We start from the raw sequence: 71169 nt of genomic DNA on the forward strand, positions 1-71169 counted from the left end.
AATCACAAGAGACTGTGTTGAAAGCCTTGCTGAAGTCAAGATATGTAATATCTATTGTCCATAAGACCTGCTACTTGTCAGAGAAGGAAATTAGCTTGGTTCGGCATGATTTGTTCCTGGCAAATCTTTCTTGGCCTCTACTTATCAGTTCATTATTTCCCATACACAAAAGAAAACTTTGTTTAATTATTTGTTTCAATGTTTCCAGCAATTCAACTTAGGCTGTTTTCTCCATCTGTATTCCTTGAGCTGCTTTTCTTTTTACAACCAGGCACTGCCATCACCTGTCTCCGGTCTTCCATTCCCCAGGCGCTGTGGGAAAGGATCCCTCATGGCTCTAGGATTGCTTCAGCCAGTTTCCCACGTGCTCTCAATTGGTTTCTGTCAAGTCTGGCTGACTGGAAACTAACTGACTTACTGAAGTAGTCTATTCTGTTCTTTCTGTTATTTAGCCGTAGACATTAATGCTTAGTCAACTGATCATAGTTAATTCTTTTTGCTGAGGAGTGAGGTGAAAAAGACATTAATCACTTTGGCTTTTTCTGTGTCACCTCTTACTAGCTTTCCATCCTTGTCGAAGGGTAGATAATTTTTTTTGCCATTGTATGGCTCTAAGTTCTAATGTATAGAAGTGCTTTCTTGTTACCCTCTCTTTCCTTTGCTAATTATATTGACTTTTTTTTTTTGCCTTGGCCTTTCTCATTTTATTCTCACAGGCTCCTTTTATGCTTTTATTCTCGTCCTTAGTTTGCTGTAGTGTATGGTCACATTGGAGGGCTAATGAGCCACTTACTGAGATTTAAACAAGTTGCTGCCTGTAAGCTGGAGCACAGAAACTGATGGTGTGCCTGCTGCAGCTCTGCAGCTTTCTTTCCAGGGTCACCCTCTACCTGCTCGTGCATTTATAGATGTTTCCTCGTCATCTTGTATTCCCCATAAGCTACCAGTTATTACAATTACCTTTGGACTTCTATCACCAACCTGCCTACCTCCTAGTTTAAAGCCTTCCTTACACAATCGAGCCCTCTCTTCCCACTTTTTTCCTGAGGCCCCACTGGGACTCAGCAGTTCTTGAAAACTCACACGAGCCCTCCTGATGACTTCACTTTCCCAACCCCACATTAATTTCCAGTGTGCCAGAGCCAGTGCCTTTGCCTGGAAAAACTGGACACTGTCATAGCCCCTAGCCCCTCCACTGTCACTCCCACCACTGTGCAGCCATATTTCACTTGCTCATGGTCCTACCTGGCAGAACCATTAACACACATGCATAGGAGCAGTAGAGGGTCTCTGTGAGAGGGCCAGGTGAGTCACAGCAACCTTACCGCACCACTTTGCAATTGGGTTTTTGGTGGGCAGGACACCTTCTGGTGGATCAGGCTGAACCACAAAAGGATGCCTCTTCCTCCCTTTTCCATAGAAAAGAATCACCAGTCATAAATGCATTTGATCACTTCTTGGGTGCAATGGTTTTGGGATGGGCTTGGGTTGGGATTATCTGTAGTTTAAGGTTTTGTAGATTCTGGTTACTTGGTTTGAGACAGTTAATATTTCAAGTGACTATTTCAAGAAGTTGATACGTTCTTCATTCAGAGCACTTTATACGCCTAGCACCAATTGAATTCAGTCTCATCTGGGATCATTCAACACTTCTGCAAATTAAACCACAAAATGTCAATTCAGATACCCAGAAACAAGGAGCACGAAATTCGTGGCCACCTGCAAGAAGTGTGGTTTAACTGACTTATCCAGCATCATATAAGAAGTATGTGGCAAAGGAAGGATTGAATCCATTCCTAAAGCAGAGCTCAGCTTTTTTAACCAAGAGTGCATCCTTTTTCACACGATCTCGTACTGTCGTTTGCTGCACATCTTCCCTTTGCTGAAACAAATGTGGAAAAACCCCCATAGACAGTGGCCTCCTCCACTATGTAGTCCTGACATGGCTCCAGAGCAGCTCCACCCTGAAAAATAAATGTGGCAGAGATCCCATGGAAAAAGTATGCAATTATATACTTTGCATATGCATATACAAAGGAGAGGAGGGAGAAAATAACACTCCTCATTATGTAGTGATTTTGCAACATAGTCTTCATTTAAAGCAGATTTTATCTGTGCAATTATCTAGCTTTTAAAAAAGCAAACAGTAAAAAAAAAATCAAAACCCCTTCCGTCATGCAGCATCACATTGTTGCAAATGTCGTTAGGACTGGAGCCTTTAGCTTTACCGCAGAGCTCCCTGCCACTCTGAGCTAACAGGGAAACTGGTAAGAGCAGTGGGTTGTCATCCATGCATGGACAAGAGGAATATTAGACAAATTTACTTTGCTGGGGGATTCACAGGTATTTGCTGACAGAAGAGGTCTAGTGGTGGGGGTTGAGTGGGGGTGGGGACTCCAGAGATCTGTGGTTTTATTAGAAGCTCTGCAATACACGATTCTTCCTGTTCCCTTCTACAACAGGCCGTTCAGCTTCCTACTACCCCATCTTTTCCTGTCCTAGTCTTCTTCAAGACCGCCCTTTCTCCATCTTAGTCTTTTTCCATCCATTCTTCTCCCTTTCCCCTCACCCTCTCTTTTACATCCTCTCATTAGATTCTAGACCCAGTTTGAGAGGACCACATCACAATCTACTCCACGTTCCTTCCCACTTGTCCCTGCTGTGGTCTCTTTGGCCCACACTTTACCCTGACTGTCCCACTTTTCCTTCATTTCTCAGCTCTGTTTTCTTTCAATCCTTCCTCCCGCAGCAACCCTGCCCATGTATCTAAGAGCCACATTCCCAGCCAGATACTTCAGGACGCCTGATGTACAAGCTTACAACAGCCTCACCTATTAATACTATGATCTTCTTCACTTTAGCTTTGCTCACTTATCTGCTCCTTTGGGACCAGATGACTTCTGATATTTCACTGTTCTGACCCTGCTCCATCCGTCACCTCTTTGGAGTATGTCTGGACCACAGTCACTGCCGCGACTGCAGAGCCATGCAGGTATTCCCACGCAGGCTTTGTACTCCCTAGTTCACCTGCTGTTACCTCAAATGTATAGCGCTCGGCTACAAACCTTACTGAGTGAGTGAAGGTGAGTAAAGACTAGGGAGAACACGCATGCATCTCTATCTGTATCTGTATCCATGTCCATAGTCTATAGAAAAACACCAGTGCAAGCAAACAAAACCACACTTGGCAGTGGAATTACTCTGTCTACAGGTAATTCCCCTTTTCTACTAACACCTTGGAAAATTTGTCCAAATCTGAAGTTCAAGACAGACAACATCCTAGGCCTAAACCTGTGATAAATGTTGATTTTAGTTTGATATGGTGCAACATATCACAGCTAGAAATTAAAGCTTTTATTAGGAGGAGAGAATTGGCTTTTCTGTGGTGTGCAGATCTTGTTTCAAAACTAGGTATATTCCATCACAAGAAAGAGATCACCAAAGTGCAATATAGTTGTGCTTAGAGAGGCTATTAATGGTAATTTTGAGATTTCAAAAGTGCAGTATTTTTTCTTTCATTTTCCGCCTTAATCCTGCCATGCTGGACTTTCTTTGTCAGGAGTCTACGAGACATTGCATGACATTTTTTAATTCCCTAAAACATTTCCAACAGCTTTTTCACAGAACAGGTTCTGTATTTACATATGCATATAGAGTGCACGAGGACGTATTTTTATCTTGTGCTTTATTAGAGAGAGTGATGTTATTCATTAGTGCTTTCTGTGCCGCTCGCTGGCATAGGGATGGATGTGAAAGACACTAAGATGCAGAGAGGACGGTTTGCCTTTGTAGCATGCCCAGCCTCCAGCACGAAAAAGTCATGACTCAAGCCTCTCAAAAGCCAAAAGTTTACACCTGTGACGTTAAAAAAAAATAAAAAATCAATATTGGGTGTGTGTGTGTGTGTTGCATTTCCTTACTGACTACTTAGGGCATGGCCACTTTCTCTATAACTGTGTGCTTTTAAATATTAAATGAAGTTTCCTACAGTCTTCTGATACTTGTGGTTAGCACTTTGAGGAAAAAACAAACGTGAGATTCAAGGTAGCTCATACCTGGTGGACACGCTACATCAGTAATGAGAAAGTCAGAAAGCGCTAGGAACTCCCACAAAGATACGGGATGTTGCAGATGTATGCAGCGGTCAGTCCATGAGTGAGTATGTGTATAGCTATATGCAGGTGTGCTGCGTGAGACTGGGCGCCCATTACACGTGTGGCATTCAGACACAGACAGATATAGCCACTGCATTTGTGTTGTTAATATGCATGAAAGACCCTCAAGCATACGGATCTCATTCAGCAAATACACATATAGGAACGCCTGTCTGGGAGTGGGTTTATTAGATCCCATGCACAAGTGTTTCTGCACATGTGAACAAATCCCAGGCACGGATAAAAGTGGGCTCAGGCTCAGTCTTATGTTTGCAGGTTCTCGAGATGCAGTGTGGAATTACGGGGTGTGGGTGGGATTCACAAAAAAAGGGGGGGAGGGTTTGTTGGCCACATGCAGATGTGTATTTGCAGGGCTTACATGTGGAACGTAGTTAGAAGTGAGTATAAATGGTGAATATAAACATATATCCAACTCAGAATCAAATGTTGGCATTTGAAAGCAGCACTAGATATTTCAGTATATAGACTCGGGGATTTGCATAAAGTTCTGTGTGAGAGAAAGACTTCAGGAACAGGGATTGAACGCAGTTCCTTTTTTCTGGCAGAAGAGTGTTTTAAGCAGGTAGAGCATCAGTAGGGTGGCAGGGCGTGTGTAGGGGTTTCATGTTGTGGGAAGAGAACAGTGTGGCTCATGCGTGACTATGCCACCACTGGCAGGGAGCACTGGGAGGGAGGGAACAGCTGTCCAATCGTGTGTTTACGGCAGGGATAGCTGGGCATTCTCGCCTCCACTGGGAACCATCACTTACCAACTACCTGGATTTCCTCTGGAACTGACCGGGCACCTGTTCAGAACAAGGGAGAACATCAGGCCAGACAACACCGTATTAAAAAAAAACAACAAGCAAAGTAACCCAGGGAGGGCTTGTACGTGGTAAGCTTGAACAGGGCTACAAAGATGATTAGGGGATTGGAGCATCTTTCTTACGCGGAAAGGCTGAGGAACTTGGGTCTTTTTAGTCTAGAGAAAAGAAGACTGAGGGGGGATCTTATCAATACTTATAAACACTTAAAGAGAGGGTGCCAGGGGGATGGGAACAGTCTTTTTTTCAGTGGTGCACAGAGATAGGACAAGAGGTAACAGGCACAAACTTGAACATAGGAAGTTCCATCTAAACATGAGGAGGAACTTCTTTACTTGAGGGTAGCAGAGCACTGGAACGGGCTGCCCAGAGAGGTGGTGGAGTCTCCCACTCTGGAGACATTCAAAACCCACCTGGTGACCCTGCTCTGGCACGGGGGTCGGACTAGATGATCTCCAGAGATCCCTTCCAACCCTGACCATTCTGTGATTCTGTAAATTATACCTGTTCACTGCCTGGTAATTTCTGTCTAATCACTGGGGGGGGAACACGTGAACACTTCTGCATAGGCAATTCATCCTGAGCAGCTGATAATGTGTAGTGGTGCACAAAACAGCTCCCAGCACCCACATGGGCTTTGATGTGTCTGCGAGGAACTACCTAGAACTCACATCTGCTTTAGATGAGGGAGGGCCACAGTGCTACCGGTGCTGGCTGTGCTGCGAGTCACAACAGAAAAGTGCTGGGAAAAGTTTTCAGTCTGCAATACCTGTACCTGGGATGCGTTTCGCCGACTGCGGTATAACCCCTTGCGCAAGCAGAGCAAAAACAAGCGACCCCCGCTTGTTGGTGGGGAAGGGCATGGCTGGGCTTCCTAGGCAAGAGGCTGAGGCCACTCCTGATCGCGTGGGGGGTTGATATTTCTCAGATTAAAGTTTTTTGCTCTCACAATTGGCCTGCCTTCCTACTTCCCCTCAAGCCACAAGCATGGTGGCTCCACTCTCTCCTCCCCTGCCTCCCTTGTTCCTGAGGGTGGACAGGGCCAAGCGATGAGGGCTTCAAAACCTTGGGCAGCAACTCAGCGTGAGCTCGCTCTCTTCAAAGGCAGCCTGTGCGTTGGGGGCTCTGGGGTACGTGTACGAGGGAAGGGGGTACCCCTGGTGGGATGCATCTCTGCTGTGGAGGAAAGAACTACCCTTGAAACAAGCCTGGTGGTACCACCAGGCTCTCCAAACGCCCTCTCTTTGGTGGATGCAGGTGGCTGTAGGTCCCCATCACAGCTCTGGCTGGCCGCTGGTATCGGATGTGCTGCTGACGGAGGGTATCTGTGCCGCTGACCTTGATGGCTGCCCACGCGGACAACGCCAAGGAGTGTGTGCTGAGCACTGCTGGCGGGGCGACATTTGCCCCGCAGCTCTCCCGCTGGCAGCACCCAAGCACCAAGGCCACTCATCTTCCAGCAGCCCAGTTTCACCTCCACCCCGTTGCCCCCCGGGTCCCCACAGCCAGCCCGCTGTGGCTGGGCCCTGCCCACCCACCCTCCTGTCAGCGAGGCCACAGCCGCTGGGGTGCCCCAGATGGTTCCAGAAGGACTGGGGGTGCCCCACACGTGCGGCCTCAACCCTCCGGCACAGGCGGCGCTTCTGCCTCGCACCCCTCTCCCCGTACCGCCGGCTGCCGCCGCCGGCCCACCCAGGTGCGTGGGGGCGATGGCCGCGGCGGTGGGCGCCCGGCGGTCAGGCCCTGGGGCCCCCCGCGCCGCCAGCACTGTCCTTCCCCCCCTCACCACCACCATGTGCGGTCTCGGGTGTGTGTGTGTGTGTGTCTGTGCGCGGAGGGGGGGAGGGGGGAGAGCGAGGGGGCGGACTCAGTGGAAATTTCCACTCCCTGCAGCAGCCACAGCCACCGCCGCCGCGGCGGCGGGAAGGAGGAAGGCGGACGCAGGCCCCGAGCCGCCGCAGGGAGGGGAGGCGGCGCCCGGGCCGCGGCTCAGCCCGCGCGGCCCGCGCCCGCTCCCCGGCGGCGGGTATTCCCCCTTAACCGCCAACTCCTCTTCCCCCCCACCCCCCGCTCCTTCGGGTCGGGGCGGCGGGGCAGCCGGCGGGCGGGCGGGCGGGCGGCGGCAGCCCCCCGGCGGGCAGGCGTGTGCGCGGCGGAGGCGGCGCTTGGCGCGGGCAGGGGGCGGCGCGGCGGAGCCTGCGCAGCTGCCGGCGCCCTTTAAGCCGCGCCGCCCGCCCGCCCGCCCCGGGTTGTCTGTGCAGCCTGGGAGCCGCGCGGGCAGGAGCCGACACCGCCGCCAGCAGCACCGCCTGCCGCCGGGGACGCGCCTGCCTCCTCTTGGTTTTCTCCCCCTCCTCTCCGGCATCGGCGTCCCCTCCTCCCCACCCTCTGCCCCGCCGCATCCCCGCTCCTCCCGCCACAGCCAGCTCTTAAGATGCCCCGCTATGAACTGGCTTTGATCCTGAAAGCCATGCAGAGGGTGAGTGAGGGAGGGGAGACGGGAGGGAGGGAGCCAGGTGGGACCTGACAGACACTCCCCCCTACCCCCCCCCCCAACCCCGGCCGCGAGGAGGGGACCCCCTTCGCCTGCCCTCGCCGCCGCCGTGTGCCGGCCCCGGCAGCCGCACGCCCCGTCCGGCCCCTTCCCCCGGGGGCGAGCCCTGCCCTCCCCGCCGCGCCGGGAAGCGGAGTTGCGCAGCGTGCTTCGGGCTCCCCTCTGTCTTTCCTCTGCCCTCTCCCCCCTTCCTCTTTTTTTTTTTTTTTTTTTTTTTTTCTTTTGCCTTTCCCCCTTTGCTCCCTTGGAGACTTTGCTCGGTTGCTCCTCCGGAGCTGCAGTCCCCTTCTCCCCCCCCCCCCCCCCCCCCCCCCCCTTTGGTCTACAGGTAAGCAGATCCCACACTTAGCGAAGTAGATGCGTTTCTCTCTCTTCTCTCTCCCCTCCCCCATCCCCGCCCCTTGCCCGGTTCAAGTGAACTTGCCCCTTTCCTTGTCCCTTTCGGTGCCAGCACGTCCCCCTCTTCCTCTGCAGCACCAGCGCTTTCCATCGCCGTGTGCTTCACGCCCACCCCCCTCACCCCCCCCAGCACCTGCGGTGGCTTCGCTCGGTCCCTTGCTAGGTCGCAGCGACCCCCGGCTAGGTCCCCTCGCCTCTGGGAGGCCTTTCGGTGAGCCCTGGTGGAGGGGAGCAAGGACCCCTCGTGGGGTGCCAGCTCCCTGCCTGGCCATCCCCCCCTCTCTACCAGGGAAGTCTCAACAATATATATATATATATATATTCCCCCCCCTCGCCGTTGCTAACACCAGTTGAGCTCTGCTGATACGGCTCGCCGTATCGCCCACGGGAAGGGTTGCTTAGCCGTTGCCGCTGTTTTTTTGGCGGTGCGATGATAAGCCGTGGTGTGAGCGAGCGAGGTTACGTGATGCTCTTTCTATTTTACAAGAGCTGAATCAGTGCGGGGGGTGTGTATGCTTGTGCGTAAAAATAATAATAAAATAGAAACATCCCTGTGTAGGTGGGACCCTCTATTTGGAAAATAATAGCTGATACTGGCCCTTCCCTACTACCTTCTATAGCTTTTGTTTATCTGCTACTTTCCAGCTTAATATGCAGTGCTGGTTTTGGAACGTAGCGGCACTTCTAGGCTGTGACCCTTCTGATCTGACCCAGCGTGGACATGCTTGCTCTTGCATTTAACCTTCATTTAAATGAACATGTGTGTTTGTCATAGAATAGCAGGAAGCTAAATAGCATTGCTGTGTTTCTTTTATAGTTACGGGAGCATGTCTTCATATATTACATGTGCCGCATATACTAGTACATTTCCATTCATTTTACATGTACCAGCCACACCAGCCACATGTCAGGGTTGGCTTTTTTTTTTTTTTTTTACTTGGCTTAATGCAGAAGCTGTAGTAGACTTCTCAGGTGAGTCCTCTAGTGGAGAAATACAGCAACAGGGAAAAAAATCTGGTGACATTGCTGCACCACCTCACTGAGCAGCATTCGCTCTGACAAAACGCACTGCTTTTGGATGTGGGTTGTCAACATGTGATTATTTTTTTTTTTTTCTCCACACCCATCCCCATCACTGTATAAGCCATAGGTAAGGTGAAGAGGTGCTTTTTGTATACGTGCTGTTAATGTGGGAAATGCATTATGCTGTGCAGACACTATAAGTGCAGGGCAGAAAGCATAGCAAATCTGACATAATACTGATATTTGAGTAAACTGACTACTCTGAAAGGGTTCCATGGAGTGCTGCCTGGTGGAAAGGATCTTTGGTTCCTAGGATCTGAGCACAGAGATGCAGGGATAAGCTTTTAGCTGTAAGATGCTTCTCATAAGCATCGATGCAGTCAGGATTTAACATCTGCAACCTTTTCCTCTTTGAAGTTTGACTCTTTAGTATATTCTTTCCTGATAGATGTATCTGAAGGTGTTTATTAGCGCTGTGATTATGTTAAAACACTTAAGTTTTGGTTCCGGTGTACTGCTGTTTTTAACCTAGCCTTGTAACTCTGAAATTTAGAGAGTATCTCTAGAGACTGTTTTTTTTTGTTGCTGTTGACAGTACACCAGATTTAGGTGGGTTTTTTTTGTGTTCCAGTATCTTGCTACTGCTGCCTTTCTTCTGTAATGAGAACACTTGGAAAAAATTTCTGTAGTGGTTGTATGCTACATGGTGCTGCTGAATCCTGGCAAAGGGATTGCTCTAATGACCCCCGTAGCGGTGCATAATCTCGACCGTAATGCTCACTTAAATTAGTCAAAATGTGGAGACCTGACTATGGGGCTAATTAAACAGTCTGAAATTACAGAGTTGGAGAGATTCATATGCAGTCCTGAATAAATTACTCTGCTGCTTAACACTAGTGCTTGCTGATGGAGCTACCCTGGGCAGGTGTTCACTGTCCTGCCATGTCAGTCCCTCTCTGCGGTGACTGCATGCTCTGGTGCCTGCTTTAGTCTGAGACCTGAGCAAGTGCTGACTCTTCTCTTGGTGTCTGTGGCATCCTTCCTTATCTCTGACAGCTCCCCTGCCTTGCAAAAAAAAAAACAAACCCAAAAAAAAGGTAAGCCTCTGCCGTTTGGCTTTCTTGTGCTTTAGGGCTGTTGTTAACTCCTGTGAGCTCCCTGGCAGCTTGAGCACAAACCTTCTCAAAGCTACAGCCTGGTAGACTTTCATGGCTCTCTTCAGAGGCAAACTCTGTGATTCTGTGGGTTTCCCCCACCCACAATTATTTTTAATAGTTACCTTGGCATTTTCATAGATCTAACCAGAATATATCCCTCAAATTTATTTTCATTGCTTCAAACTCTGTTACTCCCTGGCACTGCTTCTGTTCAAGTCGGGGATCCCTCCTCATTCTTTTCTTGCATGTGGCTTCTGTCGTGAACCATGCACTCTGTTGTGCAGCTGGTCTCTTCCCTGCCCAGCTAGCCTGGGCATGGTTACAGGGTGAGCAGGACCCCTCAGTCCTGCCTGATGCTCCCATCTCCCCTTGCTTCTTGGCAGACTTCCTCAGAGCTGCTTCAGCTTTCCTTTTGTGTCTTAAAAATGCAACACCCAAGATCTTGGCGGGGAACAGGGAGGATGGGACAGGCAAGGGGAAAAACTTGTGCTTTCAAACTTCATCACCAGTTGTCTGCATGTACTTTTTCACAAAAGTTCCTGACTTGATTCTGAAGTCAAAGCTGAGCAGCCATTCTCTGTCCTGTTTTGTAGGTAGCCTATGATCAGGTAATTGACTTGCACTAGAAATACCATATTTGTAAATTGCCTGTGGACAGAGTCCTTGATCAGCAGAGACTCCAGTCAGTGACTCTTAAGAAAACGATAATAAGAAACCCTAAAAGCACCCTCTAAATAAATAAATAATAAAACCTCTACTTCTCTGTGGCATCACTGTGTTTGAAGAGTAGCTGCAGAGAGGGACTTGGATTGCATTACTCTTGTGTGTGAGTGTATGGAGCAGACGCGAAAAGAAAGGTCTGAGGCCAGTGAGGTGACTGGAACTTAGGGTGGAAATAATGAAGTTTGCCCACGTGTGTGGCTTCCTGCACTCCAACATGCAAATAGTACGGTGAGCTTGGGGGGTTTGATGGCAGACTTGTTATCGGTAGCGTACAGATGTGTGTAAACAACACGTTGTCTACCCTCAAGAGCCCCAGCCAAAGAGTACGCTTGTGGTGAAAGTAGAGGTGCAAAGTGAAGACACAGCTGTTCATGCTCTAAACTTTACTATTCATAGCAAAAGATGAATTTCTAATTATTTCTAACTTTCTCCCAGGAGAGTCATCTTTGGCTTTCAGCAGAGGGATTATGGCAGAGCAGGACCTTCAGCAGGAAAGGGTAGTGACCCGCTGGTGACTTAGCAGGAGATGTCCCTTCCTGGAGAAAGGAGAGCTCTTCAGGGAGGTTTCCTCTTCCTACCCTCCTCATCCTGCCGAAACTCCCTTGAGAGCCCGGGGGAAGGAAGTGGAGGGGAAAGGGAAGGAAGAGCTGGAAATGGCTTCCTATTGCTCTGGTGCTGTTTTGCAGACTGACCGCAGGGCGGCAATGCGAGACACCCTCCAAGGAAACTGGGCAGCCTGGGGAACCTAGGAGAGACAGAGGAGGTGGCGGTATTCCCGTGCTGTTCTTGCTGCTGTTCGACTCTAGCGAGCTGGGACACCTGTCTGCAACAAAAGAACTTTGGAACTGGAACTGAAGTGAATGGACAGTTTGAAAATACGTAGTATTAGGGTATTTGACTCAAAATGAGGAAGCGCGTCAATATATTATTAGCAGCGTGCTCTTCACCACTTCACCTGTTACAAGGGACAAATATATAATACGTGTCATAGTCTGAAATGTAATTACCTTGTTTCAGCAAATATCTGGACTAGGGGACCCACCACCCACCTGTGGAATGCTGGGGTGAATCTGGGCTCTCAGTTCGACTGGCGTGTTCACACAACATAGCTTGTCTTCAGCATGTGTTTGTTGCCTTTGGAGTGGGTTGCCATGTTTCAAAAATTCCCTACCTGCTGTGGAGATCCTTAAGCTATTTTAGGAAAGCCAAAGTAATGGGCAGTAGCGTTGCTTGACACCTTGACTATTACGCTTAATTGCTGTGTAGGCAGCTGCAGCAATTGGGCTTTTGATATCTTAGTTGCTAGGAAGGAGGGGAAAATGAAGAGGGCAGTAAGCAGGCAGATACTGTTTTTTTTTTTTTTTTTTCCTTTCTGGTGAACCCGCCTGTTCTTACAGTTGATTTGTACATCTTCCCTGCCCCTCTCCCCTACTTAGCAGGTTAAGATTACACAAAAGTTTTCCTCTGTTGCCTTTGACTTTTTTAGCAGGCTGAAACAGGCTCTTCTTCACAGTATTATGCCCAGCAGGAAAGGACCCTTGTGTCGGGGGTGGTGCTGGAAAGAAGACCAAAGAGTTGGAACCAAAAGACAAGATTGGAAAACCACAAGGTCTAGCCTTGACTCTCCTATAGGAGTCAGCTTTTTGTTTTCTGCCTTAAGCATTTCTGTAAGAATAACTAGATTTTGAAGTGTGTGATACAGACAGCATTTGAGGATGATACCCTATTGGCTGATGTTTGCCACTTTTCAATCTTAAGGCTTGAGAGAGGTCCTCGTCTAAGTTTCTGCCAAGTGTGGGATATGTGCCTGGCTTGGGGGTGGGGGGAGTTAGAGGATTATTCTCTTCTACAGGATAGTTTAAGCCTTTTTAAGTTGTTAGCTAGGTGAATTTGGCAGAATTGGCCAAAGTGAGTACTAAGTTGATGGCAAGAATAAGGGACTTGAAAGCCTCTTGGTTTATAGAGGCTTCTGAAGCATATGGAGTGCTGTGCTTGAGTGAGTGTATGTAACGGGATGCCCTAGTTAACTCTGGCACTCTTGTTCCCTAAGCTGTAGAGCTGCAAGGCTGAGCCCTGAGGCAGGGCTGTGGGCAGGCCTGTGTGTCCATGCTGGGACTGGCATGAGGGACTTCAGAGGGATTTGGCTAGCCCCTCTTCAGTGGGCAGGAATGGTAGGTTAACCTTTAGGATATGACTTCCCCTCTTTGCCCCTGTTACCTGCTTAGCAATGTGCTCTACTCTCTTGGCTGTGTATCTCTCCTCGTTTGTTCACTGTGTGTACATATACATGTGGATCCATCATGTATATGAACAGAGAGGTGTTTGTAAACTTCAGCATGAAAGCAGGTTGTCTATCCTTTAACTGTTGAAAAAGAAGGAAGGAGAACCTATTGTGATAAAATAGCATTATTGATCTCTATTGTTGCAAAAACCCTCAAAAGTGACTGACTCTTTTCAAGATGTCCATTATATCACTTGGAATGAGCTGTTAAATTAATTCAAGTATGAATGTGTGTCTATGTTTGCTTTCTTCTAATACACCATACATACCATATTTTGTAATGATGGAAGTTCTTGCATTCTTTACGTATTCTTTCAGGAGCTAATTTCTCCACTTCCCTTGTTCCAGAGCCATAACGCTGGCAATTTCCACCCAAAAATTACTTTGTTGGTTGTTGATTATTCATCAAGTAACTTGCCTTGCTTTTTGTCAGACTCCAGCCAGAACAGGCTGCTAATTCTTTGAGCCACAGCTGCCCAGACCTCCTCTGCTACAAGTCTGTGGCAATGTAAGAGTTGCTTATGTGGAGGCAGTTGCCTGATAGAGCTGCATATACCAGCCTCTGTGCTGCTTATCCAAGGGTAGCAGAAACCACTGGGCACCAGGTTGATCGCTTCAAAACCGCCTGCCCAGTGGACCAGCAGGAATACCTCTGGTGTGCATTCTGTAGAAGAGCTGATCAGAAGGTGAAAGGGGGGAAAAATAAAAGCGAGGACAGATGGGCAAAATATAACTATTTATGTAGAGATGGGACAGGAAAGATAGGAAGTAAAAATATGGAAAATAAGGCAATATTTGTGTAAGTGAAGGAGCTGTACTGTGGGAGCACTAGTACAAATACTGGTGCTGGAAATGAGAAATTGCAGAAATGCATCACTCCTGGTGGGATGAGGGGAGGGAAACAAGCAGATGGTGTAAAGGAAGGGTCATGAACCCTAGAAATATGAACGTGAGGAACTACATAGGAACTATTTTTTTCTGCTATTTCTCACATCTTTTTTAACTCTGGTTTGCCCACTTGTGTGCTTCAGTTATGCAAACATCCAAGGAATAATAATTAAAAACAAAGGTACATACAGAGCATGGATACAGGAGGGGAATGGGTTCAGTGGAGTTGATGTGTTTGTGTTTGAGACTATTAAAAAAGAAATCAATGTGTGGCAGCTTTTAATATAGGCAATTACAAAGCTTGATGTAGAATAGCACTAATTGTTTTATAACCAAGATAACTTTATTTAAGCCTTGTTCTGGTGTTTTAAAATCCCCAAGAAGGACCAGAAATCTCTCAAGAACACCCAGCAGACTAGGAAGCTTGGAGAGCCTCAAACTTAAAATTTAGGGTTATGTATGCTCTGGAAACTTCTGTTTCACCTTTAAATAAAACTTATGATGCTTTATGTTCTTGGAAAGATTGTGGGCAGCCATAAATGTGATAGGAGCTTGGGGAAGTCCTAAATAAGCTCAATGAGTCTGGGTTTTGCTTGTTTGTTTTTTTTTTTGTTCCCCTTAGAAATTCTAGGAAGAATTTCTTCCTAGTATTCTGCCTAGTTGCGTGGTCACTGACACACACACTACTCCTTTCTCATTCCCCAAGTAACTTCTGAAGTCTATACTCTCCTTGCCAAGATCCTCTTCAAATGGGGTGAACATTTTTCTAGGATAGGAGTGTGCCAGTTACATCAGTTACTAATGAATGGTGATAACTACCAACCGGATCACATCTTTGTACCTTGCAGCTAAAGAAAAGGGTCGTCTTCAGTAGTGGTGGAGATTTTGCAACAATTTCTGATGGTGCGGTTCTAATAGAGTGATAACATTTGTCTTGTACATCCAGAAAAGTTGATTATGTGGTCCCAAATCCTTTATAGAAATCAAATGCTTGCACATTTATGGTTTTGTTTGGTTTTTTTAACCCATTTTCTTGCTGTTGCTTTTAGTGACTAAGTACTTCATCAAACTAATTTAGGTAAACAATACTTGCCAGTGGCACTGAAAATATTTGTGCTTCTGAACTTTAGGTTGCCACAAGAAGGAATTTGAGTCTTCAGGCTCAGTGTCCCTCTGCAGCTTCCAACTTAGTATGTCAGCTGACATCTTGACACACTTACCTGGCAGGGAAAATTCTGCCTCGTGTTGCATGATGCCAGCCAGAATATTCTATTTTTTGCCGTCTCCTGGAGGAGACACCCTGTCCCACCTTCGTTCAAATGGCTTGCTTTCTCTCTTTGCCCTGTTGTGCTCTTCACTTATTTACTGTTGACCATGTGCCTTCTCAGTACCCTCCTTCCTCTTCTGCTTCCGATTCCTGTGTAGATGGAAGAATGTGCTCTCTCTGCAGTTGCAAAGAAAAGCATCGGTTTCCTTGCTGAGGGATGGAGCTGCTTATTGTGACAACCTGCATTTGGGCGTCTGGTAGTCATCTGCTTGAGTTATGGCAGAGGCATGGATGACTCAGTTCATTTGCCAGGGAAGAGCGGTCCAGTTCCTCAGTGGTGCTGAGCAGCAACTAAACTTTTTGCTCTTGTCAGAGAAACCAGATAACACCTGTTGCCTGCATAAACATCAGCCAATTCTTTGAGTTGACAAGGGAAAAAGGAGGTACTTACCTATGTATTTTCTTTAAACTAATAGTTATTTTAACTTCAACTGATGAACTTGTCTTTTGTAAGACCTGAGAAAGATGAACTACAGTATGCCTAGGTAGGCGCAGAGTAGGCGGTCCTTCTTTCTGGTATCTATTTTAACAAATAAAAAGGAACTTTTTACCTCTTCCATTCTGTTGTTGGCCACTCTCCCCTCCCCAAGCAGTTAGCAGTTTTCAGAAGAACAGTGGAAGCAAATAATCCACTATTCCTGACAGAGTGCTGGGGACTGACTCATGGGGGAAAGAAACCATCCAAACGCGAGTGCCACAGGCAGTGGCATGAAGTGGCTTGCCGAGGCACTGCTAGTGGTGCAGGTTTCACAAAATAAGCCACCTTCCTCTTGCTTTGCAATTCAGCAGTACTGTAGCTTCTGTTGTGTTTACAGAGTGCTGAATGAGCACTGCAATAAAGCTGCATCCTCTTTCTTCTGCTCTTCCCCCTGCCCCCCGTCGCTCCCCCCTCCCCCCAGTCTGTGACTTGATAGCTCATATAGGGATATACACTTGGGTTGGGGGGGAAGAATGGTTAAAAACAAAACAACGAAATTGGTCTGCCGCTCTAACACTGTCAATCACAGCACCCTTCAGCTTCAGTTAGCCTTCAGTACTCCAGTTACTGTAATAGTGCACAGTAGCATTACGTTTCTGACTGGCAAATGCAGTGTAGTTCTGTTTCTTCTGCTGAACTACATGCTGTGAGGTTACTTACTTCTCTCGTGTCTCCTTCAACAGTCCTTTAGAAAAGGATCGAGAAGAACGTATTACGGAGCAAGCTTCTTTTTCTGATGCTGCAGTAAAATGAAGACCAGAACTGGAACGATTCCTGAAACCTCAGACCAAAAAAAAAGGGCATTATGTGTTCATAACAACTTATTTGAGTGACTGACTTGAACCTTGCACCTCAAATTGGACTTTCAAGGTAGTGATGATTTATAGAGTTGCCTCTGCAGCACCTGTGTTCTCCGAGGCCGGCAGAAGTGTTGATGCAGTGCCACTTTGGGGCAGCAGAGCACGTGTGGCAAACAGGTTAGTCAGGTCGCTGCTGGTTCAGGTAACTTGTACATGTGGTACTCTCTCTTGCTCCAGCCTGTTTAGCTGCTGGGAATGCCAGTCCAGACCTTAACTGAAATTATTTATTAGATGCTACAGGTCAACTTCTGCCTCCGAGCTTTCCGAGCTTTCCTGCTTCCTACAACGTACCCTGTTTTGTCTCAGGTGGGATTACTGCCTGGCTCCTCTGCCCCATCTCCTGGTTTACGAGGGAAAGTCCTGAAACTGCCGTCCTGGATGTGTAGGGCTGTGTTGAGCAGCTGGCAAAAGATAGTCCCTGCTGTCTCAAGAGCATGTAATACATAACTGATAAATGTCAACTTATCTTTATTCCATGAAGAACACTTGTGCTCCTTTTTTTTGTGTTCTAGAGTGCTGCAATAAATGGAATGAAGCTTTTTCCTCTCTTTTTTTTTTTTTTTACCTGAGATAGGCAACCTCAGCCAACCTTGTGTTTACTGTGGAGCAGTGGACAGGTAGGAAATCACTTGCATGTCCGTAGCAGGTAGGCTGCAGTGTGAGCAGGCCAGGCAACACACTCAGGGGGTTGAATGTTGTACAGCCCTGCTCAAGGCATGAGACTTATTCCTTTTTTTTTCTGAGGGAGAGATTGTTAGTATTTTCTGTGTAGGTGTTATGCCTGGCAATCTGGGTACGTCTCTTCCATGCAAGTGAGTTGTTCAGTAGGTAAAAGGCTAGGGGTATGAGTTAACATACCCCTGATTGAAGAAGGTGGGAGCGAAGAAGAAAAACGCTGTTTCTAAGAAAGAACCTCAAAACTACTTTCAAGTCTTTGAACAAAGTTAAGTAGGTACTTAATTTGCTAACAAATGATAACAGTGGATACTCCTCTGTGACATTGGGCATCTGCATCCTCAAATTAACCCTTGAAGCATTGGTCATTGGGACTGACTCTTGAACTGCAAGAGAAAAGGGAAGTCAACTGGGAAACTTCCCATCTGTGGAGAAGAGAAATAGACTGAGCAGAAAACAAATAGTTGCTTTAGGGCTGGAGTGGTTTGATTCTGGCATATTTAAAGACCCGACTTATTAGAAAAGCACTGTGGAGAAAGTTTTCCTTTTAAACAATCACACAAATTTCTCCTTAAAAATCCCACCCTAAATCTGCTTCATATTATCTAATATCTCTTCAGGGAATTGCTTAAGACTTTTTTTTTTTTTTTCTGAAAGGACAGTCTGCCTGTTGGAGAGACACATGCATTGTTTCACCAGAGCTGTGGCCCTCTATCTTCAGACAAGAGGCAAGCACATTGTTTTGTGTCTTTGATATGATCCAGCCAGAAAACAGCCTTGGGGGGGAAAAAAATCACAGTGCCTTGGCAGCAGTGCTGTCTTTCTGGGTTTGGTTTTTTTTTTGGGTGTTTTTTTGTTTTTTTGGTCAGCGCCACAATGTATGCTATTCTAATAACTTGAGATTAAACTTGCATGGGGTGTCTCAAAAGTCCTTCTTAAGACTTGAGGTCATAACTTCCTGAAAGTTCAGAGCAACGAGTTTCATTTTTGTAATGAAAAAAGTTCCAGGGCTATTTTAGAATTAGGTCTAATAAGAAACTGGTACAAGAAGCTACTTTAGTGCAGTAATTTAATAACAGTGCAGCAAATTTGTAGCAGCTACTGAAAACTTTCCACCTTCCTGCTCAAGCAAGATGAACCCTGCAAAATTCAGATGTTAGTTACAAAGGTGATGGCTCAGGTCTGTTTAGACTGATTATTTCAAATGCATGGTCTGGCTGTACCTTCCAGTGGAAGATGCTCAAGAAACTTCACGTGTTGTTTATTTTTGTTAGAATGAGCCCATAGTAGTTTGGCAAGTATCCTAATTGAGAAATGTCACAATTTATTCAAGGGCAGCTGCATCTTCTGCTTACACACTTTTTGGAAGGATTTAATGTGCTTGTAATAGTCATACTATGAACTGGGTACCTCTTGTATCAAATAGACCTAGTTTGAACAAATATTTTTGTCATTTATGCATATTACTGTACAGTATAGTTTTGCAAGGTCACTGATTAACCTACAGAGAAGATGTTGGGAAGTGAACTAAAGTTGAAGTCTAACATTTTCCAATAACAGAGCGGGACAATAGAGGAGGGAAAACATTGTTTATTACTATTTCTTTAGCTTGCCTCTTATTCTAATTTTCTGTATAGTAGGGTTTTTTTTCACTGTGTCTCAGTAAAAACTCTTCTGCTTTCCTTAAAATATTTATAGCTTTGGTATAAACACTATAATGTAGTTGCATTTGAAAATTTAGCTGAACATAGTAAAAGACACAGCGCTATTAAAGTGTTACTGAAAAGTGCTTAAAACTAAGAATAGTACATTATACTTGTATCTGATGGCGTCATATGATCTGAAATATTTATAATTTTGTGTTGGATTAAACTAATAGACTATTTAACTTCTGCATTTGCGGGTGGGGATAAATGTGAATTCTTCTGTGGAAGAATTTCAAATATATCTGTGGTTTGAGGCTTATGAGCATGATAAATTTAGCACACTACTGTAATCAGTCCATTTTGTGCCATGTCTCTGTAGTCTCTCATCATTGGCTATAACTCCCGCAGAATGAATATCTGTATTCTCATGTGGGTTTGTGGTGGTGGTGGGGAACCCTTATTATCTTTTTTTGATTCTGAAGTACTCTTGAAAAACAGCCAGCTTGTACGAATAACTTGATTGTGAATTTCTCCTTAAGGCTGAAGTTGTGGTTTGCTGTAAGCTTTTTTTTAAAATACATCTGCCTGAATGAGAAGTGCAGGTTCTTACATCAGCACCATTGCTGCCCTCAGTAATGCACAAAGTAAGGCAGAGGGGGGAGTGTGTGCGTTTTCAGCCTTAACAAAATTTTTTGTTATGGTCTAGCTGAGAATTTGCGATGTTTTTATTTACTTTTTTTTTTTTATAAACAAAATGAACATGCTACAGCGATGGTAAACAGGAAACCACCCAAATACTAGAATGTTATCTGGGTGTTTGTATTAATCGTAGATGAATTAGTAGCGAAATGTGAGCTTCAGCATAGTGCCAAAACACTTCTGCAGATGAAGTGGAACGGGGAATGCCTGAAACTGATGCTTGTAAGACTTCTAAGGCTGGTAAACTTTATGGTCAGGACAAAGATCCAGTGATTTTTTGTGCTTGTTACCTTTTCTAGTGGGTGGGAAAGAGGAATAGAGTCAGACCCTGTTCCTTACTCTTCTGTAATAATCTTGAATACTGAAAACTTGTGTTGTGATCTTTAGCCTAAATTGGTTCTTTGCTTTGATCTTCTGTTCCCTTGCTGTGCCCATTCAGTGTAGGAAACAGAATCTTACATCCAGCACTCTCTAAACCCATTAAATGGTTTTGGATGGGTACAGGTAAATGATACCTCCCAAGGCATAAATAGGAAATAGGAGCATCCTACCTCCATGGCAGAGGTAGGAGCCAGTGTGTGGCTCTTCAGTGCCCCTTCCTTTCCCATCTGTCCAGTTGTCTGCCAGCAAGTCTTTTTATTATCCCCTTCCCTCCACTTTGAGCGCTTCAATCCTGCTTGCCTAAATGAGTGCCTGTTTCTTGACATGCTTTGGTAGAATTGAGTGTGATTGGGGGTTTAGGAGTAGAGCGGCAGGGTATGCTTTGCCTCAAAACCTTCTGCCTCTGACGTTAATGTGATCCTCTTCATGCTTGGATGTAAATGGACAGTGCAGGGAACAGCGCTTCCTGGCATCCTAGTAACTGACTGCTACCAAAATCCATTCGGTTCTCCTTCCTGTGCCTAGAGTGATCCCCAAAAATCCTGAAACCACGTGGGTGTGGGTATCAAAAGGCACATGGCAGACAGAAATACCCTAGAGCTGGATGTCGGGTGTAGTTTTGCTTTTGTTGCTTAGTTGAGTGGGATTTTTTTCTTGGCTTAGATAGATTACATGGGATATGTATGAAGAGCTTTCAGAGTAAAATGTAACCCTGTGATCATCTGTACCCCAGATAAGTGCGAACTTGTCTAAAACCTGCAGAATAACATGATTCTCCAGCTGATCTTTAAATTTATGTTGTTTCTCAGCAGCATCGTGACTTCACTTTGATTTTTAGCTCTAGCAGCCAGCTGGTGTCTCAAGTGCCTGCATGTGATGTCAGGATCTATCAAGATTTGTGGGGTGCCGTGCTAGAGTAATATGAGAAAAGACCAGCCAGGTTAACACTCCGTAGCGGTTTCACTCCCCTTCCCACCCCTGCCCCAAGACTCTTCGAAAAAAGAAGGCCTGGTTAGTGGCTTGAGAAGTAGACTTGTGAGACTTGAAAGAAAAATAAAATGTATTTCTGTTCCTTGCCTTCTTTTGGGGAATTTGGGTCATTTAATACTCTAGAGTTGCTGCGTCCCTTAAGGTACTTGTAAACATTAAAGCTGACTTATAAAAGGCATTACTACTTAGTTGTACAAATACTTAATTATGTGTGTTATGGATTGCATAAATACAGCAGGAAATATAAGGGGGAAAAAATCTGTGGTGTTCAGTCATTGTTTTACTAGACTTCAAATTTTTTCTCATTACTTCATGAAATTCCTCTCTAATTCAATCTTTGTCTTTTGTCTTTGCTGCCTTGCAGGGTTGGTACAGTAGGCCTCACTAAACTTAGCTGCAACTAAGAATTTCTCCTACATCAACTGAGTTAAGGCTGATGCTCTTGTGGAATGTGGATTAAAAGTGCGTGCTAAGTTCCAAATTTCCATTTGAGAAGCGGAGAAAATAAATGTACCACAACCACCAGCATCAGGACAGCAAACCAAGGGACAAAGAATTTGATCCGCAGTGTTGATATATGTTAACTGGTTCACGTGTTGCTTAAAAGACGTTTGCTGGGGGGCGAGAAGTGGACGTCAGCTGTGCGAAGTCATTTTGTTTACAAAAATGAGGGCTTCTTTGGAAACAGCAGACATTGCCATTGTGGCACTGTACTTCGTGCTTGTAATGTGCATAGGTTTTTTTGCCATGTGGAAATACAATCGGAGCACCGTAAGTGGCTACTTTTTGGCAGGGCGTTCTATGACCTGGGTAGCTATTGGTGCATCTTTATTTGTGAGCAATATTGGAAGTGAACATTTCATTGGGCTCGCAGGATCTGGAGCGGCGAGTGGATTTGCAGTAGGTGCATGGGAATTCAACGCCTTAATGCTTTTGCAGCTTTTAGGATGGGTCTTCGTCCCAGTCTACATCCGGTCGGGAGTATACACCATGCCTGAATACTTGTCCAAGCGTTTTGGAGGGCATAGAATTCAAATATATTTTGCAGCATTGTCTCTAATTCTTTATATCTTCACCAAACTCTCAGTTGACTTGTATTCAGGGGCACTTTTTATTCAAGAATCGCTAGGTTGGAACCTCTATTTGTCAGTTATCCTCCTTATTGGAATGACTGCACTGTTGACTGTGACTGGAGGTCTTGTGGCTGTCATCTACACAGACACCCTTCAAGCTCTGCTTATGATTATTGGTGCCCTCACACTTATGATCATAAGTATTACGGAGGTTGGTGGGTTTGAAGAAGTTAAAAGAAGGTACATGTTAGCGTCACCAAATATTACGTCTATCTTGTTAACCTACAACATTTCCAATACCAATTCCTGCAATGTCGACCCAAAGCCTGATGCTCTTAAAATGTTGCGTGAGCCAACAGATGAAGATATTCCCTGGCCTGGATTTCTGTTGGGACAGACCCCAGCTTCTGTCTGGTACTGGTGTGCCGATCAAGTCATAGTTCAGAGAGTTTTAGCTGCAAAAAACATTGCTCATGCCAAAGGATCCACTCTGATGGCGGGCTTCTTAAAGCTGCTGCCGATGTTTATTATAGTTGTCCCAGGGATGATTTCACGAATACTGTTTGCAGATGATATCGCCTGCATTAATCCAGAACACTGTTTTCAAGTCTGCGGGAGCAGAGCCGGATGCTCTAACATCGCCTACCCACGTTTGGTGATGAAACTTGTGCCGGTTGGTCTGCGGGGACTGATGATGGCCGTGATGATCGCTGCACTGATGAGTGACTTGGACTCGATATTCAACAGTGCCAGCACCATATTCACACTTGATGTCTACAAACTCATTCGGAAGAGCGCGACGTCTAGAGAACTGATGATTGTAGGAAGAGTCTTTGTTGCGTTCATGGTAGTTATAAGCATTGCCTGGGTCCCGATAATTGTAGAAATGCAAGGTGGTCAGATGTACCTTTATATTCAAGAGGTAGCGGACTATTTGACCCCACCGGTGGCTGCTCTCTTTCTTATGGGGATCTTTTGGAAGCGTTGCAATGAGCAGGGGGCTTTCTATGGCGGAATGGCCGGGTTTGTTCTTGGAGCGATACGGTTGATACTGGCGTTTATCTATCGTGCTCCGGAGTGTAACCAGCCGGACACTAGGCCGAGCTTTATCAAAAACATCCATTACATGTATGTTGCGACAGCTCTGTTCTGGATCACTGGGATTGTGACCTTCGTAGTAAGCCTCCTCACGCCTCCACCGACGAAGGAGCAGGTTCGGACGACCACTTTCTGGGCCGTGAAGAACAGGAACATAAAAGAGAGTGCCGCAAAGGGGGAGCTGTACAAAGTGCAGGAAAAGAGCATCCTCAAGTGCAATGAAAACGCTAACCATATCATTCCAAATGGCAAATCCGAAGAAAATATGAAAAATATTAAGCCGGAGGATATCAATCTTCTGGTTACTTGCAGAGATGACAGCAACCCGGTGATTTCTGTGAGTCACTCTGAAGTCGAGACACCAGTTGATTGTTATTCCAACGGACAAGCGGCTTTGATGGGGGAGAAAAAGCATGAGGAAGAGACTGATGACAGAGAGAGACATTTGAAATTCATAGATTGGTTCTGTGGCTTTAAAAGTAAAAACATGAACAAGAGAGCTGTTCGGGAGATCGAGGAAGAGACTGTTTGTTTACAAATGCTGGAAGAGACTCCAAAAGTTAAGCTATTACTAAATACTGGACTGGTCTGTGTCTGTTCACTTGGAATATTCATGTTTGTCTATTTCTCTTTGTGAGTGAATAGTGAACTTTTAAGGGTATGGCTAAACATACAGAAGTTGATACAGGTCTCTGGAGATTTTGTTTGTTTAGCGTTGTTTTTTGTTTTTCTTTTCCAATAACATAACCGCAACCCAGGCATTGTTTACGCTATAATTGTAAGATCAACTCAACTTCAGCCTATTTAGAGACCATTTGAGACATGTTGTCCTATCTCTGCTGAAGGCAGAAGTGTCATGTGATGTCTTTTTCATTTTTTCCCCTTCTGTCTTTTTTTTTTTTTCTCCATTTGCAGTACTAACCTTTTATTTTTCCGTGTATACATGTATAAACATACCAAAGGCAGGCAGGTGGCTGTGTTTGAAGTCAGGCAGTTACAGAGCTCAGTCAGCATTAAGGTGAAGATAACAAGTAATCATTTATTGATGTGTAAAATCTAAATGATTAAAGCTGTGTCGAAAGATACTTTTATTTCTTTTTTTTTAATGTAGGGCTGCAATGCACGTTGCTGTGTCGTCATTCTTTGTAACATAGCTGTATTACCTTGGCCAACTTAGCACTTTTTAAGTTTGCTCACTGCTTCTAGTTTTTTTCAGTTTCTCACTTCTCTTATGGCAACAACAAGAATATATTTTGCCTCCTCTTGTAGGGCTTAAAACATGGTACCTGTTAGTAGCTTCCTATCTTTCTTTTCCTCTGTAAGAAAATTCTTGTCTTTTGATTTTTATCCACTGTAAATTCCATTACTGACAAGTTGCTGTACTTAAAAAAAAAAAAAAAAAAAAAAAAAAAAAAATCCCAAACATCCAAACCCTGGAGATGACAAACTGGCAATAGAGGAGAAGGGGGAAAAGGGGGGGAAAACCAAACCAAAACAAAACAAACTACTCTTTATTTAGTTTTTGTAGTATATTGAAATAAAACAGTATATATTCAGCCTCTTCAGTCTCCAAACCTTAAGGACATAATTAGGTTTAGCCTCTTTTTAGAGAAAAATCTGTATGTAGGTTCTACCACATCGGAAAAAGAGACATGTGAGACTTCGCATGTCTTCTGTTTAAGCACACTGAAAAATAATTCTTTTCCTCTGCTGTGTATGTCTAGAAGGAAATACTCTGCAGCCCTACCATTGCTGCGTACTGATTCTGTAAGAGGAGAAAAACAAATGGGAAGACAAGAGGAAGGGGAAGTGGGGGGAAAGAGGTGGAAGTGGTCCTTATTTTCCAGAGTCCTTTTGCCTCATATCTTCTCCCACTTCCCCTTTCGCCCTGTCAAACCTTCTTTTTTAAGCTGTGTCTCCTGAGGGATCCTGTGTCAGGAGATGAGGAGCGTGTGCAGTTGTAATCTGTGTCGGCAATTGAAATCTGCCCTTATGATTCTTCAAAAAAAAAAAAAAAAAAAAGTGAAATTTTTCCCAGGCGATCACAGACGATCAGTAGGTCTCGAGATGCTGAGGTTCTTTTTTTTTCCCGGAAGCATGGATGCCTGAGGCAGGTATGAGCAGTTTCCAGGTGCGGAGGATGTGTGTGCAGCAGGTTGGTGGAGCTCAGCAGACCAAAAGGTTGCAGAGCTTGGTCCGCTTCCCTCTTGGTAAAGCAGGAGAAGGCGTTGCCGTCCTGGGTGCTCTTGCCCTTATGTTAAACCAAGTCAGGGCCTGTTTTTGGGCGCAGAGGCCGGCTGACTGTATCTGGCTGCACTCGTAGTATTAAACTCCTTTACCCTCCAGGACAGAGCGGTCATATCCAGGCTTCCCATGAAAAGGATTCCTCCAGTTCTCTTTGATCCCAAGCTCATCTCAGGACTTGTTTGGGAGGGCACAAATTGGCTGGGCCAAAAACGGTCTGAGGGACCATGCTGACAGTCCAACAGCCTTGATTCAAGGGTCCAGCAGTGTTTCCTTGGCACATGAACAAGAACCAATCCCTATGGGTGAAACAGTTCTGTAGAGATGAAATTTGGGTTAATCCTGCCTTTGACTGCTGGAGAGTTTGCTTTCCAGTACAGTGGTGCTGTAAGCTGCAGGCCATCCAAATAGTGCTTAGTAGTATGATGTGTAATACGTATTTCCAGTTAAAATGATCAACTCCCATTTTTGCCAGGTTTTCTTTTTGTTTGTTTTGATGTTGTCTTTAAATCAAATGAATCTGTCCGTCAGAGGCTGAGGTGCTCCACCTTTCTCCACTTTGTTTAGTTGTTGCTGCTGGAAAGTGGGCTGCTCTTAACTGGAAATACAGTAATAGGTGTAGGAGCGGTGTTGCAATGTATGTAGAAGAGAAGAGTTACCATACTTGAATCTTGATGTTAATACCAGTGTGACAAGACACATTTTCTTATGGTTTGTGTGGCTGGCTTCATTCCGAAAAATATTGTAATTCCTTTTTAATGTAGTATGTGAAATGTGTTAATGGCATCTCAAGTTAAATCATTCGTGGGCTGAGCTGGGAAGGACGGTACCATAAGAAAGATGTAAAACAGTTAACTGTGTCTGTGCAGAATAAAATGATATAGGGCAAAAATTGATCTTAGTGGGATGAAAAGTAACAACTTGTGGAGGATAAAGATGAGTCTCAGTCCAACAATACCTTCTTGAAAAAGCTGGGATCCAGCTAATATGCCAAATTTGGCACAGGGAAAGAGACTTACGTGCCAGGCACTGTCCCTTAGCAACTTGGCATGTCTTTCTATCAGTGACTGGTACTTGGATTTTCCAGACCGGTCCTCTTCGCTCTCAGTATTAACAAACGCATTGCCACCTAACCTGTGAAGCCGGGTTAGCTCAGGGACCCTTTTGCTTGGCTGCCATTGCTTCATCTGTGCTTGCATTTTCCCCAGGGTGCCTTAACATGGTTATGAAGCTGAAGGATGGCTCTTACCGCCACCTGAAGAGCGGTTTGCTTATAATGGCTTTTCCCAGCTTGCTTTCCCTCCTCTCTTCCCCAACTCAAGTCATGTGCTGTTTAAAGAGAATGCTGTTTAAAGGGTTAATACACAGGGTGGCTGTGTCCTGTGTGGTGTCACTACGGTCAGATCTGTGGTGTGGCAGGGAGCCATCATCCTTCGCAAATGGACGGTGCAGCCTTTGACTCTTGAATCTGAGATACTCCCATCTCCCAGTTAATGTATTCTTACTTTTGCTAAACTAGCAAGTTGACTCATTAATCACGGTGGTAATTGGCAGTCAGTCAGTATCTTAATAAAGTAATACTTTGCATCCCCCCCCCCATTTTTAGACCTGTTATTGTGAAAAAGCTTTTAAGCAAATTACTTCTCCAGTGCTTTTTTCCTCTTAAGTCGTTTGAAAATGTGTTTCTATGCTACTCTCTGCCTAATGCTGACCTCTTTGGTCGTATTCTATTTTCATGTCTTAGAGGTCATAGAACTTGCTAATGTTCTTCACTGCATATAACTACTTAATAAAAGGCCTTTACTAGGAAAAAAAAAAATAAGGCTTCAAGCAAACTGTCTTGGTGAGCAAGTACCTTGCCCTTCTGTTACAGACCTTAGAATAAGAAGTTGCTTGAGAGTTTTTTTTATAGCGTAAACATGCCTTTGCCTTTTGATCATGATCTGCATGGAAGAGGTGTTAACCCAGGTTAATATGTTTTGGTTTAAACACCAACGTTTTGGTCTTACCAACTACAAAAGTGTCTCCCACAATGGACAACCGGTTTCATAAGTTTTTATGTCTGGCCACCTCCTCAGTGGGACTGGCTGGTCATGCAGGTGTAGATCTGGGGGGACACGTGCTTCTGTCTGGCAGCAATGGGTTTATTTATTGCCTTGAGCTTAGAATGACAGTCTTGGAAAAACTTATTTTGGAATCACACCTTTCTTTGTTATTTCCATTAACTTATTTTTCTGTTAAGATATTTGAATTTTCTCCCAGAAATTTGTTAGAAGTTTTTTATTTAACAAAAAAAAAAAAAGGAAAAGGGAAAAAAAAAAAAAGGCTTATTGAGAGCTTAATACTGCATTCTGGGAGACTATTCTTATTTAATTCTTTTTTTTAATGATTTGATACTATTCTCTGCCAAAGTTTGGGTTTTTTTTTTTTTTGTTGGTTTTGTTATTTTTCCTGTTAGCTTTTACTAATACCTGAAAGTAAACGGTGAGAGATTGTAAGAAATTAAAATGGCCTTCAACATACCGCTTGTGTATTTTCTACTTCTCCACTTCTGTGTTCCCCTTTCCACCCTAATCCCAGAAGGGCCAGCGTGAGACTTCTGATGCGAGTCATGAGAGTACTGTAACTGAGTAGTGAAAAGGATTTCCCACAAGGTTACAGTGAAGCGGGCAGAGCTATCAAAGGATCTCTGCGCCAACACTTAAAGCAGAAGATGCTTACGACTTTAAAACGTACAGCTTTATTTTTTTTATATATATATTTTTTTAAATCCTAAGATAAAGGTGGTGTTGGGAGATGCTCCTTTCAGAAAACAGGATACATGGAAGAAGTTAGAGTTGCTAAGCTCTAGCTTTCTTGGGGAAATCTTTGGATTTAGCATGTATAGCGAAGCAAAAATACTCATCTGTTAATTTGGTATTCTGTATGTTCTGTGCCCTTAAATGTAATTGTTTTGAAAATAAAACTAACCTTGTTATGTGATGTTAAAAAGCAGACTTGTGTGCAATGTTTTAAATTTTTTTTTAAGAAAATGTTTGTATATAATTAAATGGTTTAATGTGCTTTAATTGGCCTAAGGTAAAGAGTAGTTCTAGAATGTAAACATATATAATTAGGATTTCTGATTTCACTGTGAGATCTCTGAACTCTCTTGTTTTGCAAAGTGGTTTGTTTTGTTTACAAAACACTTTCTATTTCTTTAATGGTGTTGGTTTAAAGGCATTTGCTTCACTTCTGTTCTTATATTGAATTCATGGTATAGTGACATCTGGTGACACTTAGCATTATCAGTTTCACTGTGTAAAGTCAGACACTTTGAGCAAAAATGGTAATGATATGACAATTCTCTGTGTCTATGAATACACGTTTTTAAATGAGGTGGTTATAAAAATAGTTGCTGTGCAAAATGTTAGTAGTCTTCTTCAAGAAGAAAGCAAATTTTCTAATATCACTAGAGCAGTCTCTTCATTCATCTTCTTATTTTTAAAGCACAGTGTCAAAGTGATGCTGCTTTACCTTGTATCTCTGATATAATGTTTTTTCAGATATCTGTGAAGTATTTTTGGTTTTTGTTGCTGTTGTATTTTTCTGCAGATTTTATATAAAATACCAATTAATGAACTGCCTTTTTTTTTTTTTTTTAACTAGTCAACTAAAATACATTTCAGACCAAAACCAAATGATATCATATAGCATTTGAAACCTGCCTTTTTCCTTGTCCTTTGTTTTGTTTGTGTGGGGTTTTTTTTGGTGTGTGGTTTTTTTTTGGGGTTTTTTTTTTTTTTTTTTTTTTTTTTTTTGAAATAAGCCAAATGGGCATGTAGATAAGATCACTACAATGGATCCAGGTCTCTTTTGGTAAAGTGTTATTTAAAGGTCTGTTAAGATCTTATAAGACAATATACTGAAAAAAAAAATATTGTAGTAGGAATATAGATTTAGAAGTGTTAATGAGATTAATACAGCTTAACTATATTGTAAGTTGCTACTGTCCATAATGACAAGCTTTTTGTCATAGAAACGATGTATGATAAATTAATTTTGGTCTAGTGTATAGAATTATCATATTGCTATAAATCTTTGAAGTAAATCTGATGCAAAAATTTCATAGTTAGCATTGCTGGCCCTGTGTATACTGTTCTTTGTATACTGTATGCATATTATTTTGCCTACTGCATTAGTCTTCAAACTAAAACTCTTATTAGAGAGTATTTGGATACTTCAGACTGTGTTTCTTGCAGTTTACATTCCTTTACCATGGCATTTTGTCCTGTCTAAAAGTATTGTATGGAAATGTTTAAAACTTCTGTACAAAGTTTCAATAAAAATAGAGAAAAAAAAAAAAAAACAACAAACAACCAGAATAGATATTTGTGAAGCTATTTTGGAGAACTTGTCCATAATTATGTTACACACATTCTTTCTTGTAGTAAGTGTTGCATCCCTATATGTATAAAGACACTTCTCATTTTGCCCCTGTTATTAAAAGGCAGACCTCTAGAAGCAGGGCATGGGCATTTGGTTAGAGAAGTTTAAAAAAAAAAAAAACAAACAAAACAAAAAAAAACAAAACACAAAACAAAAAATAACCAACCAAACTAGATTCTTTAAAACTGTGAGAAGGACTTAAGGACCCAAACCTTGGTTGCGGAGTTTGGCTGCAAAACTTAACATCGATTCATGTTGTGGGGAGGTGGGGCTGGGGCTGGGCTGGACTGATGTTTCTGTGACCCGAAGCTCGGGATGCTGAGGCAGGGCAAGGCTGGCTGCCCGAAGCACCCTGCAGAGCAGCAGCTTGCATGGAAAACAAAGTATAGGGGAACCCTCGTTTAGCAGAGCAGTCTTGTTGGATACCCTTCAAAATTTCAGTTTTACTTTTTTGTCATGTTTTTTCTTTTTTTTTCTTCTTTAAATGCCCTGTTCAGCTGCTGCTTAACCAATTCTTGAGCGGGGTAGGCACCTTCTTACTTGAATCTGGAGTGTCCTTTAAATACCTCCAGTTGTGCTTCGGTATCCCTCTGGGACTGCCCTGGCCTGGATGCCTTGGTGTCTGTCTTGTGTTTATTTCTGACTGCCATCTAGAAATCGGTCCTGGTGCCCAAGTCCTCCAGGGAGCCTGTGCCAGCAGTCACGTTCTGAGAATGATGCGTGTGATGCTGTCTTCCCCCTTGTAGGAAGCAGTTACGGCTTATGGTGGTCAGTGCTTAGATAGTTGCCTTTGGGGATGGAAGGATACCTTCTCATGTTTTTTATTTGAAAAAGATTAAAATACCAACACCGTTCTGGAAGGAGAGATCAAACATGAGTCTTCCACTTCCTTCTCCCCCTTGTCCCTCCCCCATAAGGGCATATTTGAACTAATAGCCACGGAAAGCACGGTGTGAATCGCAGCTATTGTGGTCCAGTGGTGACAGTTCAGCAAGGAAGGGGGCAGGCCTGCTGGTTAATCACCTGCGGACTGGGGATGAAGATGCCCTTTTAGAGATGGTTGCGTTGGCAAAAGTTGTGGGAAGGACACTAAAGCCAGATTTTTCAGTTGCAGAGGAAATGCTGCGTTCAGCAAAATGATTCTTGGTATTCTCTTCTTTTGCTGCTGTGTTTTAAAAGAGAAGTGGAAGCTGTTGGTTGGTTGGAGAAGAAGCTTTGGATTTGGGATGAAAAATAAGCAGAGATTCCAGCCTGCAGATTAGGTTTGGATTTCTGATTTCCAGGAGGGAGCAGGACTCGTGTTTTTATTAGTTAGCTGTTCATTAATTGGTTATCTAATTAGTTTTATTAGGTGTTTCTCTGTTCAGTGACCAGCTTCCCATTTCATTGATTTCTAAAAGAGGTTCAAGAAGCCTCTTCATCACCAGCTGGTTCCATTTATATTATTAATTAGCAAAGACTCCGTCAATCCTCAGTTTACTGATGTTTGAGACTTTAACGTTTCTTTGAGCGTGGAGTCCTGGCCCAGACGAGTTGTGGGCAGGTTCAATGAATGCTGCGGCAGCATTTATTTTGAGGGTTCACTGGAAAAACCCAAGGAGATGGTGGTAATGAGTACTTTTTGCCTGTTGGCTCTGAAGTGAACTCTCCCTCCTTGGATGTGGCTGTCCCAGTTTGCCCTCTGCATGTTTTTGTGCCAGGAAAGTGAACAAGCCAGGAGGTTTCAGCTCCATGCTTTCTTCCTGCTGGTCTAGCAAGCGTGCTTAATCAGGTTGTACTTGGTGATTTGCTTTTTCGGTGGTTTTTATTTTTTTTTTTGAGGGGTTCATAGACTGCTGGGAATAAGGTGACACTTTGACTTCATAGTCATGATGCTTATAATCCTTTCATTTGTCAGCAACTGTTTTTAAAACTTACCTGAACCATGAAACTAGTTTTGTAAGTTAGCTTTGAGTATCCCAGTGTATGTGCTGTAATATACAGGAGAATTTGAGCAAGAAATTACCAAGGTTCACTTTTACTTGTGCACGCCCGTTGGTCAAAACACAGTGTAATTTCCACCTTAAATGTTATTCTGATTCAGAGACAAAGATAGTTACTCTTCTGCAAAAGTGTGAGGATTTAAAAATTATGGCCATGGTCCTCACACACTCTTTTGGAGAGTTTTTTACTATCCAGCTTCAGCTTTTTCTTAGTCCTGACTCTTCTTTGTTCTTCTATGGCAGTAAGGATGTGCGGGATGGGTGTAACATCTATGTATTAGGAGCTAGGTCTCTAGTCCTTGTAAGATTTCTCTCATAGGAGGGAGTTCTTCGGTGGCTTAGACTAGTCTGGATGGCGCTAGTGGTACACCCGAGGTCTGGAGGGTTGGGGACTTGGTTGGAATGTATCCAGATGCTTGACTGCTACAATGGATGCTTTGGACAGTTGCAGGTATTTCTCCCAAGGCTGGACTATTGCTGGCACTCCAAGGCTGGAAGCCTCCAACCCAGGGAATGTAAAAATTAATGGCGTTTGGCCTTTGTAGCTGTGGCAACCAAACTAGTGTTTGTCTTCTGGAAGCCATGCAGTGCCCGTTTCCTTTGCTGCCGCGCACATTTCTCCCAATTACGGAGTTGTGAAAGCTGATTTGAAAAATTCTGAACGTGCCCAGAGCAATGACACTGGAAGAACCTCTGCGGGTTCAGAGGTACCTGCGCCGGTGCTGAGTGAGCTGTTCCCTGCCGGGGAAAAGCACCAGGCTCGGGATCACATGGCAGGGAGGCGGTTTGGGTTGTGTACCGCTTCCAACACGCCAAAGCCCTTCTCCTTGGTAATACCATTGACTTTGTCCCTGAAGCATCCAGGGAAGCAGACGGTAACAGCAGCAGCCTGACGGTGCTGTCATTCGTGTCCCCTTCCCAACTTGCACAGCAGCCGGTGAATGGAGGTGCGGGGCAGCTGAAGGAGCCACTAGGTCTGTGTTCAGGCAGCCTCTTCCTTTTGAATACTTGGGGCAAGGGCATGACAGACTTCAGCTTACCTTGGAAATAGCAGCTATCACTTTTGGGCCCTTTCTGTCAGTGTCTGTAAGTCTTCCAAGCTGGTGTTAAATACGTGGGTGAATAGAAAAGCTTAAAATAAATTGATGAGAGAAGATGCTGGGGGAGCCATACACACAGTGCATGGGGATGGAAAGAAGGCTGAGTTAGAGGGGGGAGATTGAAAGAAAGAGCTTATTTGAAGATAGGGATCTTATCTGGAGTTAAAATTCTTACTTAAAATTAGCCCTGTCTTGAGTATGTATAGGTGACGTTCTTGAGAAGTAAGCTTCCAAACTTAGGTTCCAACTTAAGTCTGGTGCTGAGTTGTATGCGTTATTTTTCATCCACAGCCTGTTGTCATAGGAATTGTCATACTAAATATCTTACTAGGTAAAATTGCACCACAAGGCCTCTTACCCAGGGGAGGCATAACCAGCTTTCCCTAGAAAGCAGTAAACTGTAACCGTCAGCTGTAATCCTGGAAGATGACAAGGAAGAAAGGGCAAAATTTCTGCTCTCTGTGGTGGTTAAAATCCTGAACACATCTGAAATACTGTCTTGCACGGGATTTCTTTTTTAAACTTGTCTAAGGATGACTTGATGCAGGCCTTGATTAGACTAGGCTGCGCAGTTAAGTCTGGCTTTACGTTTTGCTTATCTCAGGGTCTTCTGAAGGTGGATCTGTGAGGGTGGGCAATTGCAGTCCAAGTGCACGAGGAATCAAAGGGAAAGTTTGAGAAGTCAGAAAAAGTTTCAGGGTATCTTAAAACTGGCAGCTCATCGCTTTGGGGAGAGGAGTTGATGACCTGAACTGGCAAACTGCAACCATGTGTCCCCTCCCAAGGCGCTCAGGAAGAGGTTTACCAGTGATAAGTATGGAGGTGGTGAAAGAAGCACTGGCTTCTGTATCACAAGATTGGAGAAGGTTTCTTTTCCTCTCACCTTCCCCTTTTTCTGCTTCTACTGTTATCTTTTTGTTCTCTTCATTGGAATGTCTTCTGTTTTTCATCTTGAACACATCAAGTGTGGAAACAGTAGGGAATTGTATGTGACTGTATGTGTTTCAAAGGCGAGGGAGAAAAGGTGTTTGACAATAACTCTGCCCATGTTTGGTTGGTGTTCCCCACACCTCACCCTCCCCCTTGATTATTTACACTTAATGAATATGTAAAGTAAACATGATAAAATGTATTCACATCTAAAAGCCATGAGAGGAACAAAACTTGTAGTTTCTGGTAAGCTTGGTCTTAGCAAGTTTCTGATAAGTAGACTTCAGCTGACCGGGGGCGTTACATTGAAGTCCATATTATAATTTATTGTGGTTGAGGAGAAGAGGGTAAGTTTGTAAATGGAGTTTTAAGGAAGGTGTTTAATTGATTTTAAAGTTGTGTCCAATTGTTACGTTAACTGTTTCTTGTAATAAACCCTTGAAACAGCCTTGAATCACGGAGGATTTGGTTGCAGTTTACTTCAGACTTACAAGACACCTTCTAGAGTTCTTTTTAGAAATTATGAAGAGTATCAACTCTCTAAAATGAATTGAATTCAGCTAAGTTCAGTGTTGAGGCTGATGTGTTAATTTAATTGTGACTTAGTATTTATAGGGTACTTGTATTGCTTGGGTTTTAGTTCAGTTTCTTTAATAATTTCCTTTGATCTTAAATATTGAGTTTTAAAAAAAAGATATTTTATGGAATTTAGATTCTTTAAAGAAGAAAAGTGGATTTCAGAACAGAAGAGATACCAGCATCACTTTGACTTTAAAAGTTGCTGCTTCCTCTGCATTCAAGTCCCTGGGCTTCATATTTGCATCAGGTGAAGTTGCTAGTTCCTTGGCTTATCCTCTCTGAAAATGCTAATTAAAGATCTGTTTTGAGGATGCGGTATTATTTTTAATTCAGACTGAGTCAATTTTGATCACTCCTCCAAACTTATTTTTAGTGACTTGCCTGCTATAACTTTCTCACTATTTGCCAAATCCAGTTCTAGAATAGTATCATGCCTTTTGTTCAATCAATGTTTGATGGAAAAACGAAATGGGTATCATGTTGAGGAGCACCTGCGTTTCTCCCATTTGTTCCTTATTCTCTATCGGGAAAATTGTACCGTCGTAGTTACGGAAACATCTGTCCCTACCTCATGCTGCCTTATATGTCCAGCTTTCCGTAGACCGATCCATCCCCACCCTTGCCTGGATCTGAACTTCCAGGCAGGCATGCCGATTCCTCGCATTTTTCTTGCTCGGTTTCAGGACATCCTGATGGCGCTCATCAGTCACATGCAGGCTGTTTTTAGCAGGGGTGCTGCATGGCTGCCACATCTTCTGTTTGCTTGATCTACCACTTTTATCTTTATTTTGATCTTTTTTGAATAGTACGTATCCTTCAGTGGTTGTACCCTACTTAGGGCTGCTGTTCTGTGTTGTTTATGCTTTTATAGTATTTGCAGCTTTGCATCTTGCACTGGGCATTTGAGTTTGTTCCCTACGCAGATAAAGAATAACCCTGCCACTAGCTCTGTTGTATGCCTGGCTGTAGTTTTTACTAGTATTAGCACTAATTTTTTCTTTGCTGTCCATTCTTAATCTGCTGATTATTTTTTCGTCTGTCTGCTGTGTTGTCTTGTACACTAAAACAGGGTGTGACAATTAATTTCCAGCTTCCCCTTGTTTCTCATTGCAGAGCTCTTCTTTCTTATGCCAGTGTTGATCTTGGCTAGTTCAGAAATGCATGTGTGTCTTTTTTATCATTTGCACTATTAAGTTGCTAGTGTTTTATTATGTAGTAAAGGACAGTAAGGAGTTGTTTTTTCCCCCTAGTTTTGCTGCGTTTGAATTGCAGCTTTTTTTCTAAACGTAGATTTTGCATTCTTTGATTTCCACCTCAGTAAGTAATTTCAGAACAACCTTTTGTAACTGTTTAACAACCAAAAAAAGACATAAGTTTATCCTACTATTACTACATTGAAGGCATAATCAAGCTAATTATGATGGATTTCTTTCTGTTTATAATTGAAGGAGATGTGCCCACTGACTTTAAATGCTTCCTGTTGAACTGAATGAGTGGCCAGAAGAACTTGAGTACAGTCCTAGCCCTGAAACTAAGTATTTGATGTCTGCTTCCTTTTCTCTCTCTAAAGACTCTTTTTGGAGGAGCTTTGGTGGCTTGAGAAGGCTTCTTTTTTAGCCAGTTCTGTTTTTTCTATCCTTTTGAATTTCTGTCCTCTCTTAAGCTCCTTCTGGCCAGCTAACGAGGTGGAAAATTGAGCAGTGGCTCAGAGTCTTTTCACATGGCTCTAGTTCCAGCCGCAGCGTTGTCCTTCCCTTTAGGATTGCGCGGTGGCTCCGTGTTTTTTAGGAGTCATCAGCATTACAAAGGCTTTATTTCAAGCTCTTGCCGTGTTCCTGGTCTGTCTCCGAGCTGCCCTTTGCAGCTTTGTGGCCGACGAGTTCATATCCATTTGGGCTCGGATAGAACAGATGATACTTTCCCTGTGTTTTTTCTGTTCGCCTATTTTTAATACACTTGCTGGTTGCCATGCGAGTTCTGCATGACTGATAAAAACCGTGCTATAGTTTTTACTCATGCTGGTGGCATATAATAACTTCCTCCCAAAAAGAGGTTGTTGGTGCTGCGTTGCAGTACTTGTCGGTCATTACTGGGCGTTTGTGGCTTTGATCCTGGGCGGTAATGGATTGTGCACCCCCGTCCATTTCCATTTGAGCAGTCTGGTGAGATGCTGAAGAAGTCTGAGCATTAAACAGCTTTCTGCTCACGTGGGTAACGATTATGATAAACTCAAAGACTGGTGAGGAGAAAGGGAGAAGCCAGAGGTATGGAGAAAGTGCTTAGGGCGCGATATTCAGCTGTGGTTTGCGTGACACCTCGGGCTATGAATAACTTCTGGGCGCATGGGAATATGGAGTTTTAAATAAACTGAACTGGACTCTTTGTGGAAAGGTGCCTGGTGATCTTGATGTGTGGAGTTCCTGCAGCATTGGCAGCAGCTGGGGGGGGGTGTCTCCCTGGTGGTGCAGCCGCCTGGTAAACGTGGCCGCAGGGATCCTCACCCGTGGAGGAAGCTCGCGAAATGCAGAAAGTATGTTTTGTAGTGTACCTCTGTTGGGATGGGTTTGCCCGACAGGTACAGGGTTGACATGGTAGTTAACCTGTTTTTTCTGGGCAGCTGCAAGTTTGAAAAGTGTGAGGGTAGAGGAGTGGGGAATTTTGATCTGTAGGCAACAGTCCTTCAGTTACTTCTTCCAGGGGCAGTTTTCCACGAAAAAGCCCTTGGACAGTTTGTAGTGACCTCCTCCTCTTCCTTCCGTGGCTTGGTTGCATCCAAAGAGCTGTAGTTTTCTGAGAACAAGGTAACTACTTGTGGCCGAATAACAGTGAACCAGGTTCACTAACAAAGTTCGCCAGGTTCACTGCGGGTGAAGCCAGTTGAGAGGGCTCTGGGTTGACTGTGCACACAGGAGGGGGGAACAAGAGCTAGAATTACATACCAGAGCTTACGTGCTCTTTCTTCTGCTGCCTCCTCTCCGCCATGGACATCCTGGCACCAGCTTCCGTTTTCTCCTTTTCTCCCTGTCCTCCCACCCCGTCTCCCCCGTCTTTGCTTCCCCCAGTCTGTGGTACTGGAATTACTTGCTGGCTGTTCAGGAAAAAATGTTGTGGCTCCTGGGTCGGGAGCCAGGCAATACCATTTCCTATGTCCTCAACTGGTCTGGCTCTGAGGCAAACCAAGGAACCTGTGTCTGTGGATATTATGGTTAGCAAAGGCTAGCCTATATATAGTTTGGTGGATGGCTTTAGGCAAGCTATGATAAACCATGATCTTTTTTGGAGAGGAGGAATGAGAGGGATTACAGTGACAAGCTTTCAAAACCAACAATTAGTTTATGTTTTCAAAGTATGTCCACAAGTGGGGAGGTTGCAAAAACACATAATATTTTACAATCCTTAATGTAGAAATCTGTGGCTTTCTTTTCTTGTTCTTTTTTTTTTTTTTCCTTTTGTTTTTAAATATATGGGACTTGATCTTAGGCTTCGTTGTGTTTAGAAACTGCACATCATGTTGGACATGCAGCCGCTCAGGGAACGTGCTGATCTGTTGGCATGTATAAAATTGACAGAAAGCTTATGTGTCATTTGAGGGTATGAGGGGATGTAAGTAAGCTTACCCAGTAACATTTAACTGAAATCTGCATGGTTGTTAAGAAGGGTATGTCAGACAGCTCCACCACTGGACATACAGCTGTTCGTCTAAAGGTCTCAATCAATTAAGATCTCTTTTGAAAAGAGCTCTGTTTATGGATCAGCATTGTTTTATGCAAGTGGGAGACAAGTAGCAAGAGTGAACTTAACAGTATTTTTATTCATTGACCTGACAGATTTCTCCTGTGATAATTGTCTGAGCACTTTGGAGGCTTCTGCAGCCTAACCACCCCCAGCAGGCTCGGTGGGAGAAGACTTGAATGGCAGATCCTATTGCTTTCCAAGAGCGTACTTTCAAGCCTAGGGTTGGAAGCACTGCAGGTGCGCTGCAGTGCACAAAATATTGAAGCTGTTGGGTTAGCTGCCCTTTCTCTCCTAAAACTGCTCATTTCCCTTACTAACGTGGGTAAGTAAAATCCTATTGGTCGGTGTCAGATTCTTGTTTAAAAGGCAAAACCCTCTAGGTAGTAATGCGTCCCTTGGTGCCAGCTTCACAAACTCAGTTGTTCTCATTTTTCCTCTTCTTTCTTGAAGCCAGGTTTCTGGTGTGGTTCTTCCAGCATTAAACTATGGATATCACTAGCAGCTCTGTTACCTTAGTTGTCAGCTTGTCTCTGTGAAGCTGTTGCTTCACAACAAATGAAGGTGTCTCACCCATAGCTCCTGGTTCAGATGGGTTTGACTGCTGAGATCCTGCATTGGTGGAAGCAGCATAAAACCTGTCTACAGTTTGCGCCAGCTTCTCTTGGCTTTGTGCCATGTAAGTTGAGCCAAAAGGAGCTTGGGTGGAAATTCTTCTTGGGGAAAGTCTTAAGAAAATCGCCTCTGCCCCCCTCTCTCCCCTTGCGTTTTGGCATTTGTGGAGTGGGGAGGACAGGGTCAAGTAAAGCAGCACTGCTGCCTTTCTCTGGCTGTTACTGATGTTTCTCCAATAGCAGAAGTTTGAAAGAACGCTTTCCACTGTGGCAAAACAACACGTGGATGGTGATGCAGAGTAAGGGATTTTGTTCTATGGTTTCTCCTAGTTGCTGGTATTATTGTGAAGACACTGCTTGATCTCCTTACTTGGCTTTTCTTGATTCTGTTCCTCACCTTCAGTCCTGTCAGCTCAGCCAACAGATTTCACAGTTGTGCTTCCCACTCCTTGAGTACTGCTCAAAGTACTGAGGGAGTAACATGCCATAGCTGCTGCTTCACAGTTCTCTGATAGTATTTGCTCATCCTTCTCCTTGGGTTTGTGGAGAGGGGACTGTGTGTGACTGCTTGGTGGTAGTTGTCAGACATATTAGAACCTGAAGAATGATGTAAAATGAGCATATAGAGAAGACTAAGAATCCAGTCTTGGAAGAAAATCCTTGTGTTCGTGGGATACTCTCTAGTATTTGCACCTAGTACGCAGAAATATTTAGGAGACGAGAGAGAAAGATTTAAAGGGAGGAATGAAAGTATTAACATGGTCAGCATCTACAGTTGGTTGGCATCATCAGCTGTAGCATCAACATGTGAGTACCTACGTGATTTTACAAATCGGTTCTACTCTATTTTTCTAGCAAAGGTCTGTATAGTTGCGGTCTTCATGTCCATCTGTCAGTCTGTCCTTCATAAGTTTTGAACACACTGGTTTTGTTCCAGGTAAGCTCAAACAAGTTTTGGAAGTCTCAGAAATTCAGACTCCTGTAACATTTATGGGAATGGCTTGCTTTGTGGCAAGAGGCCAAAAAGAGTTGTAAGGAGACTCAGTTAGTTCAGCAAATGTTTTGGGGAAGGAGGTCCTAAGCATGGGAGGTGCTTACTTGAAAATCTGAGTGATAATGGAAGCAGCTGTCCTAAGTCAACTGAAAAAGTGTTATTCCCGATTTTGAGCTACAATATGATTTTAATTAGTATAGTATAATCCATAAACTCTCTTAACCCCTTCATCCTAACTTTTCACACTGTGAGAAGAGATACCTTTTGTATTTGTCTACTGTGAGAAACAATAGTTTTAATGCATTGAAGAATTTTGGCACGGTGGCAACAATTCTTCATGTGTGAACATCCTTGTCTGATCCCCATATTGTTTTACAATACGATCTAAACACATGTTGGAAAAAAAAATTCCAGTCATTTTTGCTGACCTGATAACTCTTTAGGCCTTTGTGTTGAAAAGAAATTTCCTAAACAGTTTATGCAGGTGGAGAGAGGGGGATGAAATTTCTGATTGATAGTGAGGAGCAGTAGGTGTGATCCCGTGATTGACTCTTGACTGCCACAGGTTAGTTAGCCCATGGAAACACGAATATGTTTCAGGCACTCTGTACTTCAGGTCTTTCAAAGAGCAGCGAACATTGCAAAACATCATATGTTGAGTATCTCTGCTCTGCATTTGGAGGCTCTTTCGTATCACCTTGTATCCTCAGGAAAATGAAAGAGAAATTCCACATGCCGGAGCACGGGCTGCACTGCATGTTGTGAAATTCTGGCACCACCTTTCCCCACCAATTCCTATTAAGCGCTCTGGACATTAAACAACCCTTTTTCTTAGTCAAGGTGTGCATCTCTACCTTAGACTTCGGAAACTAACTTTGAGTCATCTTACACATAAGGTGATTGAAGACTTGAAGTTTTCTTCTGGCTGAGAAGGGACAGGGAAATTATTATGGCGGTCTGATTTAACAAAATAAAATCTGAATAAAGCTGAAAATCAGCTCTTTCATTACTTTTCCATTAACAGCTGTTGCCATCTCACTGGACAAGTAGACTTAGGAACGTATCTTGATGTGAAATGTTGCGTGGAATGCAGAAGGCGGCTATACAGTTTGGTTTGTGTTCAGTTGGACATCCATTTAGTTTTCTTTCTCTGTAGGAGATCTGTTTCTTAAAATACTTCTTGTTGCTGAGAGTGTATAAGTTTGCAGTTGTTTTCAAAACATTCTAATTTGTACTTTATTAACATTTTCATAGATATTGTTGAGTGTCATTACCGAAATGATTCAGCACTCTAAAGAGCCCTGATATGCAGTGAGCAAGAAAACGTTGCATCTGTTTTACCTACTGTTTTTGGCTGCCTGTCCCTCAAACTTGTTTTTCTAAGGAGTGAAATCTCTGCATGTTAGACTAATTACTGCACGTCCGTTCCTTAACTCTTAAAAAGGCTTGGACGTCGGCTATGCAAAAGTAATGAGATGTGCAGTGATTTAGCTGAGGCTCCAAATATCTATTACGCACATGTAGTTGAAATGATGATATAAAATGAATGCGGTGCTAATTGTCTCTGCAGCAGGCCACAGATTAGTGTTCCCCTCACACTGTTCACTTTGGATGTTGTGGTGAACAATATTAATGAGTATTGATGGTCCAGGGACCTTAAAACTGTTGCTGATTCATAATGGCTCTTTGCCATATATATTTACTTACACCTGTGCAAGGGTCAGCCAAAGTGATATCAGGTGAGTTAAATCCATTAACTATTTCCTTTTCCTGTTGTTCTTTGGGCCTGACTTTGAAATCGGTGGAAACCTTGCTGTTGCCATAATTCACGGAGGAATTGGCTGTTTGTTCTTAAAAAATTTCTTCTTTAGGAGGAGGTCTGCTTCTGCTTCCACTTTACCCTCGTGGGTTATGGAACGATCTCTTCCAGTGCGGAGCTGTACAAGTACAGGTGTCCCTTCTAATCGCATAATAAGAGTAATCAGATTTGTGTACATTTTCCACTTTCCCTTTTTTTTTTTTTGTCTTTTAAAGCCTGAGACCGCAGCTGTGCTGAAGCGCACTGTTGAGGCTCTTATGGAGAGAGGAGCCATTGTGAGGAACCTAGAAAACCTGGGAGAAAGATCTCTACCTTACAAAATCTCCAAGCACAAGGAGCGCCACAGAAGAGGAGGGTATGCATGATGTGTTTTCCCTTAAAATCCTTTAAGTGCTCCTTTATAAATGTATGTATGTAACTCTCATTGTTTGGTCTTCCTTGTGCTTTTTGGGAGTACATCTGCAATGTCAGTGATCTCAGTAAGGTGTCGTGTGGCTGGTGGTGCGTGCGCGTGTTCTGCTTCAAGTATTTTGTGTCTTTTATTCTGTGTGGTGTCGGCTTTTTGTTGGTGTGCTTGGTCGTTGTGTTACAAGTAGCCTGAGTCCAGGCCTGCAGAACTACTTTCCCCAACATACACAATGCTGTTTTGTTATGTCATTTTTACGTAACTATTTTGCAAGGCAGTCAGGCTGTTTACTGATAAAAGTCCTACTTAATCTGCTGGTTGCTAATGGGCAGGATTGATTCATTTTCTCTAATGCATCTGAACTAAATGTTAATTACCATGTGTATCCTGCAAGACTTGCTTGTGTTTCTGATACGGTTTTTGTTAAGGACGTTACAGATGACGGTGTGGTTTACGGGAAGTATGATAAATGTAAATGGAGCTGGGAATTGGCATCTCGGATGTCAGGCTTCCCCCGCGGTGCCGGAGGAAGGTGCTGTGGATTGCACCCCCTGCTCGCTGACGCCGGCGTGTTGTTGCTCCTGGAGGCTACCTCCGAAATGGATGCTGGATGCTGGCTCTGGCAAGGGCTGAGAAATGTTGCTAGGCAACCCGCACTGTGCGGGGCTGCCTGCGGTAATCAAAATAACAATTAGCTACACACTCCTCCTAATCCTTGTCGTGAACTGCATGTAATCAGACGGTGGGCCGACCTATCGGTCATCCTTGAGGGGTGTTTGGCACTGGGGAAGGTGAGGTGACTCCAGAAGTGTGCCTTTCACAAAGCCCTTCTTGGATCATCTCCCCAGGGGTGACTCACGGTTTCACTCCCTCTTCTGAGGACCTCTTCATTCTCCTGTGAAGTGGGAGTGGTGACAGCTGCCAGTTAAAGCAGACGGACAGACAGGGTCGGGGAGGAAGTCTCCACTATGTGCCTGTTACTTAACTGAAAGCAATGGCATTGTGGCCACGACTGTCCTTAAATTCCTGCTCCGTGGTGTCCTTCAAAACGTGACTTTATCCTGCCGGTTTTGCATTTGAGGATGAAGTCCTGTTGCCTACACACAGGAGCTAATCAAAGCCTCATCTCAAGGCAGAATTGCCAATTACCTTCTCCTTCTGTTGGGGTAGAAGCATTTTATGAACACTGAAATCTTTTCCGACAGCTTCAGCAGAATGAGGACCTGATGTTACTCTCTTTGTACAGGTGAGGAGCTAAGGCAGAGGGGCAAAGTTCCACTAGTTTTGGATGCTAAAGTTGAGACTTTTAGCTTCTGATTTTTTTTTTTTTTCCTAGAGTACTGTAACACTGTAACATTTCACCACTTTGGATGACAAATTTTTGCTTGGCTTGGGTGGCAGTGCTTCTGCAGATCAGGTCTTGGGTTCTTTAACAGGGTAACTAGGAGAGGTGAAAACAGTAATTAACACCACAAGAACTATGTAGCAGAGATGAATAGGGGCCATTTCTCATGGGGATCTTTCAGATGTATAAACTAGCTTAACTAGTAGCGGATCTACTACTACCATAGCAGATAACCTACTTAATAAGCAGGACGAGGGGATCTGTAGACTGTAACCCTCTTCTTTCCAGTCCTCAGAGCAGATATAGTTTGTGTTCTGAATGAGGGAAGGTTTTAGTAGCAAATAATTGCGATCATGTCTTGAAAAACCGACAGGAAGGCATCAGATTACTGTCACTGTCGCTGTTGCTCCACCACCTCCCAGTTCAAGTGTCTCTAAATATTCAGCAGTTGTTCTGCTGCCCTGCATTTGGATCTTCAGTATTTGAATATGGCAGTTCCCTCCCCTAAATTGCTTGGCTTCTTGAAAGGGAGAAGTGATTGAGAGAGGGTACTACAGGAAATAGTTGTTTTGTGTGCCTTTAATTGGGGAACTCAAATTCAGGAGAAATGAGAAATGACAGGGGGAAGCAGCAGGCAGTTTCAGTACCTGGTAATGTGGGAGAATGTATTTCTGCAGTTCAGTGTTCAGGTATGGTGGGTTCCTGATATACCATCTAATATTTCATATGGTCTGGAGAATAACTTACTTAGGATATTAAAGATACTATAGGAATAGGAAGTGAAAAGTCAGTTTTGATCCACCTTACAAAATTGGTGAGTTCTACTTTACAGCATCTGTAAAAAGTAATAACTTTTTTTTTAACAGGGCAAAGTTGAAACAACCGAAACACTTTTAAAGATAGCTCGCTAAGCTGAATATACACCTGTACTTACTAAGACATCCTAAGGTCTTTTCTCCTTCTTAGCCAATTTTTGATTCTGTCTATGTCCCCTTTCTTAGCAAGTTGGTGTGGGGTGGCGTGTTAAGTAGTACAGTGTGTGTCACTTTTTCCTTAGTCTGGGCTTTTTCTGAAGTAACTGAAAGGGCTTCTGCGAGAGTGCAAATGATAGTGTGGGCGGAGATTGAATCTTTCAAAGCTTTTTATTTTGGGAGTCTTTTGTTTGCTTTTTTAAAAAATAGGTTTTGTGTTTTGTGTTTTTTGGTTTTTGGGTTTTGTTTTTGTTTTGTTTTGTTTTGTGATTCTTAGTAGAGCTTCAGCTAGTTTATCTTCCACTAATATGTACATAGTTGGGGGCCTAGGATGTACACCAAATCTGCTACTTCCTTAGACCTCCTGGCTGCTAAATTATATGAAAATTGGTGGAATACAATATTTGTAGCAACACATCATATGAAAATGAGTGCAATACAGTACTTGTGGCATGGGTTACAGCTTAATAGCTGTCTCTTAGAGACAGCTCTTGTCCTAGTGACTACTGCAGGAACCATCTTCCTGTCACTTGGAACGGCATGGGATCCCCCCACCTTGCGTGTGGGGTGTTTGCGTGACAAACAAACCAAATCTTCCTCACCAGCGTGGTAACCTGGCTTTGCTGCCTTAAAACTCCCAGAGCTATCCAGGCTGTGGCTCACCTCGGATCAAGGGCCATCAGTATGGCTATTCACCAGTCAACTGAGACGTGCTTTGTGGCATGCCTAGTAGTCATCCTTCTCCCAGGCTTTTGCTGTGTGTTTCCTTCATTTAATTAATTTCATTTTTAACTGCAATTCAAGTCTTTATATACAGCATATCATAAAACAGAGCGATTGACAGCAAAAGGACAAGTGTGATGTGCACAACGAAGCTAGTGCTGGACTTAGCCAGGTTTTGGTCATGTTTTTAGTGAACAGTAAAGAATTAAACTGGAAAATACGTATTCCTAGGTCCATAGGGAGGATAGTTGTCTCCTTAGTAAAGCGCTTTTTCCCCTCTGAGTTCTGTAGTGCTTCGGCATCATCGGTCTTGAGTATACTGTGTTACAGGCACATTACAAATTTAAGAATATCCAGGCGACTTTACAGAGAATGAGAGTTTTACTGCCAATTGATCTGTAAAGCTGAGATTTTTCAAAGCCTGCCATAGGGGATTGTGGCCTACAGCTGTCACTGGAATGAGCAGTTTTACTCTCCCAGGCAGCTTTGAAGACCTCAGATCATACATACAATTAACTTGTTTCTTCTCAGGAAATTATATTCACTGAGCAGGTAGTGCATGTGCATTGAGGGCATATTAAAACAAATTTAGGTCTTTCTCTTAAATGCATCTCTCGGCAGAAAACACCCTCCTTTTTTTAGAGACCTAATATTGACAGCTTTTGCATTGAAGTAATCATGAAAATAGTATGTTTCAGGAACTGTGTGGATATGTCTGAAGAATCAAATTTTGAAATCACTGGTTTACTGATATTTTAAACTGAAGTTGAATTAGCTACTAACTCACATTTATGGTATTAATTGCCATAGTAGAATGTCAACGTTTTGTTTTTAAAGTATTTAGGAGCATAATTCAAAATTGTAACAAATACTATTCACCTTATAGATGAATAAAATGTGACAAAGACACGTTGGTTCCAGTGTCAGTTCAGTATGTATATTTAGTTGAGGCATTGAGCCTGAGTGACTTGCCCACGGCCACTGTGTCTCTGCAAAAACAGTGGGAGAATGTAAATAAGGATTCCCAGCTTTATCTGCTAACGGGCAATAGATTTGTGCCAAGTATTTGTTTTTCTAGCCACTACTTGTTTATAATTTTTAATGAGTTGTATTTAAATTGCTTTTAACATGTTGCATTAATATTGTATTACATGTATCAGGAGGTGCTTATTTCTGGAATAAACAAAAGTGAACTGATTTAAATAAGGTGTGTACTAGTATTTGAATTCAAGGAATGTTAAACTCCGGATTTGTTTGCTGTTTAAAATGATAGAGAAGCATCGAGTCCCTCAAAGCAGCTTTCAAATAAAGGGTCCAGACTGGGGCTAGGTGATGACACTGCAGAGCCGTTGCTGCATATTTGGCCAGTGCTAAACTGGAGAATATGGCAACTGCTTATAAACTGATAGATCTCAGTAGTACAGTCTGTGGGTTTCCACTTCGTGGCATATCTGTTTTCTTTGGCCTTGCCAGGCTATGCCTTAATCATATGCTTGTGACACTTCATGCTTCAGGGCATCAGATAAAGGGAGGTGGTTTGGGGGACGTGGTTGGTATGTAGGATATTTTTTCTTTAGGGGAGATGGTACAAGGGCAGCTGCAAAACAGATCTTTAAAAAAAATGAGAGTCAAACACTCGTTTGGGAAGGTAATGGCTCAAACGTTGCAGACCAGGGACCTATTCAACTGGAAGGAGCTATGGCAGCGGCTTTGGGGAGAAGAAAGCGGCCAGGTGTAACTGCATTTTGAATACTGGGTGTCTTGCTATGCCCTAGAGCTTAGTTGTTAGTGATTTTATCCCCCCCCCAAATGTTGCTTCCATTCTTATTTTTGTTATCTGTGTTGCAGAAAAGATGATATACATCAGCCTGGTCAGTGCTCAGATTTAGTGTATGGTTTTGTAAATCGGTAGAGCACTGTGGTCTTTCCCTTCTACTTTGTTTTGTGTATGTGTGTGCTTTCCCCTGTTAAATCTCCCTGTAATGCAGTTAATGTTTTTAGATCTTTCTCCCCACATTTTATTTCGTTTACTTTATTTGTGAGTTCTTCAGCTAAACTGTGCGTAATTCTGATTATTCATAGCAATTTCCATGTTCTATTTTCCAGTTTTTCATTGCCTTGTTGTTTTTTTTTTTTCCCCCTTTCAAATTTGATTTTGAAAAGATGGCAATTTTCTTTTGTTATTTGCTTGCTTGTCTCTTAATCTTTTTGTTTTGCTGTTCGCTCCCAGTTATCTCATCAGCCCACTTGTTCTATGAAGTAGCAAACTCAGGTCTTACTTTTGTTCTTGCCGAATTGTATTTTGGAAGCTTATCTTAACACACGCATGGGGAATTGTCTGTAGAAGGTGTGCAGCGACACTGGTGATTGCCAGGGTCCGCTGGGGAGCACAGGGACAGCATCTAATGGGATCGGGAGTAAGAAAACCCAGGTTGCAGTGTTAGTTGTTCCGTGGACTTGTTTGTGGGATGGGGGAGAACAGCAAGGCAAGGAGGTCCTTTCCCAAGGACACAGGGTGATGAACTCAGCTTGGCTTCCAGGCCCTGCGGTGCTGCGATTACTCCCCAGGAGCTGGGAGCACCAAGCTTCAGTACTGGCTTCCACTCTCCTTCGGTGGGAAAGGCTCAGAGGCTGTCCTGGCTTTCCTGCAAATCACTCCCACCTCCTCTCGGTGGTTCAGGGTCTGAAGCGGTTGGCCCTCCCGCTTTGCCAAAGTGGGGGCTCAGGAAAGGGGGCATGGCTCTCCTGTTTCTTGGTGACTTGGTGGCCCCACGCACAAGAAATGTATAGTTATTAAGAGGAGTATTTCAGTAATTATGAGGAGTAGTTCAGTAATTAAGCATCATGTTGTTTAAGAGATTTCAATATTTTGGAAACATACCTATGTAAATTATGTTACATGTTCAAACTCTTCCTCTTTCCATAAAGTATCTGAGCTTTAGGAACTGTACTTACACAACTTATTTTTAAACAAGCATCTTGTGGCCAAATAGTATTCCGTGTGGACAAGAGATGCTGAATTATCTTCCAATAACCCACGCTGTCAGGATACAATTTTATTTACTTTATTTGTAAGAGTAAAATAATAGTTACCCATCAGAACTGTTCTCTGGAGTGTTTACAAGTTTTAATAACCCTTCTCTTCTTCCCACCCCCTAGTAAAATACAAACTATTGCGTAGTTAAAGGACTTCATCCAACAGATAAATGTACTGACATGTTTTAGCTTCACTCAGGTAGACTCTCTTGATGATTTTCATGGCTATTGAAGACCAAAGAGGAGGGAAGAACAGCTGAAAGAGGTTGCAAAGAAAAACAGACAAAAGAGGTTGCAAGCTTTCCTTTCTTAATACCACCAAACTAAATTTATAGCTAATGTGCAACCTGTTCAGATTTTAAAACATCTTGATCTGTTTCAGCAAAAAGGAGTCCTGGGTCTGTACTGCACTTGGATGAGAACAAAACCAGTTTGAATATTTGAGTATTACACACATTTGTAGTATTTTCTGCTAAATTGATTGCCTTCTTCCACTAGATGGGGCTTTCTTCATTGATGAGTTGAACCATTACTTTTCCTTAAAATGCTTTTGTCCACATGCACATGCATCTATGTGTGCATGTGCCTCAGGTATCAGAGCCCTGAAATGTTTTTTTTCCCCTCATCTTGTCTGTCAGAGCACAATTTGCAATTTTGATGCTTTTCAGAAGAAGTGGCACAGTGCAATAGTTGGTGATGTTTGAGGCGCCAGGAGCAGTTTCTGATGCACTGAATTCTGTAGCATCCTTGTGAAAGCACACCGTGGCTGTTCTTAAATAGTAGGCTTGGTGGGATGGGAATCAGTCACCATTTTGGTGGTTTTTAAGCTCTGAATTATACAGAAGGCAGAGAAGTGACACAAGCAGAATTAATAATACTTGATGTGTAACTTCAGCCCTGCTCATAACAATTTTGCAAATTTTTCAAATGCTGCCCAATGAGCATGACTTTTCAAATACTCCAAATACTTCAGGTTAGTTTTTCTTTTGCAGTGTAACAGTGGGGCTTTTTTAATTTTTCTGCAGTGCTGCAAAATGTCTTTCCATTATTTAATTAGCTTAATAACAGGCATCTATGTATAGAATTTGGCAAATGAAACTTCTGAAGACTGGGGATGGTAAAATATATTTTTTCCCAAAGAACGTGCTCATTATGGATTATTTGCATCGTTGCTGTGGCACAGTCTAGTTACTAAGGTACCAGCTTTTGGTTTTGATCTGGTACTTCCCAGTTGCTGTCCTTGTGACTTTGACGGGGTGTCCATCTATTCCATACCTGTTTTTTAAAAGCTAAAAGTAACACGTGTACTAGTCCTTCCGGCTACAAAATGATAATCCTCCTGAGCATGAACTTGCCTGCCTGCCCTGCTGAGGAAGGGTAGCTACCACCAGAGCTGAGAAGAAAAGCAAACTACCTCTCTGCAGAGCAACGCAGCGGTCCCAAAGATGAAGTGATCATTCAGGTAGCAAAGCAGTTTCGTTCTCATTAAGTTAAACCTATATAAATGAATGTCCCGCTGCTCTCACGCAAGTGCTGCAACTTGCTTTCCTCCAGGCAGTTTCCTGTTTGCCTGTCCGATGCTTCACCTCTACCTGTTTGTCAGAGCATTTTATTTCCTTTCTATCTTCCGCCTCCCCACTGGGGAAGCTTACGTAGACTACTGCCACCATGTAAGGGAGAAATGTAAGCATACAGGCATTTTTGGGGCACAACCATGGGACCACACAGCCTCTGCCCAGTCCACTGTACGCGTGCTTTTCCCTTGACTCCCCAGGCTGACAGAGTAGTATTCTAGGAGAATTTAAAAGTGAGTTTTGATGCAGGTGCTTTGAAGTCCTAGGCTGTCTATTTGGAAGCAAAATACTTGAGTATCCTTAGGACTCAAGGTTCAAACAATTTCTGGCTTGAACATGTTAAAAAGGATTAATTAAAAGGGGGCTTTTTTTTTTTCTTTTCTTTCTTCCCCTCATATGCAAAGGCATGTTCTCCTTTATTTGAGATCATATGATTTTTTTTTTCCAGTTAATGCATTGTTTTAAAATGTTTCAGTCTGCTCTCCTGTATTTAAATCATCCTTCTATTTACAGTTGAGCAGGCTGACAAAAATAACTGTGGTCTCATAGTGAATCAGTGGAATTTTCCTGCATTTCTCCCCTGATGACTCGGCTGACTCCTAGAGAGCCTCAGTGCTTTTGCATTTTTGCTTGCAAGAATGAGGTGGTTTCCCTCCTGCATTCCGGTATTTTTCCTTGTCTTTAAGTCTCACTGGGATTTGGTTTTGTTTACTACACAAACAGTAGCTACAGCGTTGCGTATCGGGTCATAGATCACTGCCTGAAATTAAGGTTGCTGCATGCCTTATTGAGGGTGGATTAAAAAAGCCCCACAGCCTCGTGACAGCTGATTTAAATGTGTATATTTGGGGGGGAAGGGGTTCCAGATCTCCTCAGGGATTGCATTGTCAGTTGTGTTTGGTTATGGCTTTTGCAGCCGTTACTTTCTTCTCCTTCTTTAATAAAGAAATAATTTTATTTTATTTTTACGCTGGCCCTCTTTTCCTTCTCTCTTTTTTTTGGCACAGGAAGGCAATCGTTGCTTGTTAACGCTGAAGATTGGTGGTTGTTTTTAAAAACTCGCATTGTCCCTGATTACTGCAGTTTCGTATCGTCAGATAAAATACCTATTCTGCGAGGAGTCATAAAGATATGCTGTAACAGCTCATCCTCCCATCCCCCCCCTTCTCCTTCAGTTATCAACAGTGCGTCAGTGGAAATTTCCACCCTTTGCTAATGTGAGAGAAAGCACAAAGTTGCAAAGCAGCCTTTGGAGAAAAAAAAAAAATATTACCGTTTTAGGAACACAATGAAAAACAGCATAGGACTTGCAAGCAGAAATGAAGTTATATTCTCGAGCAATGGTGGGACTGAAATGGTGCCGCAGAGAGTGCGGTTTGCAATGGGAATGAATACTCTTGCTATGGGAAGGGGGCGTGAAAGGAGTAGTGGGGCACCAGCTAGAATTTCTCCCCCCATCGTCCTTTCTCTTCGTTGCAACTGTGAGAGGATTTGGAAGGTTTCTTCCCAAGGAGAAGAGTTAAGTGTCATCTGTTAAATTTACCAGTGGCTTTTAATGGCTTTAACAGAAAACACCACTTTCCCTTTGTAAGGGGTGTGCATCCTTCAGATGTTGCTGTGCAGTATTTCTAATGAATTGTCCAAGCTTAAAAATTGTTTCTCTCCTAAACTTTTTACTGGGTGGCACCTCTTAATTCTGGAGACCGGAAAATGGTAGGCAGTTCAGTTTTTCAAATATATTAAGCTGAATCCTGTTCCCCATTGAAGCCTGTGAGGATTTGCGAGGAGGAGTGAGCCCGCTAGAGTCCCTCCAAATCCTTCTCGAGGTAAGTTATTCCTGTAGCTCTCAGTAGCCGTGTTGCAGTCAGAGGAAGCAGCACCTTCGCTGACGTGACCTGGCACTGGTCCCTTGGCTTCAGTTTGGCTCGGCCACAGCCCGCACCAGCTGGGCATCTCTTCTGGAGGACTCGTTGCTTCAGTAGGGGCTGCAGGGAGATTTGTTTTCCATCAGACCCCTCACACATGAGAATTCAGTGCTTCAGTCTGGTCTTTCTGAAAAAGACTTCAGAGCTGAATTGTGGCTATTAAGATTTTCAGGATGAGGATGTCTGGCTACGGAGAAGTTTCTTCGCTGTGTTTTCCATGGGTGGATTCCACCCCTGTGCAGTAATCCAGCACACGCTGCTTGAGTCATTTCTGTCCCAATGGGTCTGCTCTGTGTGTAATGTTTTTGATGTAACAGATACAGTTGGATGAAACTGAACTCCATGCAGCATGAAGAGCATGAGTGTGTCTGTTGCTCGTGACCCCATCCTCCTGTATTTCCTGTTCTGACTCAAAGTTCAGCTTCTGGTCTTGGGGACTTACCGTTCAAGATGGTGGACTGTGAAGTGTGATGCTCACACTATAGTTGCCATAGTCAGAATCCATTCCTCTTGCAGAACAAATTCCTCTCTGTTCAGTAGAGTTTTTAAATCAAACTGGGATGCTTGATCCTGCTTGGGTAGTATGACTTCGTTTAAGGGATATCACTTTCAGGTTATACTGATGCTTCGTGGGGAGGTGTGCTTGAGTGGACTATGAGGAAGGAGGAGCTTTAATAAGAGGATGTGGAAAGACTGAAATGAACTAGCTAGGTGGGAAGTGCCGGGCTGCACCTTTAGCCTTTAAATTACTGCTAGTCTTGGAAACGAGGTGAGTGGTGAGTTCTCTTCAGTAGGATTTCTGAGACAGTTGTGGTGCCTTTTTACTATACTGTAGTTAGGGCCGTGCCAAATGCAGACAAAGTGATTAAAAAAAAGTTCTGGTTACAGCTCTGTTGACAATGCTGGTTCATTCGCAGCATCTCAAGGGGTGAGGGATGGCCAGTGACATGGCTCACTCATTTTTTGCTTTAGTATGATCGCTGGCACTGGGTCACTCATAACTTGCAGGAACAATAGACATGATGTTGCTAATGAATTTAAGATACATCTCAAGTTAAGAGACAGGATCTGAATTTGCATATCTGAGATTAAATTAGTGCTCCGTGTGTAATTGTGTCCCTTGTCTGAAGTGGGGCTCATGAAGTGCAGGAGACCTCTTTGCTTGTTTGGGCGTACTGGAGTTTTAAAACCCTCTTGCAAAATTACAGCTGAGCTCACAAAGAAGGTGCAGTCCTTCAGCAAAGGAGTTTATTGCAGAAGTAACTTTGGTGACCTAAGATATTAATGGGGAGAAACGTTCTCCTTCCAGTAGGTAGGTGGTCAGCTTTTTCTTTAGAGATGTCAAAGATAGCTGTGAGGTGGACACAAAGCGCTTACCTGGAACAGTGCATTTTGTACGTGCTGTGCATGTGTGGAAGTAAGACCTTTTCAGTCCTGCCAAGGTCAGCTCTGAGGCAGAACTTTAAAGGAAGAAATGTGCCTGTATGTATATAAGCTTGAGATGTTTCTCCCTGGCATCTGTCTCCCAAGGAAACTATGTTGTGGATTTGAAGAAGAAGGATGCATGTTGCAACTGAAATGAATGTGCTACCCTACTTTTTTTTTTGAAGTGTTCAGATCAAGGTGTGGAAATAAATGGAATGGGTACAAGAAGAATAAGCTCTCTTTAATCTCCTTGAGTAAGCAGTACTGTACAACAAAGAAAAGTTCAGGCTGAGCCTACTTCAATCAAACTTTTCTTATTTGAAATCAAAATAATCCTGAGCTTTCATTTAAAACAATTCTGGTACCAAAATGTAAGAAAAAATTAGAAAGTTTTGTTTAAGAAATACCACAGAACAATTACTTGAATTAAAGTTGTTGCAGTATAGGTATTTTTTTTTTATTGTGTGTATGTTTCTCATTGCAGGTATTTTTTGATAGACTTAGAGGGCCCACCTTCGATTGTATCGACCATGATGGATCATTTAGGACGTGATATTGATATAATTAGACGTGCTTTTGTAAAGCATCCTGTATCAAAGACAGAAGAATGCAGTGGCATAATCCCAGTCAACTATGAAGATAAACTATTTGCCAAGAAGAAGTGACTATTCCTAATAGCATGTTTAAAACCTTTTATTTTTTTTTTTTTTTATTCCTGCTTTGGAAAACAATTGTGATAACTGATGTCCATCATAAATAATCAGTTTTGGCCATGTTATGTATGTGGTATAGTACACTATCTTAAGTTATTGTAACATTTTTGTTTAAAATAATTTGAATAGGCTTAATCTGTATACTTATCTTGATATTTGACAAACTGAAAATTGATTTTCTTTTCTCGTAGAGCATTACATTGATAATGAAGATTTGTCCATCATTGGAATGCTTAAAAATAGCATTCTTTTCCAAAGACAGATTACTGCAGAATATATATATTTACATAAGAGATTAAGAACTCTACAGTGTAAATATAGCAGTATAGGATGTGATTTGTTAGAGGGGAGTTTTTTTGCTTGTTTTTGGAAAAGGTAATAAAAGCGTGATTAAAAATAAAACTTGACTCATTTTGTTAAAAGCAGTAAAGGTACAAGAAAAAAATAACTTGCACTGCCAAAAGACACATCATACTTCCTTCTTTAAGGTAATAACTCTGTTCAAAGTACAGGTAAAAAATTATTCTCTGTAGAAAAGGCCAGAAACTTCCAGGTGGCAGCTTAGAGAATAACCATGCTTATATATCAACAGAAGAATAAAAGATGCTTTGTTTTACTATCATCTAGATCCAGGTGGACATTTCAAACTGAGAAACACGTCAGGACAAAGGTCTTATCGTATATTTTGTCTTTCTTTTGCTCTTGTGAAAACGAGAAAAAGCAATGCACATGAAAGATGACATTAATGCAGTATGACCTCCTGCAGGTCAGACATAAATTCAGTATTTTCCAGAGGATCTCCGTATTTTCCCCGTGCTGCTGAATGAATGCACTGGCCTTTTCTCCTTCCAAAGGAGTGTGTTTGTATAGTTATTTCTGTAGAAGAAAGTAAGTTGACATTGATACGTTGTTATGCAAAGAGGATATTCTTTATGTGAATGAGCTTCATCCAGAAGCTGGCTTCTCTGGAGCTCAGCATTGCGCATTGCTGTCCTGGTTTGAGGTAAAACAGAACCCAGAGGCCAAGAGCAGATTCCCATAGACCTGTGACAGGTCCCGTTGGTGTGACTACTCTCTAGTGTGCTCTTTCATGACGAGGTTGTCTCTTTCATGGAGGCAGCTGGGTCATTTTGTTGGGGGGGAATGCTGCTTTTTTCCTTGGATGCAGAACTTGGCGGGGGTGGGTGGGGGAGAAACCAGTGCTCCTTCTGAGGAAAAAGTGCATTAGAAAAATGAAAGAGGAAATTATCTTTCTGTACATCTTTAGGAGACATGAATGCCTGTGTTTTTGTGGATTTTGGTGTTTTTCCTGGTGTTTTCTCTGCTTTTAAATCTGCTTTTCTTTTAAGAGCAGACTGTCGCATTTTGTCTCTTCTTTCCTGGAAAAAATGTTGGAAGAATAGAGGGGAATGCACTACGTGCTTACTGAAGCTGGATCTATATTACACGTGCTTTTATTTTTGTAGTTACTGCCAGTTTCGATCATGTGGTTTCTGTCTGCACTGGTACCTGCTCCAGGCAGAGCTTTTCTTATCAATGATTTTTGCTTGTAGAACAGCCCTTCCTTCTGTGCGGGTGTGAGCGTAGCCAGGAGGAGCCACAGGTTTGTAAGTCTATACCACGGGTTTAGTTCCCTGAGCTGCCCTTCCTGGTGGGCTGCTGAAAATTCAGATTCGCAGCGTGGAAAGCGCAAACTACAAGTAGAGAAATACAGAGTGCTTTAAAGAATGTGTCTGACTCAAAAGTTTGTTGGAAGCTTTTCTAAAATAGAAAGGGAACAGAAAGCCTATAGTTTAAAGTCGCTTTGCCTCTGGCTAGGACTTTGGGCCCTAGATTTCATTTGAGTAGAAAGGAGAATATATAAGCTTTCAATTTCACAAAATGAGGAGGATTGTTAACAGAGGCTGTACACATATAAATGATGTATGTTTGTCTTTATTCAATTTCCTGTAGTGTAGTATTAAATTTTTCATTTAATTTGTTCCATTTTTTAAGTTGATGCCTGCATTCAGTAGGAAAATCCTAGATGCTCATTAGAAGTAAGCCTATCAGCTTATTATAAAATATGTGACATTATTTGTTGTGTATTAGGACATTTATACCCCTCTTTATGGGGCCCATTTCTGATCCTAGCAGAAGATCGATGGATGTCAAGAGCAGAAGACTTGGGCTCCTGAGTCAGGCTCATCCCAAGAGTGGATCAGCGGCTGCACATCTCCTGGGGCCGCAGCTGATCCCAAAGAAACAGCAGTGCCGGCTCTGAGGGAGAGTGGTCTCCAGCAGGCCACAGAACAAGGTGTAAGGAGATGGTACCATGGCTGTTTTCCTGTCTTCTGAAGTACTGAATGTGCAAACGGGAGTGACTGAAAGTCATCTTGGCCTTTGGGGTAGAAATACTGACCACTGAAACTAGTGGCCACAAGCAGAGCTGCGCTTGCCGGGCTGGTGTGTGGTTACATAAGCGCTGGTGCTTTCTCAGCAGCAGGATTTATTTATAAAAAGTGTGCTGAATAGCTGGCTCTCAACTGGATGTACTATTTTCTTCATAATTGATAGTTTCTAATATGAACTTTTTTTTTTTTAATAGGGGGTGGGGTGGGGGAGGCTAAGGAAGAAGTCTTGGGTTGCAATTTGTTTAGCCCAGTCAGCCACCCAGACTGGTAGTTAGCTATTTTGGGAAGCTAATGCATAACAGTGTGCGCCTTCTCTCTCAATAGCTGTAAATGCAGGAATGGACACTGGAGTATATCAGATGATTTGAGCAGTTCTGGGTTTGAGCGAACAGTCCGAGTTGTACTATGGAAGAAAGGGAGTAACTGTACCCTGAGGGGTCATAAATTCTCCTTGCAGAGGAAGGGAAACCTTAGCACGTCTTTCAGATGTGTTTGCCTTTTTGATTGTCGATAGCCGATTTGTCCCTCTGGGCTGTAAGCAACTCTTAATGTCCAAGAATAAAATTTCAGGACGCTATGTGGTGTCGCTGGAGAGCCAAAAGAGTCTGTGCAGCCAAACCATGGCCAAATACCGAAAATGTCAAACACCACTGACATTACCAAAGGCCTAAACAGTTTGAATACTAGTACTTTAAATTTTGTTTACTAAAGAATCCGATAGTGAAGGTCTTCAACCCTTCCTTAGATTATGTTCCCAAGTGTATAAAATAAGTTTTATGCTGCTAGATACTCTGGTTTTCTTGTTTGTGGATTGTGGAGAAACACTGAGTTGGGTAAGTATTAAAATAACAACTGGCAATTTTCCTGGCTCAGGAATGTTTTCTCCATCTTAACCTTCAGCAAACAAATGAGCACAAGTGGGTTTATGGTGACGATCTTGGGTATGTTTTCAATCACTCCTCTTTTTTTCTGATCTTCTCTCTTTCTCAGATGAATCTTGTGCTCTGGAGGTTTGTTCAGCAGACTGAGTCCTCTGCACTGTCAAAGCACTCAGCACTCTGCTTGCAAAGCACTCGCTGTGGCCAACGGCTTAACCCCAGGAGGTTTGTGCACGCAGTGATTTGCTCCTGTGGACCCAGAGCCTGTGCATCTTCCATACATTTGACTAGCCTGTCAAAATCCTGCTTGTTGATAGTGCGAGCTTAAAAGAATTTCAGGATCCTCAGTGTCAGCAGAATATTTCTGTCGCTAAATGTTTTAATGGCACTCTGCAAATCATCTTTCAGCTGGACTTCTACTGACAAGTAAACTGGTGGAGCTGCGGGTTGAGCTGGGTACAACAAACATGCAGGGACGTATTGCTCTGGAAATCATCTGAGGAGCAGTTAGAACAGCAACAGTCGACGTGACTCATAGGCTCCTCCTGTTGAATCTAGGCTTTGATCACTGAAACACATCACCTGTCACTTAATGAGATCAGTTTCTCTTTAGTAAGTTGCTACACTGTTATGAAGGACGACTCTGAAATTTAAAGCAGTCCTATTGGGAGTCACAGAAATGTCTCTTAAGACATGTCCAGTCTGCCCTGCGTTATTTCTGCTGAGGGAGGCTCCTAGGATCTGTCCAGCACTGCCAGTGTCTCCAGCATAAACGTTCAAGAACCGTAAAGCAAACCCCTCCAGATATTTTGAACTCGTGGCCCGTAATCATAGGCTTAAAAATCGTAAGTATTGTTTAAAATGTGAGGTTCTTTTTATTGGCCTTTTAGATTCTATGATTCACTTTTTTCCAACTTTGTTGCTGGCATGATTTGCACGTAACATCTGACTGAGGAGCTCTCAGAAAAACACAACTATAGCAAATGAGCTGCTTGATAAATTCATTGGGACTGGTGCTATGTCCCTCCACCCACTGAAACAGAACAAGGGGAATTAAAAAGGGAATCATTATTATGTCCTTTCCTAGAATTCTGAGGTTCAGATAGGATAAAAGTGAGAATTGATATGGAGCCAAGACATGCATTTTTCCAACTGCTGCACGAAGGGAAGATTAAAAATTTGTCGCCCTCTGTGACCTATGTAATGTGTTGCTTTCTTAGTGCTGCTTCAACAGACCTTTAAAAACATAAAAACACGCAGGCTGCAGCTTGTGGACTACCTTAGGCTAATGCTGCTCCTCTTTGCACAGCTATTTGTGCAACACTGCGGAGGAGTGGGAGAGTCACCACTTATTGAGTGCTGGTTAAGAGGGGGAGTGATGCATTGACAGATTCCAGTTCTGGAGTATTCAAGGTTGCCTTCTAAAAGCATTTTTAATGGGAGGTAATGCTCACTGTAAACCTGGGAGAGTTTTCGTCCCTGTTATTTTTTGCACTGTGCTTAGGCTGTCAAGTCAGCCTTGTTTGGAGAATGCTAGCTGGCACATAGAAAACCTGGCTTATTAAAAACCTTCAACGCGTTTATGTTGGGGATACTTTGGGGGGATAGTGCATCTCCACTGAATCAGTAAGAGGCCTCTGGCTGAGGTCTGTAGGAGCAGATGTATCCTGACAGTACGATGCGCTTTCTTCCAAAGAGGATCCTTTAGCCACCTTAGCAGGGTTTGCAGACTTCTGAACTTTTGCTGATGAAGATTCACACGGCGCTTCCACGCAGGGGCTGGGTACTGCACCTGGGACAATGCCTAACAGACGCAGGGCTCTCACGGAGCTTCTGACTGTGGTAATGAGGTAAGTTTAGCTCAGTTTTCTGCTGACGGCTGACGTGAAAGTAACACGCAGGGAGAAAAAGGCTTTAATTTTGAGTTTCCCTTCACAATTCACCTTGAAAGCAGCAACGGGGTGAGGCAGGGTGGAGAAGGCTTGTTGCATACTTAGTGTTCTTGCAGGCTGGCTGCTCCACTGTTTTTTGTATGTGACAGGCAGAATGCAAATGTCGCATATAATCTCTTCCGTCTGTATGCATTGGTACCGGGGGGATATATGACTGAGGAAAATATAAAGAGCAGGATGCTTATTATCTTATTAATGCATGGGCATCATTCCCATTCTCTTGCTCAGTGAGTGGGAATGTCGTGAAAGAAATACACTCACTCCTTAAATGTCAAGGAGGTAGGCGTCTTAGAAGTGCTACACTCCATAGCCCTGGGGTGGAAGGGTGAATGGAGCCCAGCAACTCGTTCAACAGTAAGCGGCTGCAGCCATGGTCAGAATGGACCACACTGGGTGAGAAGGGTGTCAAAGGAGTAAAAGGTCTGTGTGGAGAAGCTGAAGGGACCCACGCTAAGTACAGGCCACAAAGGCGTGTAGAAATGTTGGGGGGGGAAACCAAAGCGCATCCCTCCCTCCTGCCCTGAAGCAATCTCTATGTTTGCACAGAGGAGTACTGGAAGCAGCTGGTGGGTATGGGTCTGTGCCCAGCGTGCTCAAAGTGTAGACACAAGACTTGTGCTGCATCAGCATGCTGGAGGAGAATCAAACCAAAATTGTTTGATCCTCCAACTTGCTAACTATGAGGCAGGGTAGGATATTGCAAGTTGTACCAGCCACTGGAAAGTGCAAATGGTTTGCTTTAGTAATCCCTGTAATCCCCTATAAATAATGCCCTCCCCTATATTGATGAAAAAAATTACATAACAGCTACACCCAGCCAAAGGGAAAAAATTAATGAAACAAAAAATCAACCAGTGCACTCGTGATGCTGGTCAGATTCATCTGAGCCGCATTAGGACAGCTTAGGATTCCTGCCAGAGAAAGGAGGACTATCATCAGGAAGGAAAATCTGTGTAATCTTGAGATGGAAAAGTAGTTTTCAAGAAACTCCAGACCCCAAGGCTTTGTTTGTCAGGATTCAGGCTGAGCTGGAAGGTGGGGGATTGGTACACTGGGTCGTGTTCAGCTACTTGTTCATGGGGACTTTCACCCTGGCGTTCCAATGCTGGCCTCCAGGCCAGTAGCGGCTGCCCCTACTTTGATGTGGTGGCTTTTCCGTGTTCCACGTGCATGAAGAAATTGCTACTGGCTTGCACTGTGACACCTTGTTGAGCTTCACTGAAAAGTGATTTAGTGGATCAGGAGATACTCCTGCAGAGGGTTTCTCTCCCTGGGCTGGATATACTGGCAGAGCTGCTGGGAGATGCTTGCAATGCATCTGAAAGAAACTTTATTCTCTGGTTAGAGAATTGCAAAAGGACCATCAGTTGCCAGTTGATGGCACCAAGACTTGGCTTTAAAAGATAGTGCGTATTTGTTCAATGTACACTTAGATGCTTGGGGTTGTCCTGAGATCTTACTGTGGCTGTGCTTTGGGCTGCAGTCTGCAGGGAATCGCCTGTGATTGACAGAGCTGACAGTAACGCCCATTTTATGGTCCTTGGATATGCCATAGGGGTTATGGAGTGCACAGGGAGACATGGCCAGTGAGTGCTGGTGCTGCACCAGCCTTTCTCCTTCCTCCTCTCCTGCCTTAGCCACCACCCGAGAAGCAGTGCCCCATCCTCTGCTAACCCTGCACAGAGACTGCCAGCTCAGCCGCCTTAACTTCTTATGAGACTTGTGCTTAAATATTGGTGGCAAGCCAGAATGAGGTGTGGGTAGGTGGCCTGTGGTAGAGATCAGAGGTGTCACAAATGGTAAATGGGTAGGACCGAGCCAGAGTCACTTTGTGGATCCTTATAAGTGCCTCGTTCTCTGTCCCAACAGAACTTGTTGCATCTCCTGGGGTGTCCTGGGTGCTCTGACCATGCACTGGAGGTGCATTCCCTCACTGGGTGGCTGGTGCCTGCCTGAGTTGAAGACAGCACCAGGTGGGCTTGTCTCTCTGCAGCACCCTGGCTTTGCAGCTTAGGTTCCAGGGTGGCTGGAGAGGGCTTGGCTGAGACAGGGAGGATGAGAAGCGATAGCCTTGCACCTGACAAAATGGTGTCGGGCCCGTGCATGTGGTGCTGTGCCTAGAGAGGCTCGCTGTGCTGACTGGTGCTGCCTGGGCTCTCCATGGGTGGAGGAAGTCCGGGGTTTCTGGTGGCAGGGTGAGTAGCAAGTGGGGCTCGCTTCTGTTGCCAGATCTTGCTGTGGTCCCCCAGCACTGGTGCACCAGGTGACGTCTGACCGAAGAGGAGATGCAGTGCCTGTGGCAGGGCAGGGAGCAGTTTGGGTGTGCAGTGGTTTGGCCACCTCTGTGTTCTCCTGCAGGTGCGTAAAGGGTTTGAGCAGCTCTGGGAAAGCCACTGATGAGGTTCACAGCCTGTCCTACCAACTGTGAAGAGCTCTCTCAGCATCCCTGCAGATAGTCTGAGGCCAGGGCAGCATGGAGGGTCAGGGAAGGGGTGCCTGTAAGCATGCCGACAAGGCAGCGTAGGCACAGCCCATCCTTCCAGTTGAAGAAGGCTGCAGCAGGTTTCTCTGAAGGCTTTCTGTGCTCGGTGGGTGAATCACTACTGAGAAGTGCGGCACTTCTTCTTGTGTAGGTCTGTGCTGCTGGCTTCTCCACAGCCTCCGCTGACACTGAGTAATCACTCGGAGACGAGTGGGGCCGATGACTGTGAAGAGGATTGTAAATCACAGCATTATAATCGCTCCTGCACGTGACATTCTGCTTGACCTCGGGGAACTCTAAAAACAGCTGTGGTCTAAAACCCCCAGTTAATTGCACTGTGAAGAGCAAGAGCCCCCTCTGAGTTTTATTATGATTTGAATTACATGGTCCTTAAATGCTGGCATTTAAGAAAGTACAGTAGTGGTCTTCCTCATGTGAGAATCCACAGAAATGTTATGGGTTTTAATGATAAATGTGGCCAACCCACTGAAGCCAGTTGGAGTTCATGGTAGATGGTTTTACCAAAAGTATTTGCTAAGGTATTTTTGTGAGGATGAAAATTAAGAAGTCCAGATGGTCAGCAAGGTATCTCATTCCTGAAAACACATGCACATCCTTTGTTTTATTCTGATGTCATTGATTTCTCCTTGGACTTACTTGCACAAAGCTAAGCACGTACCTGAAATTTGCAGGATCAACAACTTGATGTCATCCAGGTCCAAAAATGAGAACTTTCTGCAGGGTATCCTAAAGGATTTCTAACAAACGTTCCTTGAAAAATACTAGGTTGGGTTTTTTAAAATCCTGAAAATAAAGTCTAGCAGGTTATCCGCATACTGGTTATTTCCTCATTCAGATGTCAGTTTTTCCTCTGACTTGGGTAAAAGTAAAAATTTTGGAAGGTTCTACTGAGAGTTCAACTGTTTTGACTTTGATCAGTGCCAGTCACAGAGTTAAAAAAAAAAAAAAAAAGGCAACTTTTGGCAGAGAGAAGACTCACTAGGTGGGCCAATTAACTTTAATGAGTTTTCTCCTCTTTGCTATGTGTGTCCGTTATTTCAAAATACCTTGTAGAGTTCAGTTGAGAGTCTTCTGGGGTTTATGGAAAGCCTGCTGGCTTCTCCAGGCTTGCATGTTTGTAGGCATGCTTAGGGAAAGACAAAGACTTTTTCTGACTTCAGATAAACAGATACCATTTATTTCTGACATCTTTCAAAATTCTGTCCCTTACTTGAAAGCTGGACAGAATTTCAATGGAAATGCCTGAATCCTCTTTTTTCCCTTGTCCAGTTATTTGTGGGTTTTCTATAGTACTTTTTACCGTAAAGAAGTTCAACTTTATTTTCTAATTTGAGCCTTATTGTCAGGAAATAAACCATTTCAAACAGGATATGTCAATCCTTTCTATTGTAGGAAACTCTGTAATTTAGAGGTACTTGCACTTACTTGACTTTTGAGCTGTTCCAGGTGTCTTTCTATAATTAGATTAATTTTCACATATTCTTCTACACGTCTCTCATCTCTTCTTCAATGCGTTTCCAAATCAATTTCTTCTCTGTTGTGTTCTTCTAATTGAGCGCTTCTATCACTGTCCATGGTCAGTGAGCTGTTAGAGGAACTTTCTATCGTGTCCACTGCAGAGATTATGGAGGAGATCGTGTGAGGTGTACAGCAAGTCTCGAAGAATTTCTTTACAACTGCAGTCTCATGGCTTCATAGAGTCATACACACCTTAAGGGCCAGAAGGTGCCTTAGATCATTTAGTTTAATCTACTGGCTATCACAGGCTCTACTTATTGCCATACTCCAACCTGTTTTAAGTTGGCCCAACAAGTTTGGTTTGGCATAGATTTTCGCTCTGAAAGGTAGCCAAATTTCAAATGAAGATTTCAAGTGAAAAATAATCTAGTCCCTCCTCTGGAGAGCCTCTTCCACTGGTTAATCACTCTCACTGTAAAACAGGAGTGTTGTTTCTGCCTGGCTTCCCACAACTTGCCATCTGTTTGAGAGAGGCAGATTCCCACTTTTGGGCTTGAGAAATCCATGGATTTAGTTTCTGAAACGCATCTTCTCCTTTTCTCGTGGACCTTAAAAAACAAAAAGGGAAGATGAGATATCTGGTTCTTCACTCTCCCAATGACATGATAAAAACAACTGATCTCTTTTAATATCAAATGTTATTAAGGTAGTGCTTTTTAGGTGCAGGGCTTTTCCAGATCTGCCCACTGTCTTTTCTACCCTTCACACCATCTCTGGTATTGCTTTTGTAGACAAGTTTCTCCATATCCTCCACCATTGGGAGAGTGGAAGAAGCACAAAGTGGAAGGTGTAAGCTCAGAATAAAGCCACCGTGGGGCACTGTGCCTGTCACCTTCAGAAGGAGAAGTCAAGTTGTGTTCCTAAGAAGGCTTGTTTGTAAGTCTTATACTGCTCATGGTTACATTTCTCTGATGTACAACTTCCCATTAGTGGAACAGTCTTACAAGACACTTTGCAGGAAAAGTAATCTCTATATAGCTATCATGTTTATTTGAAGCTTTGTATATATTACCATCAAGTAAATCTATTCTTTCCAAGGGCCTTTCCCTGGAGGATCAGTATGAGGCAAGATATCTAATTTTTCAAGAGAAAAAGGGAGAGAATCTGGGAAATAAAAGATATCAAAAGCGGAGTAAGGGAAAGAAGGATGGCCAAACTTGGTATTTTTCAGTAAAAAAAGGGAGAGACTGGAAGCAAAAGAAAATAATGAAATAGTTTGAGAAAACACTTGACTAAAGAACCCAAGTGGTCTAATCAGGAAGAAGACAATTCAAGAAAAAGTGAGGAAAGAAATGAATTCTAGAAATAAATCATCCAAGTTATGGCCTTCAGCAGTCTTAAGTTGTTGATAAGTTGTTTGACATCAAAAGGTATAAACACAGAAAATGTATGTGTAGTGTCCAGTTACTTTAGGCCATATTTTCACACTTTATCCTAAACTCCTTGTTCACACTCCCTGTGTGTTGGCTTTCTCTGTACCTTACCTGGAGTGCAGCAGTTTGGTTTTTAGGCAGTAATGAGTATGTGTAGGAGGGGATTAGCTTACAGAATCACAGAATCGTCAGGGTTGGAAGGAACCTCTGGAGATCATCTAGTCCAACCCCCCTGCCTGAGCAGGTCACCTACAGCAGGTTGCACAGGACGGTGTCCAGGCGGGTTTTGAACATCTCCAGAGTGGGAGACTCCACAACCGCTCTGGGCAGCCTGTTCCAGTGCTCTGCCACCCTCAAAGTAAAGAAGTTCCTCTTCATGTTAAGATGGAACTTCCTATGTTCAAGTTTGCACCCATTACCTCTTGTCCTATCACTGGGCACCACTGAAAAAGGACTGTTCCCATCCCCCTGGCACCCTCCCTTTAAGTATTTGTAAGTATTGATAAGATCCCCCCTCAATCTTTTTCTCTAGACTAAAAAGACCCTCAGTCTTTCCTCATAAGAGAGGTGTTCTAATCCCCTAATCATCTTTGTAGCCCTTTGCTGGACCCTCTCCAGTAGATCCCTGTCTTTCTTGAACTGGGGAGCCCAGAACTGGACACAATACTCCAGATGCGGCCTCACCAGGGCAGAGTGGAGCGGGAGGATGACCTCCCTCGACCTGCTGGCCACACTCTTCTTGTTGCACCCCAGGATGCCATTTGCCTTCTTGGCCACCAGGGCACATTTCTGGCTCATGGTCAACCTGTTGTCCACCAGGACTCCCCTTTCCACAGAGCTGCTCTCCAGGATGTCAGCCCCCAACCTGTACCGATGCATAGGGTTATTCCTCCCTAGGTGCAGTACCTTACACTTGCCCTTGTTGAATTTCATAAGGTTTCTCTCTGCCCAACTCTCCAGCCAGTCCAGGTCACGCTGTAAGGCGGCACAGCCTTCTGGCCTGTCAGTCACTCCTCCCAGTTTTGTGTCATCAGCTCTGCTCGTGTGGGCACTTTTGATGCTCCCAGTTCACACCACTTACATCTCCAGGCTCAGGTCTGGACTTCAGGCCATCCACCTTGACAGCATGGATGAAGTCAAGGTGACCAGAGATGAATATTTACTACTACAGCTGTGAGATCTGCTTTAGCAGGGGAGTTGGACTAGATGATCTCTAGAGGTCCCTTCCAACTCTGAAATTCTGTGATTCTGTGTGATTCTGTGATCTGCCTAAGACGGCCCTTGTGTGGCACACCGTTTCCAGTTTGCTGGCAAAGAACTGTGTCAGCTTTCAAGATTGACGGCCATGTATTTGGACTGGCACGGCCAAGAAAAAGCCTGTCCTCTGCAGATAGGGATGCTGCAGGTTGGACTAGAGAAGGTAAAAACACAGAGCAAAGCCTGATGGCAAGAACCTGAATGGTCATAAAAGGCCAAGGTCTTGAGTTTCTATCTAATAAGCTGGTATCTGAATATAAGAGAAGCTCTTCTGGATACCCTTTACTTATGCTTTATACTTGGCACTTTCGTGAAAGCTTAGCCTTGCTCACTTGGCTGGGGACAGATACCAGGACTTCAGTTTCGCTGCAAAGCAAAGAGTTTTCAGCTGTTTGCCCAGCAGTAAGAAGTTAACTAAAACCTGGGCACCAAAGCCCATAAGCCAGGTTCTGATAGTCTTCTAATGCCTTCCTACAGCAACCTGGGTCTGTGTTTTCTGGCTTTTGTATTTGCTGGCCATTCACTGCTTGTATGCCTAAAGCTGCCTGCTGGCATATGCATACCTGCCTAGCATTTCAATCATTGTATCATGAGACTCCATTTCTGCATTGCTCTACTCTCTGCAGTCAGCTGCAGAAGATTCTGTCCCAGTCTGCTGACAGTGGACTAGAGGATCACACTCTGTGTTAGAATCATAGTATTGTCTAGGTTGGAATGGACTTTTAAGATTATCAAGTCCAACCATCAACCTAACACTGCCAAAATCACCACTAAACCCACATCCCTAAGCACCATGTCTACCCATCTTTTAAATACCTCCAGGGATGGTGACTCCACCACTTCCCTGGGCAGCCTGTTCCAATGCTTGACAACCTTTTCTGTGAAGTACTTTCTCCTAATATCCAATCTAAACCTACCCTGGCGTAACTTGAGGCCGTTTCCTTTTGTCCTATTGCTTGTTACTAGCAAGAAGAGGTCGACCCCCACCTCTCTCCAATCTCCTTTTGGGTAGCTGTAGAGAGCAATAAGGTCTCCCCTGAGCCTCCTTTTCTCCCAGCTAAACAACCCCAGTTCCCTCAGCCGCTCCTCATAAGACTTGTGCTCCAGACCCCTCACCAGCTTCGTTGCCCTTCTCTGGACATGCTCCAGCACCTCAACGTCTTTCTTGTAGTGAGGGGGCCAAAACCGAACACAATACTTGAGGTGGGGCCTCACCAGTGCTAAGTACAAGGGGAACAATTACTTCCCCAGTCCTGCTGGCCACACTATTCCTGATACAGACCAAGATGCCTTTGGCCTTATTGGCACGTTGCTGGCTCATATTCAGTTAGCTGTCAACCAACACCCCCAGGTCCTTCTCTGCTGGGCAGCTTTCCAGCCATTCTTCCCCCAGCCTGTAATGCTGCATGGGGTTGTTGTGACATAAGTGCAGGATCCGGCACTTGGCCTTGTTGAACTTCATACCATTGGCCTCAGCCCATCAATCCAGCCTGTCCAAATCCCTCTGTAGAGCCTTACTATCCTCAAGCAGGTCGACACTCCTGCCTAACTTGTTCTCATCTGCAAACTTACTGAGGGTGCACTTGATGAAGGTAGTAGCTGCCTACAACAGGGAACATCCTTCTGGAAGGGTCACTCAGCTTTCATACTTGTGTGGAAAATTGCCTGGGAAGGTACTGGCATCAGGATGGCGTGAGAAGGTCTTAAGGCTGGGGAGTGTCCGTTGCAAGGCAAGCAATAGTAACCATGGGGCTCTGCCTACTAGCTCTTCCTGCAGGGAGTTTGTCCCACCCTGAGTCTGTAAGCTGTTCAGCCCGGGATGTCTGAGATTTAGAGCTTCACAGGCATGCAGGTACTGGGCTTTTGCTGGAACTGCTACCTCTGTTATCTTATAGGGCCGGGACCTGAGCACCGTCTAAGTCCCTGCATGAAATCTGGGTCAGTGCAGTTCCAGTATGGCCATGGATGTTTAGATAAGAGGTGCATGTAGCTCTGTAGACGGATGCTCAAAAGCTGCTGTGTCAGAGCAAGGGTAATGAAGATGCTGGAGGGCATGCTGTTACTTTCCTTAAATTATCTCCTGCTTTGTGCTGCTGCTTTAGAAAAAGGTTTTATTTCTTCTACTGGGCAGCTGCACCTCAGGAACAGGCAGGAATGTGCTAATGTGCTTGTGTGCTTATACAGTTTTGCAGAACCAGCTGAGTTCGTAAAACTCTATGAAAAACACTTGGCAATGAAAGGCTGCGTCTGAGCATGTGTCATTGTAACTCATATGAGCTTTATAGATGCACAGAAATGAAATTAACTTCTTTTAAAAGCAGGTGCCAGAGTTTCCCTTCATGTAGTGCTCTGTCATTCTTTGTTTGTGAGAAAAGTCCCCCTCATTTCTCCTCGTTGACAGCTGTACTCAGGATAAGATTTGTAGAGAGATGTTAGGACACGAGAAAGTCTTCCCCCATCTCACCACCACATATTAGTGAAATGGTTTCCTGTTCTAACACGGATGATATCAAGGTACAGATCTTGCATCCTGCAACTTCAAACGTTTATTTTCCATGAGAAGACATGGGGTTTTGTTGTCACTGTCAGATGCTGCCTCCGACCTCAGCCCACTGTGGAGTCTGTCTGGAACAGGTTCTCAAAATCCAATCTTGAGCACAGTGGGGGGCTGCTTCTCATGATGAAGCTGTTTTCTCTTCTCTACTCTTCATTAGGAGAATTTCTTCCGTTTATGTAAATGGACTTCCTTACAACTCAGGCGCTCTGCAAGGTGGGGAAAGAGAGAAAATGAGCACCCAACCGACTGACTTGCATCCTGCCAGCACCTTACGCTGTTCCCAGCGATAAGCATGGAGATGCTCATTCTTCGTGTAAGAGCAGAGGATGGCAATGGCTGTGCCCCAAAAGCCTCATGTCCACCTTGCTGCAGGGGTCAGCAGCAGGCGGGGGCCCTGGGCATGTGGCAGTTTTCAGGTGTGCAGGGAGGGGCAGCCATGATGTGAGCGATGCCTGTCCAGTGGTGTCCTGACAGTGGGGACTTTAGGAACTACCGTCTACCCATTTTGACCCTGAATCTAAAATAACCTTTTTTTTTTTTTTTTTTTTTAACCTTTTTTTTTCCTCTTTAGTTGCTTAGGACACCAGTTAGGTAAGTCCTGGCAGGGCCCGAGGGGCAGGTGGGGGCCTGGTGGTTCTAGGGGATGTAATGGCCACCACACACCACTGCGCACATTGCAAATGGCGTGTCAAGGGCCCATAAACCCAGGCCCTTTTTTGTTTGTTGGTTTTGGTTTTTTTTTGGAAACTTAATTAAATAAAATCTGCCTTGCAGTTCAGGCAACAGAAATTCTTGAGTGCTCTCTGAAAAATGCCAATATTTCAGCGCGCTACTTTGGCGTGGGCCTACTGCTGGCTCTGAGGAGCTGCCTGTTGCAGCCTTATCTTCCGGGAAGAATGGGCCTCGGCACAACTGCAGCTTGTGGCTTTTTTGCCTCTTTTCTGCACTTCGCAGCTGCAAATTCCAGTTTTATCTTTGCTTGGCAGTTTGGTGGCTCCCAGTCGGGTTGCTGGAACAGATGGATGGGCCTTTTTCCTTTCATTGCAGAGGCATCAGCAGAGCTAAAGATGTTGCAGAAGTACCATTCCCTACAAATGGAAAAGGTCATGAAGGGGCCATGCGTTGAATTTGTCTGTCTTGACGTTTTAAATGTGCTGGGGCAAATTACTTGGGTATTATCCTAGTATATTCCAGCTCACCTGAAGGTTATTAGAGTAAACTTAGAGATAAGGTGTGATTGTTAATTAGTAGTAGCACAGAAGTGTTTAAGAAAATAGAAGAATTTGGTATAATATATTTATCGCTTCCTTCTCTTTGAGAAAGCCATTTTCTGAGCCAATTTTTTTTTCTATTCTCACAGAAGTGATCATATCAGCTTCAAAGAAAAATGCTTTTTCATCAGTAAGATGGAACCAGATTTGGGCTCAAAAATTGCAGCAGAATGAAATGGATTGCTATTTTCTTCCTCCTGCTGCACATTTAGTTTTAGAAAATAATCTAATTTTACATAGTTGTAATGTTCTTTTTTACTTAAAAATATTTTTTATTCTGTTTTAGTTTGTGATTTTCATTGTTTTAAACCATTTCTAGATACTGTATGCACTGTTAGCATTGATGTAGTACATACAATATGACATGCAGTTCAAACATTCTATCACTTACATTTTATTTTTTATTTTATTCTGAATGTAATTTAAAGTATCTTCTGCTCAGTGCTGACTGAAATATTTTATCTTCCTTTCTTTTCTGTGTCAAAGCATCAAACTATCCTATGAGAAAAAAAGATGTTTTGATCCATACTAGGCAACAGCTGCCCTTAATGGTTTTAAAAATAACACTTTTTGGTAAATAGAAGGATATTTAAATTATGATATGTCATATTATGACATGTCGGTATTAGTCAGTGCATAATTCTATTGATTAGTCATGAAATAACAGGAAAATATCAAGTAAGAGAACTTCCATAGGTTATATTTTAAAATGAAAATTCAAAGTCCTAAAATTGACTCTGGAAATCAGATAGCTCTTAATTCTTGTTTTCCTCCAGATAGTCCATTTATTGAGAAGTTGCTGAAATGATTGGTTTTATCCTTGGATCAAACCCAAATTTTAAACTGCCAAACTTTGATGAGAAAAGAAGTTCTGAGTTTCAGTCATCTCTGAAATGAATGTACACTGTTGGAACTACACTCATAAGATAATCTCAGGTAATTTTCTTTTTCTTGTCCATATTTTATGACTTCATGCTGCTGTACAAATATTACATAATATCAACAATCATCGCAGATGGAGAATTTCACTTTTGTGAAACTTGCCTGTAGAGGTTTTAGGAGTAGAATAGAATTTTATTTGTGGTAGAATTTAAAACTGCTAAAAAGCTCTATACAGCACCTGAGACACAAGACAGCAAGAGATCTTAAGTATGAGCCTACAGATAAGCAGCTGATTATGCTGAAAAGGCCACCATGTTCCCCTCACCTCTCCTTTCCACTGAAATGCTCTAGGTATTAATGCCACCACAGTTGCATGCTATGCCAGGTTGATAATCTGAAAACCAACCTAACAGGAAAAAAGAGATCTGTTTGCAGATGAATTGGTTCCCTGATCTGGATCACTGTTTGGATACTCAATTTCTTGGTGCACGAAAGCCTTGGGCAGGCAGCAGGAGCATGCTGACGTGCAGTGGGGTAAAGGCAAGAGCCAAGCAGCCTCAGCCAGTGGCAGCGTAGATTTGTATTGGATTAAAGTAACCATGTAAGCACAGCCTAAGTAACTTCAAGCTTTGTTTACTTGTGTGCAGAAGACTGTTTGGGCGTACTGGTTCCTGGCTAACAGAACAAGTATGTACAATGCCATGTGAGAGCGATGGTTACAGATAAACATTAACACCCATTTCCTCCACCCCCAAACAAATAATTCCAACGTATGCATCCTTTGTGGATTCTCAATGTGAGCATTGAGAATGCAA

General features: G+C 43.5%; 2 protein-coding genes across 2 annotated transcripts; both read left to right on the forward strand.

Annotated features, from left to right (window-relative positions):
- The first annotated feature begins 7213 nt into the window (after positions 1–7213).
- Positions 7214–54154, forward strand: MRPS6 (mitochondrial ribosomal protein S6). Its single transcript, XM_082487388.1, has 3 exons — positions 7214–7457; positions 41868–42007; positions 53542–54154. Exons 1-3 carry the CDS (start codon positions 7413–7415, stop codon positions 53720–53722), a joined length of 366 nt encoding a protein of 121 aa, XP_082343514.1. The 5' UTR covers positions 7214–7412; the 3' UTR covers positions 53723–54154.
- Positions 21539–26783, forward strand: SLC5A3 (solute carrier family 5 member 3). Its single transcript, XM_082498355.1, has one exon. The coding sequence runs from the start codon at positions 21726–21728 to the stop codon at positions 23865–23867; it is 2142 nt and encodes a 713-aa protein (XP_082354481.1). The 5' UTR covers positions 21539–21725; the 3' UTR covers positions 23868–26783.
- Positions 54155–71169: the final 17015 nt, after the last annotated feature.

Source organism: Vanellus vanellus, assembly GCF_965231255.1.
Source record: "Vanellus vanellus genome assembly, chromosome: 1".
NCBI lineage: Eukaryota > Metazoa > Chordata > Aves > Charadriiformes > Charadriidae > Vanellus > Vanellus vanellus.

What these genes read in the sequence shown, in the direction of transcription:
- MRPS6 (XM_082487388.1), top strand. Translation starts at nt 7,413, where the DNA reads ATGCCCCGCTATGAACTGGCTTTGATCCTGAAAGCCATGCAGAGG. An exon ending in TCCTGAAAGCCATGCAGAGG is followed by an intron (nt 7,458 to 41,867) that starts GTGAGTGAGGGA and finishes TGTCTTTTAAAG; the next exon opens with CCTGAGACCGCAGCTGTGCT. An exon ending in GAGCGCCACAGAAGAGGAGG is followed by an intron (nt 42,008 to 53,541) that starts GTATGCATGATG and finishes TTCTCATTGCAG; the next exon opens with GTATTTTTTGATAGACTTAG.
- SLC5A3 (XM_082498355.1), top strand. Translation starts at nt 21,726, where the DNA reads ATGAGGGCTTCTTTGGAAACAGCAGACATTGCCATTGTGGCACTGTAC.